General features: G+C 41.9%; 1 protein-coding gene across 4 annotated transcripts; it reads left to right on the top strand.

The window, feature by feature from the left end:
- The first annotated feature begins 25,015 nt into the window (after positions 1–25,015).
- On the top strand, positions 25,016–71,706 carry MRAP2 (melanocortin 2 receptor accessory protein 2). Of its 4 annotated transcripts, none has more exons than XM_032339135.1 (4): positions 25,016–25,293; positions 46,935–47,068; positions 57,949–58,048; positions 70,160–71,706. In XM_032339135.1, exons 2-4 carry the CDS (start codon positions 46,942–46,944, stop codon positions 70,551–70,553), a joined length of 621 nt encoding a protein of 206 aa, XP_032195026.1. In that variant the 5' UTR covers positions 25,016–25,293; positions 46,935–46,941; the 3' UTR covers positions 70,554–71,706. The 4 variants fall into 4 exon arrangements, with proteins under 4 accessions (XP_032195026.1, XP_032195027.1, XP_032195029.1 ...); XM_032339136.1 differs by lacking the exon at positions 25,016–25,293 and adding an exon at positions 25,814–25,869; XM_032339138.1 differs by lacking the exons at positions 25,016–25,293; positions 57,949–58,048 and having other exon boundaries at positions 46,965–47,068.
- Positions 71,707–72,089: the final 383 nt, after the last annotated feature.

The raw sequence follows: 72,089 nt of genomic DNA, 5'->3' as shown, positions 1-72,089 counted from the left end.
CTTAGAGGAAAAGCTCTATTTTTCATCATTTAGTATGATGTTAACTATGATTTAACATATGTTGAGGCATGTTCCCTCTAAGGGAACCAACTTTGTTAAGAGTTTTTATGATGAATGGATGTTGTACTTTGTCAAATGCTTTTTCTGTATCTATTGAAATAATCACATGATTTTTATCTTCTGTTGATGTGATTGGATCATGTTGATTGACTTGTGAATATTAAGCCATCTTTGAATCCCCAGAATAAATCCCATTTGATTGTGGTTAATGATCCTTTTAGTGTATTGTTGAATGCAGTTTGCTAAGATTTTGTTGAGTCTTTTTACGTATGTTCATTGGGGATATTGGCCTGTAGTTTTATTTTTTTTATAGTGGTTTTGTCTGCTTTTCTTTGTCTGTTTTTGATATCAGGCTAATGCTAGCCTCATAGAATGTATTTGGAAGCTTTCCCTCTTCTTTGGAACAGTTTAAAAAATTATGTATTAAGTCTTCTTTAATTGTTTGGTAGAATTTACATGCGATACCGTCTGGTCCTGAACTTTTGTTTGTTAGGAGTTTTTTATTTACTGATTTAATTTTGTTACTAATAATTGGTTTGTTCAGATTTTTTATTTCTTCCTGATTCAATTTTGGAACATAGTGTATTTCTAGGAATTTATATGTTTCTTCTAGGTTGTCCAATTTGTTGGTGTATAATTTTTCATTGAATTCCATTATAATCCTTTGTATTTTGTGATGTCAGTTATTACTTCCCCTCTTTCATGTCTGATTTTATTTATTTGTATCCTCTCTCTTTTTCTTGATGAGTCCATCTCAAGTTTCATCAATTTTGTTTATCTGTTCAAAGAACCAACTCTTGGTTTCTTTGATCTTTTCTTTTACTTTCTTAGTCTCTATTTTATTTATTTATGCTCTGATAGTTACTATTTCCTTCCTTCTACAAATTTTGAACTTTGTTCTTTTTCTAGTTTCCTTCAGGTGTAAATGTAAGTCTTTGTCTTTTTATTTATGATTTTAAATCTGCTCCAATTGCATTTTATGTACTGCATCTTGGTCAGTTGACTTCTAAGGGAGGGTTTTCTTTAGTCTGGTTTTCTCTGGCTCTTGCTAACTTTCCATTTCTCATGACTTTAGGCAGAAAGAATCCCTCTCCACTGAGAACCCCCAGTGCACCTCACCGTAACATTGCCTGTGTAACTATTCAAACTCTCCCTCTATTCAGCAATATCAACTCTGGAAATTACAATTTAATTACTTAGTGCTCGATATCATGTATTTTCCAAAATCTCTAACATGAGGAATTGTCAGTCTGAATAAGGAGCTCCTGAGAATGTAACTGCCCATTCAGGACATCTCAGCATTTAATAGAGTCAATCCTAGAAACATAAATTTATAATTTTTTAATAATCCCTACTTGTAATTACCTTCTTATTGTCAGCCTTCTCCAAAGACTACATGTTTTGGGAAGCAGGGACTGAGTTTACGTGGTTCACTAGTATGTCCTCAGAACCTAGTATAGAGTCAGGAACATTAAAGGAAGTTAATGTTTGTTTCACTCCATATTATCATAGTGTCTAGCACTGGTGCTCAGTAAAAGGTGGAAGGTATTGTTGATCTTTGGTCTGTCTGATATATGCTGGATTAACTTGCATTAACTTGTGAGTTTTCCTATCCCATTTTTTATTTTATTTCCGGTCATATTTTTATATTTCTACTCACATAGATTTCTATATTATTTTTATGCCAAGAACAGGCTAAGCATATGAAAAAAAGTTTATGGAATAAATCAATAAATGATCTTGGAAGGGTTATCTGGCATCTAATGGACAGTAATAATTTGGGAGCCTGGAGTAGAACAAGGAATAAGAAAACAGATAAGACTATCTACTCAGACCCAAATGATGAAGGCTGAACTTGAACAAGAGGGAACTTGCCAGGTTTTGGCAAGATGGTTGAATCAAAGCAGCAGTTGCTCACTCTGTCCACTATCTTGTCAGAGATCTCTGCCCACTTTTTGTTGGAGGCTCCCTAACCCACATGCCAAGGTTTACATGAATGTATCTTCTTAGATAAGGAAGAAATATTTTAAGACAGAGAAGAATTAAATGCTTTAAAATTCTGTGTTTACTTTTCAACAAGGCAGCATAGCAGAGTGGATAAGAGCAGAGATTCTGGAGAAGACTCTAGACTGGAATTAGTCAAGCTCTATGGTCTTGGATAAGTTATTTGATCCCTCTCTTCCTCGGTTTCTTCATCTGGAATGAAGATGACAATAATACTTATCCCACTTCATATGGTTTTCATGGGGATGAAATGAGTCAGTCTTTATATATTTTAAAAAGTACTCATAATAGTAAATGATATAGAAATATTAAATATAAACAAACAGGGCACCTGGGTGGGTTGGTTAAGCATCTGCATTCAGCTTAGGTCATGATCTTGGGGTTCTGGGATTGAGTCCCTCATCGGGCTCTCTGCTCACTGAGGAGCCTGCTTCTCCCTCTCCCTTTGCCTCTCTCTCTCTCTCTCTGTCTCTCATGAATAAATAAATAAAAGCTAAAAAAAAAAAACCTTAAAAAGTATAAACAAACAATTTTCTTTGGGAGAAAGAATGAAAGGATGTTGTCATGTATATTATTTTAGCCTCTGAAACCTCTTATTCTGTTACAAATATTCTATATTTCATGTCTTCTTTAGGTATGCAGAAATCCTTGATATCTACTTGAGATGTGTATTTGAGTTCTCGATTTGCATCTTATATCTGGTATAGAGTTAAACAGCTCTTGCCCATGGAGACACGAAATGGAGTCCACAGTCAATACCTCTTTGATAACTCAGTTTCCATTCTGCTTCCACAATCTTGGGAAACATCCATTAGAGCGTGGCAGAAACTCTGTTCTCTCCCATCCAAGTACTAACCAGGCCTGACCCTGCTTAGCTTCCGAAATCAGACGAGATCGGGCGCGTTCAGGGTGGTATGGCCATAGACGAAACTCAGCACTGCAAGCCCTGAGTTTTCCTCAGAAGCTGAAGGAAAGAGCTGGTTTTCAAACAACATAATTGCCCTCTAAAGATAAACCTTGCTAGTTTGTCTTAAGTCAAATGATTTCACCTGGTCCTGGCAGGAAACTGACAGCTCAGGTTCTTACCCATACCCCAGAGACAACTGTTTCTGGTGACTAAAGCAACCATATGCACATTCATATTCTGAATTTAATCAAGAGACATGCTGCTTAATGATTCATTTGAGTTGTACAGCAGAATGTTTTCAGAAGGACTAAAGGAAAGTAACTCTCCATTGTGAGGAAGAAGTGCTTGGGAACGTTGTTGTTGTTGTTTAATAAGACATGTGTCTTACCAAGGCAGAGCCCAGAAGGATGAAAATGAAAATAAGAGGATATGGGTAGAAAATTGAAGTGAGTGGGAGGTTCAGGGACAAAGGTGGACTATATGGATGTAGAATTGCTGAGAGAGCCGGAGGCAGGATGCAGGCGTGTGTGCCCAGGAACTCACTCATCCACATCCTACCCGGAAAATATTGGTTTTTCTCCTTGGCATACTTGTCCTGCTTGATTGACTACTTTGAGTCAAACATTCCATCTAGTTTGCTGTCACCTTCCCTGCTCTGGTGTTATGAGGTTAACTAAATTCAGAGTCAAAAGACTAGTTTATAATAAAAGCCCTTTGTTTTGAATTTGAGAGAAATCTGTTGGATGGGAATGAAATCTCTACTTGGGTTTCTAAATTCCATCCCTTTATCCTCTTAATACTCATCTTAACTCTTTGAGGACCAAGTCCCAGGTCCCTACATATGGCAGATCTCAAAGGTAATTCAAAATGGACATTTCTGTTCAGTTTCTTGAGCCTCCCAAGAAGGTATGAAGTTCACTGATGCTTCCTACTTTAGTATTCATTTATTTTTTATTTTTTGCCTCCTACTTTAAATTTGAGTGCACCCCTCCTTCTTTCTTTATTAGACTCCTGGCTGATTACAAAAATGGAATGTGACATAAGACTCACATGACTCAGAGATCTTGCCTAGGGCAAGCTTTACTAATAATTTCAGGGAGACAAGTAATCAAGAGCTGTAGGGTAAGCAAGAGCCAGTCTAGGATGGTCAGTGTATGTTCTCAGGCCCTTTCTCAAAGTATCGAATTGATTCTGGCCCAGGTGAATATATGAGGTCTCTAAGGGATATGTGCTGGTCAGATCATTTACACAGAAGTGAGCCATTTGAGCCTTGCAAACTCTCTATTTTATATTCAGCTAGTTACATAGCTTGCATGACTTCTCAGGGAGACCTGCCCCAGAAATTCACAGATGCCACATTTGTTTACCAGAAGCAATCTCAGGCAACCTGGTATGTATCCTAAAACTGTTTTTAGGGAAGGACTCTCCCACTAGGGATTCAATTATTTTGCCTGGCAGGAGACCTATTATTAGCATCTTTATAAGATTAGACAATGTCACCTTCTTTAGTTCCTTTATTTCCTAGGGGCAACCCTGTGGAGAATGGATTACAGACCTGCTGCTAATCCTGTCCCAGACAGAAAGTGGCTACTCACTTGGAAAGCCCGGCGGGGAGCACTGCTCTGGGGAATCCAAGTTGAAAACAAACATCAAAGTCCATTCTTCTTATCAAAGGAATGAGCCCTGTTATGGGTAGTTTAAAAACTCCTTTTCTTCCCCCACCCCCCAAGTTTGTATTTAAATTCAAGCTAGTTAACATACAGTGCAATATTAGTTTCGCATGTAGAATTTAGTAGTTCATCACTTACGTCTAACACCTAGTGCTCATCACAAGTGCCCTCTTTAATACCCATTACCCACTTACTCCATTCCCTCACCCACCTCCTTCCAGTAACCCTCAGTTTGTTCTCAGGTAATAGTGTTTGTTGCTGTGCCTCTCTTTCCCTGCCCATTTTCGTTTGTTTTTTGTTTCTTAAATTCCACGTGTCTGTCTTTCTCTGACTGACTTATTTCACTTAACATTATACTCTTAGCTCCATCCACGTCATTGCAAATGGCAAGATTTCATTTTTTTTTTTTATGGCTGAGTAACATTCCATTCCATATGTGTATCTCACAGCTTCTTTTCATCAGTTGATAGATATCTAGGCTCATTCCATAATTTGGTTGTTGTTGATAATGCTGTTAGAAACAATAGGGTGCCTGTGTATCCCTTCAAATCAGTATGTTTTTATTCTTTGGATAAATACCTAGTAATGCAATTGCTGAATCATAGGGTAGTTCTAGTTCTAACTTTTTGAGGAAACTCCATACTGGAAAAAACTTCTTTTCTGTTTGAATGGGGTATACTTCTGCCAGAGATTTCTTTCCCTCATTGTTTATGCACCAGAGTTTGAGTTTCCCAAGCCCACATAATTTCTTATGAGAAGGAAACAACCCAGATCTAGAAAACACTCAGGCACAGAGAAATAGCACAATAGGAACCACAGGGAGCAGCTGCATTGTCTCTCTGGGAAATGTTCTTGTTTCATGGAAATCCTATATGAGGCCAACGGCCTTCAGATCTTATGGTGACACTAGTTGAAAATAGATTCTCCTTGATTCCACTTTTTATATGGATCTGGAATGAAAGCAGAATTAATTCTTACTTGTGAGGTTTGGATGAGTCATTCTTTCTCATAAAAAGGAGCACGCACAGAATCATTGACTTGCTCAAGTACAAACTTTACTTTTGGATTCAACCTGAAACTCCAATGTCCAGACTCAAAATCTCATCCTTTCTCTGTAAGGTGGAGACTTTGGCCATGTGATTGCTGTCTCATGAGTAACCAAGAACAATGCTATTGCCTTCTGTTGAGCAATTACTCTGTGACAGACCCCTCTGTAAGCTCTTCACACAAGTGAGCTCCTTCTAGTTGCAAAAAGCCTGGAGACAGTGTTTATCCCTACTTTGCAGATGAGAAAACTGAGAGAACAAGTTGGGGGCAGATCAGAAATTTGAACCTAGGTCTCTAACTCTGACCTCTATTCTCAGGGCCCGTTACATTGACTCTACTTGATAGCTTGGATCCCTCCAAACAAGCTCATTTCAATCATTGATTTAACTTTTTTTTTTTTCCACAAATGAACAAGGGTGAATTTTTTCATTATTTTGACAGGGCATAGACATCCATGAGTTCAGAGCTGTCCTCAGAATCGAGCTTCTGTGGATTTTCCCATCTACTCAGATAGATGTGAAGTTTAAATTATTTTCACGCAGTCCCCTTTCTCTTGCACTGAATAGTCCCTCTCTCTCATATTCATCTCATTGAGATGACAATAAAGGATTTAGAATATGACAGAAACTTTGTGATTAAGCAGTGGCAGGGTTTGAGAGGATCAACTCCCATTTTGAAAGTTCTGCTGTGGGTAAAAATGCTATCAAACAAAGTTGCATGCTACAAAGAAATCGTTCATAAAAGGAAGAGTCACTCAATGCAACAAACTTCATTGTTGTATTATTTTAAGAAATTGTCACAGCCATCTTAGCCTTCAGCAACCACCACCCTGATCAGTCACCACCCATCAACATTGAGGCAAGACCCTCCACCAGCAAAAAGGTTACAGTTGCTTAAAGTTCAGATGGTAGTCATTTCCAGGAACACAGTGTTTTTTAATCAATTTTTGTACAGTATTAAAGCTACAGCAGACTTAATAGACTTTAGTATAGTATACACAGACTTAATAGACTTTAGTACAGTATAAACATAATTTTTATGTGCTTTGGAAAACCAAAACATTCATTTGACTCACTTTATTACAATATTTGCTTTATTGCAATGATCTGGAACTGCACCCGCCGTATCTCTGAGGTACACCTGGATGTATATTTACAAATCTTTATGTCATGTTTTTGTTGTCTATGCGCATATGTGCGCGTGTATCCTTTTCTACTTTAGGTCTAATATGACTCTGTCCTCAAGTCATGAGAACTTGAAGAAGGGATCATGGTGCTCTCTTTTCATTCACTTGTCCCTCTACACAGAGACCTTCCAGAAACCTGCCATAGAAAGATCTGTTTACTTTTCTTAACTTCCATGGGTAGAGAATGCCTGTGATGGCAAAAGATGACCCTACGTGTGGGTAAATACAGTCTGGTGATTATAATGAAGACTTTAGTTAAAGTACTGGAAAACTAAAGGCCAGACTGTAATTAAACAGAACATAGTGAAATACACTATAAATCATGCAACTCCCCAAATAATCAAAGCTTTAAAATGAAGATTAAGTCAGACTCTTGTTTCTCTGAGGCATCCTACACACGTCTTACCAAGCATTTCTATAATCAATATGGAGATCCTTGCCTTACCCTTCTAGTTTCTTGGAAGTCATGTGAAATGTCATAACTTTCCATTTTGGAAGTACTGTAATTTTACAAGAAGAGCATTACAAACACAACACAAGAATAGCATTTGTGGGGCGCCTCGCTGGCTCAGTTGGAGAGCATGTGACTCTTGATCTCAGAGTTGTGAGTTCAAGCCCCATGTTGGGTGTAGAGATCAATAAATAAATAAACCTTAAAAAAAAAAGTAGCAATCAATATGACTTGTGGTTATCCACTAACAAACACTGAAAAAGTGTAAGCTCTGTGTCAGTCATAGAGTTTGAAAAAAATGAACAAAATACATTAGCTTTGGAGAGCCTCACAGCTTAGAAATTAAACTATATTAGGCTTATAATGAACAGTGCTTCTGAGGTTTAATCTCTTTGCTACATGAAAAGTACAGTAACTTATAGGGAATTGGGGATGTGTTTGCCACTCTCAAAGTCTGAGGTGGGAATACAGGAACACAAGCTCTTCTCCACACGTGGTGACAGGACATTGCTGGGAGCAGTGGGACAGGAGCTCACAGGGCTGGTTTCCATTCTTCTCCTACTTTTCAGTGTGTGCTTTTGGCCAAGTCACTGGCCCTTTCTAAGCTTTAGCTTCCTTGTGCATAGAGGAGAGAATCCTTGTTCTACTCATTTCACTCAATCACTATGAGGTCAGATAAAAAAATGCAGAAACTTTATTTTAAAAATATTTTATTTCTTTATTTGAGGTGCCTGGGTGGCTCTGTTGGTTAAGCATCTGCCTTTGGCTCAGGTCACGATCATGGGGTCCAGGGATTGAGCTCCGCATCCAGCTCCCTGCTCAGCAGGGAGCCTGCTTCTCTCTCTGCTTCTCCCTTTGCTTCTCTCTCTGCTCATGGTGCCTCTCTTTTTCTCTCAAATAAATAAATAAATAAATATGTAAGTAAAAGAGGGGGCAGAGGGAGAATCAGGTTCCCCAGTGAGCCAGGAGCCGGACGCGACTTGATTCCAGGACCCTGGGATCATGATCCGAGCCAAAGGCAAACATTGAACCACTGAACCACTGAACCACCCGGGCACCCCTACATACAGAAACATTTTGAAGGTATTTGTAAGGCATTAAGTTTTGTGTTTTGCTCACCCTTGTATCGCCAGCACTGAAAAAAATGTCTGAATCATAATACATACGCCAGGCGTATTTATTGAATCAGTGGAAACCATTATTAAAAGCAATTGCATTTTGGGGCACCTGGCTGGCTCAGTGGGTTAAAGCCTCTGCCTTCAGCTCAGGTCATGATCCCAGGGTCCTGGGATGGAGCCCCGCATGCATCGGGCTCTTTTCTCAGCGGGGAGTCTGCTTCCCTTCCTCTCTCTCTGCCTGCCTTTCTGCCTACTTGTGATCTCTGTCTGTCAAATAAATAAATAAAATCTTTTTTAACAAAAAAGCAATTGCATTTTCCCACTAAACAATCCAAAATTATGGTAATTGATTCCTTTCTATTTCATAAAAGGAAAAAAACCCCTCATTTTGTGTGACTTTTTTTCCCCCATTTTGTGTAACTTCTAATAGTCACTGCCCCTTGAAGCTGCAAAGGATCTCACAGAGCATCCAGCCCAGCTTTGCGGGGCCAGCCTTGCACTCCCTGACTCAGTCCTGGCCAGGGGCTTGTCCAGCCTGCTCCAGATCACAGCCACCGAGGGGGCTGTTCCAGGACTGCTTGGCACAAGTTCCCCGTACGCGGCTGAAACCTGTCTCCACCTGAGGCCACAGACCAATTCTCCCCCAAGTCCTTCACCTTCAAATATTTAGTTATCATCTCTCCCTGCCCTCAGATTTCTCACGTTCAGGCCAAATTGAGTGGTTTCTCATTTATAAACTTACAGTGCTTCATAACTCTATTTCTTGTTAATAGAATAAGCAGAGACTTACAGTTTGTAAATAAATACAAAACAAGAACTTTCACTAGGATACACCTGCTGTTCCCTGCAGCAGCCTCTTGCCAGGGCGACTTTTGTTGTCACCCCCTGTGGGTATGCAGCTGCAAAATGTCTGCAAATGTAAAATGAGGATTTAGGTACAGAGAGCATAACTGCCCTGACTCTTGTCATAGCTGCCATTATATAAGATAAATACAAATATCACAGCAAAACTTGTAGTAGAAAAAACCTGGAATCTATCTAAGTGTCTATGCATAATGAGATAGTCAAAGGAATTATAGCACCTACTTAATGGACTATTAAAGCTAGTAAGTTTGATGCTTATAAAAATTTTACAATAAAATAGAAAATGCTTGCAATGTAATGGGATTAAGTGAAAAATATATATGTATTATCAAGTATGTATACATGCACACACATTCACAGGTTCCATATGATTATTGTGTGACTAGCTATGTTGTACATCAATCTAACAGTAAATGCAAAAATGCTATCATTGGTAGCTTTCTGGTGGCAAAGTTATAGATGGTTTTCTTTTCTTCTTTTTGGCTTTCCAGAAAGTGCTGGTGCTATTTTATTTATTTGTTTGTTTGTTTGTTTTTATTGACATATAATGCATTATTTGCTCCCAGGGTACAGGTCTGTGAATCATCAGGCTTACAATTTCACAGGACTCGTCATAGCCCATACCCTCCACAATGTCCATAACCCAGCAACCCCATCCCTATCCCCCACTCACCAGCAACCCTCAGTTTGTTTCATGAGATTAAGAGTCTCTTATGGTTTGTCTTTCTCCCGATCCCATCTTGTTTCATTTTATTCCTTCCCTACCCCCTCAATTCCCCCTGCCTCAAATTCCTTACATCAGAGAGATTATATGATAATTGTCTTTCTCTGATTGACTTCTTTTGCTCAGCATAATACCCTCTGGTTCCATCCACATCACTGCAAATGCAAAGATTTCATTTCTTTTGATGGTTACATAGTATTCCATTGTAAATATATACCACTCTTCTTCATACATTCATCTGTTGATGGACATCTAAGTTCTTTCCATAGTTTGGCTATTGTGGACATTGCTGCTATAAACATTTGGGTGCACATGCCCCTTCAGATCACTATATTTGTATCTTTAGAATAAATACCCAGGAGTGCTATTGCTGGGTCATGAGGTAGCTTTATTTTCAACTTTTTGAGGAACCTGCATGCTGTTTTCCAGAGTGGCTGCATCAGCTTGCATTCCCACCAGGAGTGTAGAAGTGTTCTCCTTTCTCCACATCCCCGTCAACACCTGTCATTTCCTGACTTGTTAATTTTAGCCATTCTGACTGGTGTGAGGTGGTATCTCACTGTGGTTTTGATTTGTATTTCCCTGATGCCGAGTGACGTGGAGCACTTTTCCATGTGTCTGTTGGCCATCTGGATGTCTTCTTTGCAGAAATGTCCATGTCTTCCACCTGTTTCTTGTTTGGATTATTTGTTCTTTGGGTGTTGAGTTTGATAAATTCTTTATAGATTTTGGATACTAGCCTTTTATCTGATATGTCATTTGCAAATATTTTCTCCCATTCTGTCAGTTGTTTTTTGCTTTTGTTGACTGTTTCCTTTGCTGTACAAAAGCTTTTGATCTTGATGAAATCCCAATAGTTCATTTTTGTCCTTGTTTCCCTTGCCTTTGGCAATGTTTCTAGGAAGAAGTTGCTGTGGCTGAGGTCAAAGAGGTTGCTGCCTGTGTTCTCCTCAAGGATTTTGATAGATTTCTTTCTCACATTGAGGTCTTTCATCCATTTTGAGTCTATGTTTGTGTGTGGTGTAAGGAAATGGTCCGATTTCATTTTTCTGCATGTGGCTGTCCAACTTTCCCAGCACCATTTGTTGAAGAGACGATCTTTTTTCCATTGGACATTCTTTCCTGCTTTGTCAAAGATTAGTTGACCATAGGGCTGAGGGTCCATTTCTGGGCCCTCTATTCTGTTCCGTTGATCTATGTTTCTGTTTTTGTGCCAGTACCTACTGTCTTGATAATTACAACTTTGTAATAATAGAGCTTGAAGTCTGGAATTGTGATGCCACCAACTTTGGCTTCCTTTTTCAACATTTCTCTGGGTTATTCGGGGTATTTTCTGGTTCCATATAAATTTCAGGATTATTTTTTCCATTTATTTGAAAAAAAAAATTGATGGTATTTTGCTAGGGATTGCATTAAATGTGTAGATTGCTTTAGGTAAGATAGATATTTTCACAGTATTTGTTCTTCCAATCCATGAGCATGGAATGTTTTTCCATTTCCTTGTGCCTTCCTCAGTTTCTTTCATGAGTATTTTATAGTTTTCTGAGTACAGATTCTTTGCCTCTTTGGTTATGTTTATTCCTTAACATCTTATGGTTTTGTGTGCAATTGTAAATGGGATTGACTCCTTAATTTCTCTTTCTTCTGTGTTGCTGTTGGTATATAGAAATGCAACTGATTTCTGTGTATGGATTTTATATCCTGACAATTTACTGAATTTCTGTATGAGTTCTAGCAATCCTGGAGTGGAGTCTTTTGGGTTTTCCATATAAAGTATTATATCATCTGCAAAGAGTAAGAGTTTGACTACTTCTTTCCAATTCAGAAGCCTTTAATTTCTTTTTGTTGTCTGACTGCTGAGGCTAGGACTTCTAGTACAATGTTGAATAGCAGTGTTGATAGTGAACATCCCTGTTGTGTTCCTGACCTTAGGGAAAGGCTCTCAGTTTTTCCTCATTGAGAATGAATGATATGTCCTGTGAGTTTTTCATAGATGGCTTTGATAATTTTGAGGTATGTACCCTCTAAGCCTATACTGTGAAGAGTTTCAATCAAGAAAGCATGCTGTATTTTGTCAAATGCTTTTTTAGCATCTATTGAGAGTATCATATGGTTCTTATTCTTTCTTTTATTAATGTGTTGTATCACATTGATTGATTTGAGGATGTTGAACCAAACTTGCAGCCCAGGAATAAATCTTACTTGATTGTGGTGAATAACCCTATAATGTACTGTTGGATCCTACTGGCTAGTATTTTGGTGAGAATTTTTGCATCCATGTTCATCAAGGATATTGGTCTGTAATTCTCCTTCTTGATGGGGTCTCTGTCTGGTTTGGAGATCAAGGTAATGCTGGCCTCATAAAATGAGTTTGGAAGTTTTCTTTCCATTTCAATTTTTTAGGACAATTTCAGAAGACTAGGTATTAATTCTTCTTTAACTGTTTGGTAGAATTCCCCTAGGAAGCCACCTGGCCCTGAGCTCTTGTTTGTTGGGAGACTTTTATTTTTTTATTTTTTAAATTTTTTAAAAAATTTTTTATTTATTAATTTGACAGGCAGAGATTACAAGTAGGCAGAGAGGCAGGCAAAGAGAGAGAGGAGGAAGCAGACTCCCTGCTGAGCAGAGAGCCCAATGCAGGGCTCGATCCCAGGACCTGGGACCATGACCTGAGCCGAAGGCAGAGGCTTTAACCCACTGAGCCATTCAGGTGCCCCTCTTGGGAGATTTTTGATGACCGCTTCAATCTCTTTACTGGGTCTATTCAGGTTTTCTATTTCTTCCTGGTTAGTTTTGGTAGTATATATGTCTCTAGGAATGCATCCATTTCTTCCAGATTGTCAAATTTGCTGGCACATATTTGTTCATAATATGTTCTTACAGTTGTTTGTATTTCTTTGGTGTTGGTTGTGATCTTTCCTCTTTCACTCATGATTTTATTAATTTGGGTCTTTTCTCTTTTATTTTTGATAAGTCTGGTCAGGGGTTTATCAATCTTATTAATTCTCTTAAAGAACCAGCTTCTAGTTTCATTGATTTGTTCTACTCTTCTTTTGGTTTCTATTTCATTGATTTCTGCTCTGATATATTTATGATTTCTCTTCTCCTGCTGGGTTTAGATTTTCTTTGCTGTTCTTTCTCCAGCTCTTTTAGGTGTAGGGTTAGGTTGTGTGTTTGAGATATTTCTTATTTCTCGAGAAAGCCTTGTATTGCTATATACTTTCTTCCCAGGACCGCCTTTGCTGTGTCCCACAGATTTTGAACTGTTGTGTTTTCATTTTCATTTGTTTCCATGATTTTTTAAAATTCTTCTTTAATTTCCTGGGTGACCCATTCATTCTTTCATAGGATGCAACTTAGCCTCCATGTATTTGATTCTTTTCAAGTTTCCTCTTGTAATTGAGTTCTAGTTTCAGAGCATTATGGTCTGAAAATATGAGGGAATGATCCCAATATTTTGGTACCAGTTGAGACCTGATTTGTGACCCTGGATATGATCTATTCTGGAGAATGTTCCATGTGCACTAGAGAAGAATGTGTATTCTGTTGATTTGGGATGGAATGTTCTGAATATACCTGTGATGTCCATCTGGTCTACTGTGTCATTTAAAGCCTTCATATTTTTGTTGATCTTTTGCTTGGATGATCTGTCCATTTCAGTGAGAGGGGTGTTAAAGTCCCCTACTATTATTGTATTATTGTCAATTTGTTTCTTTGATTTTGTTATTAATTGGTTTGTATAATTGGCTGCTCCCATGTTTGGAGCATAGATATTTAAAATTGGTATCTCTTCTTGTTGGACAGACCCTTTAATTATAATATAGTGTCCTTCCTCATCTCTTATTATAGTCTTTGGCTTAAAATCTAATTTGGCTGGTATAAGGATTGCCACCTCATCTTCCTTTTTTTTTTTTTTTTTAAAGATTTTATTTATTTATTTGACAGAGAGAAATCACAAGTAGATGAAAGCAGGCAGAGAGAGAGAGAGGGAAGCAGGCTCCCTGCTGAGCAGAGAGCCCGATGCGGGACTCGATCGCAGGACCCTGAGATCATGACCTGAGCCGAAGGCAGCGGCCTAACCCACTGAGCCACCCAGGCGCCCTCATCTTCCTTTTGATGTCCAATAATTTACCATTTTGGAATTGGAATTGGAATTTGGGAATTACTTTCCACCCCCTCACTTTAAATCTGGAGGTGTGTTTGGGTCTAAAATGAGTCTCTTGTCGACAGCATATCAATGGGTCTTATTTTTTTTTATCCATTCTGATACCCTTTTGTGTCTTTTCACTGGGGGCATTTAACCCATTTACATTGAGGGTAACTATTGAAAGATATGAAGTTAGTGCCATTGTATTGCCTGTAAGGTGACTGTTACTGTATATTGTCTCTGTTCCTTTCTAGTCTGTTATTTTTAGGCTCCTTCTTTGCTTAAAGGACCCCTTTAAATATTTCCCGTAGGGTTGGTTTGGTATTGCAAATTCTTTTAGTTTTTGTTTGTCCTGGAAGCTTTTTATCTCTCCTTCTATTTTCAATGACAGCCTAGCTATATATAGTATTCTTGGCTGCATGTTTCTCTCATTTTGTGCTCTGAATATATCATGCCAGTCCTTTCTGGCCTGGTAGATCTCTGTGGATAGGTCTGCTACCAATCTAATATTTCTATCATTGTATGTTACAGACCCATTGTCCCAAGCTGCTTTCAGGTTTTTCTCTTTGTCACTAAGACTTGTAAGTTTTACTATTAGATGACGGGGTGTGGACCTATTTTTATTGATTTTGAGTTGTGTTCTCTGTGCCTCCTGGATTTTGATGCTTGTTCCCTTTGCCATATTAAGGAAATTCTGTACTATAATTTGCTCCAATATACCTTCTGCCCCTCTCTTTCTTTCTTCTTCTTCTGGGATCCCAACTATTCTAATATTGTTTTGTCTTATGGTATCACTTATTTCTTGAATTTTACCCTCATGGTTCAGTAGTTGTTTGTCTCTCTTTTGCTCACTTCTTTATTCTCTGTCATTTGGTCTTCTATATCACTAATTCTCTCTTATGCCTCATTTATCCTAGAAGTAAGAACCTCCATTTTTTATTGCACCTCATCAATAGCTTTTTTTGAATTCAACTTGGTTAGATTTTATTTCTTTTATTTTTCCAGAAAGGGATTTTATTTCTCTGGAAAGTGATTCCCTAATATCTTTCATGCTTTTTTCAAGTCCAGCTAGCACCTTGATAATTGTCATTCTGAATTCTAGTTCTGACATCTTCCTAAAGTCTGTATTGATTAGGTCTCTAGCCATTGGTACTGCCTCTCATTCTTTTTTTTGGTGGTGAGTTTTTCTGCCTTGCCATTTTATCTGGATAAGAATAGATGAATGAGAGAACAAAATACTAAAGTGGTAGCAAAGACCCCAGAGAAATACACACTAACCAAATCAGAAGAGAACCCAAACCAGGGGAAGAAGAAAGAGGGGAGAAGATTAAAAAAAAAATTTAAATATACATATATATACACATACATTAGCATGGTGAATAGAACAGAGCCACCCACTTGATTTGGGGTGTATTCTGGTCATATATATATATATATATATATATATATATCTCCACAAAAATAAACACAATGAAGTGAAATGATGATAAAACAAAAAGTTAACACGATTAAGGGATGGACTATGACTGTAAAGATGAAAATTTAAAAGATTCTAAAAAAGGAATTAATAAGATACATTGGTTGGAAGAAGAAAAAAAAAAGGGGAGAGAATGTGATCAGGCTGGAGAGTAGAACAAAGCCATGCACTAGATTTAGGGTATATTTTGATCTATTAGAAGTTGTATCCCAAAATTTTAAAGAAAAAAAAAACTATATGTATACAAAAAAATAAGGTTAAATACAATGAAGGGATTAAATAAAACTATAAGCATGAAAATTTAAAAAGTTTTTTTTTTTAAAAGGTACTGATAAGGGGTGCCTGGATGGCTCAGTGGGTTAAGCCTCTGCCTTCGGCTCAGGTCATGATCTCAGGGTCCTGGGATCAAGCCCTGCATCAGGCTCTCGGCTCAGTGGGAAGCCTGCTTCCTCCTCTCTCTCTCTCTGCCTGCCTCTCCGCCTACTTGTGATCTCTGTCTGTGAAATAAATAAATAAATCTTTTTAAACAAGGGTATTGATAAGATAAAATAGTTTAAAAACGTTAAAATAGGAAAGAGGCAAAGTTTTAAAAAATAGAATAAGAAAAAATAAAATTAAAAAATTTAACTTTGAAAGACTAAAGGATCATGGGGAAAATGCTAAGAATTCTATGTGCTGCATTCCTCTAGATCTGGAATTCTCCAGTTCTCATTGATTGGTGAACTTTGTCTTGGCTGGATGTTCTTGCTGATCTTCTCGGGGAGGGGCCTGTTGCAGTGATTCTCAAATGTCTTTGCCTGAGGTGGAATTGCACCACCCTTGCCAGGGACCGGGCTAAGTAATCTGCTTGGTTTTGCTCTCAGGAACTTGTGTTCCCTGAATGCTTTCCGTACAGCTTTGGAGGATGGGAATGAAAATGGCAGCCTCCCAATTTCTGGCCTGGAGGAATCGAGAACTCAGGTCCCACTACTCAGTGCCCCTGCAGAAAAAAAGCGGTCAATCACTCCCTTCTCCCTGGTCTCTGGCCGTGCTCTGAGCTCACCGGGCCTGTGATTGAGCGTTTCTGTCTCCAGCGCAGGGCTCTGTTTGGAGTCTCCAAACCCAGCAGATTCCGGCCACGCACTCCTGCACCACTCTTCCCAGAGGAAGAAGGAGGGGGTCTCTCTGTATCTGCCACTTGTGGGGTCCCTGCTCAAAGATCAGTGGCCCGGCTGTGCCTCAGATCCTGGTTTAAGGTAACCCTGAGTTGAGAGCCCACTCCTTGGCTCTGTCTCTATAGTTGGCTTCCTGGCTCTGATAACTGGGAGCTCTGCTACACTCAGACACCCCACGGGTCCTGAGACCACAGTGTCCCTGTGAGGGCTCCACCCCCTGCTTAGCCTCTGGAGCAACGTCCCTCAGTGGAGCAGACTTCTAAAAGTCCCCACTTTGTGCTCTGTTGCTCCACCACTTGCTGGGAGCTGGCCCCTCCCACTGTGGTCTATCTTCCCGTGGTTTCATATTCACTTCTCACATCCTACCTTCCAGAAAGTGGTCAATTTTCTGTTCCCAGAATTGCTGCTCTTGACTTCTATCTCCTATTGAGTTTGTAGGTGTTCAGAAGGGTTTGATAACTTGCTGGTGTTATTTTAAAGATAAGAAAAATTTAAATGTTTTTACATTTCTATTACTATTTCCTTGAGATTGTATACACAAACATGCACACCTAGATACACATGTGTATGAGTGTGCATGTACACACACACACATACACACTGACACACACCTTCCCTTCCTTCTGTTCCTCCTCCTCATTATTATTCATCTTCTATTATTCATCACTGAGTGAATTTCTACAAATAGAGACATGCCCTTTGGTGGAATTGGAAACCTTAAGAATAGTATCAGTGGTGATTTGAGGAGAGGCAGAAGCAAGCGGAATGCTTTCGGCACCTGGGGGCATATTCCTGTTCTTGTTAAGCCTTAATTTCCTCCACTGTGAAGTGAGATAATGGTAAAGGCCGCAGCTATATCATAAGGTGGTTGTGAGGCTGGAATGAGAGGTCTGTAAAGCACTTAGAAAGGTAGAGTGTAGTGTTGAGGGTTCTATAATTATAAAATTGCAATGGATTGAAATTGTGTGTGTGTTTTCGCATGTGTGTATGTGTGTCTGTGTAATGTGTAAGTTGTCAAGGAAGGCCTGAGGGGAAGGTAGCCAAAGGTGGCAAGACTGTGGCTGCAAGGTTGAGGCCATTCCCCCCCAGGCAAGTCCCCCAGGGACCTGACTGCCTGATGCTCCTGGGAGGTGAGGGAAGACCAAGGAGGGTGTGGTTAGGCTCTGGGTCAGGGAGGCTAAGGAGTCTGCAGGAATTGAGCAAAGGCAGGTGGTGATGGGCTGCCACGGAAGCAGGTGGCACTTTAGGGACTGCATTGGGGTCAGTCTGTGTTCTGTGATGGCAGGGATACACAGGCTGGGTCATACAGTAAAACCTGAGAGTGAAATCTTTCATGTAAAGATGATGAGTGCAATAGTGCCCTGAGGCAAAGGGATTAGGAAGAGAAAAGTGGGAGAAAGGTAGACTCCATGGGAAGCTGAAGCCATGTGGGGTTGTAAGATCTCCTCTTGTCCTCACCTACCTGCCTGCATGTAGGTAGACATGCAGACATGGACAGGCATGATTCTGTGGGATACACGCATGGCTATAATCTCCAGTATGAGCGCTGGAGTCAATACGCTTTTCGTTTTGGAATAATTCCTGCGTGCCTTATACTGGCTGTGACATACTGTTTTGTTTTGTTTTTTAAGATTTTATTTATTCGTTTGACACGGAGAGAGCATGAGCAGAGGGAGGGGCAGAGGGAGAAGCAGACTTCCTGCTGAGCAGAGAGCCCGATATGGGGCTCAATCCCAGGACCCTGAGATCATGACCTGAGCTGAAGATAGACACTTAACCAACTGAGCCACCCCGGAATGTCATGCCTGTAATATAATTTAATGAATAATAGGAACCAAGGAACTAGAACAAACAAGTCTCCTTTTTCCATTTGCTCTTAGTGAGTTAATGAGCCCAGAACCAGTATACTACAGCTTTGTCATTATTGTGTGGTAGTAAACAAATAAGGAGACCCCAGAAATTTACTCCAAAATGCACAAGTTGGTTTTGAGAGAAAGAAATACGGAGTGTTAGAGCCTAGGGCTACAAGTTAGCATAACAAGGCTGTAGTTCTTCTCCAGTGCACAGTGTCTCTCTCTGATGGTATAAAATGTATTCAGGTTGACATTTCAGAGTGGCTCAAAGCTCCGTCTTCCTGATTGAATGCCAAACATGAACTAAAATACGTTAGATGTTTTGTCTGCCTGGTCCCACGCTCTGTGGGTGGACGTCTGTACAATTCTGCCAGAGAAACAATAGGATTAGCTGCATGAGGAAAGCTCCAGGCAAACGTGGGCGCACTGTTCGGGAAGGAATGGAATGGCTACAGGGACAAGGGGTCCTGTCCAGGCACATGTGTGTGTATGACCTTCTCTGGTGTATGTTTATTCCATGGAATAGAAGGACACAGTTGGTAAGGATGTGAGGAGTGCAGGCTGTAGTTGGTCATGCATGTTACATACACTCAGGCATAATTGTGCTACTTTAAGAAGAACAAAAGCATAAAGCCAAGATAAGGCAATAAAACGCAATTCATGCAGAGTAAGAGAAAGGTGACAATTCTCAAATCATCTAGGAAATGAGGTGGAGAGCTACCACTGTTAAATGACTTGGGAGAGAGTCACAATGACCAACTACAGCCTGCATTCCTCACATCCTGCATTTCTAAACACTCACTATTCTATTTATTTTCTGAAATTTAATTGAGCAACTGTATCATAGAAGTGAGTTGCGCTTGCTGCTCCCTTGGGTAACTTGGCATGGTGGAGTACCAGTGCCTGTGTGTGTGTGCGTGTGTGTGTGTGTGTGTGTGTGTGTGTGTGATTTTGCCTTCCTAGTGGGTTGATGATGGATTACCCTGTTCTTTGAAGAAAACAATTAAGTTAGAGAGGTCACTGTGTTATATATTCTAACATCTGAGAACACTGTCTTTTCATCTTTTTCATTTTCCTCAGTTGGTTCTTGCCGTATTATTGGACTCTCTGAAACATTGCCAAATTTTCCTCACCCAGACACATTAACTATTAGGGATATGTCCTTCTCTGAGACAAGTCTGGATTTTTACTGCTTCCTGCTGGGCACATTGGCACAGGTCCTAGTTAACAAGGAAATAAATGGAGCTGTCCCAGGTCCTGGGGCAACGCTGAGCCCTGCCTTCTAGATGCTGGAAGCTGCCAGCTAGCCCATTACCAGCAGGCCAGGGCCACCTTCCCCTGGTTCTGCTCTGCGTCCTTTTCCTCTCCTCTCCTTTTCTGCAGTGCATTTTCGTAATGCCTCCAGGTTTCCTTTCTGTCCATTCTGTTTCCAAATATTTATTACTCAGACAGTTGGGATCATGCTTGCTGTGTTAAATCATTGTTTATCTTTTTCCACGAGAAATTTCTTAACTAGATGTTGTGATCTGAAGAGCTGGAAGGGAATAGCTCTTTTGTATCCACCCTCCCCTTCGCCAAATTTCCCCACCCCTGGTAGGGTCTAAGATAAAGCAAGGTAGTCACCATTGAATGAATAAATGAATTTCCCAAAGGATGATTCAGATTTTTTTTTTGTCTCTCATATTTATGTTGATTTATTTTCCTACTCCATTCCCCTAGTATCTTATGTCATCAATTCTTTCTTCTCTCAAACCTGTCTTCAACCTTCTCTCTTCCTTCTGGGTTCTTGCTGTCAATCTATAAATACGTTTAAGAGTTTTTCATCCAAAACAAAGAAATAAATGAAGACAAAACAAAACAAACACAACTTGTCACTTGACTCTGTTTCCCATTAATTGATTCAGCATATGTTGCTTTGCCTACTCTGTGCCAGGAGCTGCAGCGAGTGCCTGATGGAGATGGAACAGTTCCTGCTCTCATGGAGCAACAGAGGGGACCCCAATACTAAATAGACCAGGAAGACTCCAGCTACAGCTTTATTATTTATGGTGAGGCAGTTTGGTTCCTCTGCTGGAAGACCTTCCATTGACCTGCAGGCTGATGCAGGGAGAGAACATGGAGCTGGATTTTAGAATCTTGGACCCCTGGGTCTTTGTATGCTTGCACCGAGGTCCTTCACAGTCCTACCTTCAGCCCCTCCCCAGTCTCCTTAGAGGAATCGCCTATAATTGTCATCTTTACTCCTTAACCAGCAGAAATCTGACATCAGTTTCCATCACATGACCTCTGTGCCAAGACCAATGGACTCAAGTTCTTAATCACATAACTTTGAGACTTTGACATTATTACTCATCTCTCCATCAAGTTCCACCTTCTCTTGTTCATCTATTTCTCTAATTGTTCTTTCTCTGTCTTCCTTCCAGGTTTGTGTTCCAAGCTTCTGATATCAAGTCTTTCTCTTCTCTTGTCTTTTCACTTTGTATTCCCAGGAAGCAATCACATCCATTCCCACAGATTCAATCACACTCTCACTCCCCGATCCCAAGCTGTCTATAGATTGTCACTCCTGTATTCCTAAGACCTGGCTTCAGGGTGTTGTGACTAGGATCGCAGCACAAGATCCCATGCTTAGGAAAACCCTCATTTGAGATTTAATGTTCTGTGGCCACCATATTGAATTTCTTAAAACGTTCATCTTTGAATTTGAATTTATGTTTTATAAATATATTGGTTTTCTAGGGCTGCCATAACAAAATGTCATAGACTAGATGGCTTAAACAATAGAAATGTATTGTTTCATTGTTTTGGAGACTGGAAGTCCAAGATCAAGGTGCCAGCAAGGTTAATTTCCTCTAAGGCCTCTCTCCTTGGTTTGTACATGGCCTTCCTTGGTACCTCTTCCCATGATCATCCCTTTGTGTACACAAGTCTCTGTGTGTCTTTACCTCTTCTTATAAGGACACAAGTCAGAAGGATTAGGGCCCATTCATATGACCTCATTTAACCTTAATCACATCTTCAAAGGCCCTGTCTTCAAATACTGTCTTATTCTGAGGTATTGGGGATTAGGACTTCCACTTAGGGTGCTGGGGTGGGAGCACAAATCTGGCGGGACAATGGAGCATGCACTGAGGGCTTAGGATATTGGTTCATGTGGTCTTGCTTTCTGCTGCCTTCATGGTAAATGTTCTTAGCTGTCAGCTCCCTGACTTCTTGTATGTTGACTTCCCAACTACTACCCCTTTCTTCTGTCCTGGGAGGGGATCTGGGTGCAGGTGCTAAAGGGGTCAGGGTTCAGCCATCCTTGCCCAGGGCTAGTGAGGTACTATATATCTGGAGGCGATTTGGCAGGGGTGAGCCTTGCACCTATCCCCAATCCTGATGTTGCGATCCCTTGGGGGTTACCCATGTTCTGTGGATTGGGCTCCAGATGGTGGCTGACTTCCTCACCTCCTGGCCCTGGGTCAGTCAGCCCCTTGGAGGATTTGACTAAAGCTTTCAAACCTCTCTGCTGCAAAGTTCACAAACATAGACAGCCATGAATTTGTACATTTCAGAGCATCCTGGACTCCATGAAGCCAATCCATGTATCCCTTGTATTTAGGCTGTGCCTACATTTCCAGCTTCCTCTCAGTGCTGCTCTTATCCTGCTGTAGCCCCAGGAATCATTGCAGTCATCCCTGAATGTGCCTTATTCCTCCATGCTTCCATAATTTCCATATGTTCTTTACTCTGTTGGCCATATGTTCTTCTTCATTATGATTATAATAAAGAACTTTATATCCTTCAGAATTAAAATTACATTTTATCTTCTCAGTGAATCCTTATTGTCATTATCTATTCTAAAACAGAGTGTCCCTTTAGGGCCTCTCTGCATCTCTTTTATAAGATTTATAATGGAGAAGCCTGAGTATTTCCTACCTCCTGCTCCCTTCTACTAGATTACCTAGTTTTGAGGGCAACAACTCTTGTCTTTACCTCCAGTTTTATTGAAATGTAAATGACCTTCAACCCTGTGTAAGTTAAAGGTGTATATCATAATGGTTTGATTTACACGTATTGTGAAGTGATTACTGCAATAAGTTAGCATCCATCCTCTCATATGGATACAATAAAAAGAAAAAGCAAAAACAGAACAAAAGTTTCCTTGTGACAAGAACTGCTAGAATTTATCTCTTAGCAACTTTCCTACATATCCTACAATATTAGCCATGGTTATTGCATGGTATATTCTGTCCTAGTGCCTGTCTCTTTATCTTCTAACTGGAAGTTTGTTCTTTTGGACCACCTCCCTTCAGTTCCCCAAGAACTGTGTTTGCATCACTGCTATTTTGACAATGTCTGCTGCAGAGTTGAGACCATAAATGTTGATCAAAAGCCCAATGAATGACTGAATAAGGAGCTACCTGAGCTCGTGGAGGAAAGCATACCTTTTGGAATCAAACAGTACTGGGTTTAAGTCTTGGTTCTAGCAATATTTAGTATTGTGACCTTGGAGAAATTACTCTTAAACCTTGGTTTTCAAACTTCAGAATGGTGCAAAGAGAATTTAGCTCAAAGTAAACTGTTGTCAATGTGTATTGAAAAGCAACAGCTGCGGCTACCTATAACTCAATCTTGTCACTCAGTTACTATCTGCTTAAAAGCTATTTTGGAATGAAAAGACAAAATTAAGAGACTATGCAATAGAGTTTTCATAGATTAATTTATTAACAACAAAATCCTCATCAAAGGTCTGCTGGGTGCAAGGCACTATACAAAGACTTGTGGGGAAATGAAATGTAAAGTAGGCCTATGGAGGGACAGGAGGAGGAAATATAAGAGCAAAACTCTCAAAGACAAGTTCTAAGAGAGGGATCAGAGTTTAGAAGGAGAGTTCATTTGTAGCTGTAGGAAGGCTTCCTGAAACAGGTAGCCTTTGGGGTAGACCTTGAAGGACAGCTGGGAAGATATTCCTGGCACGGGGGAGGGAAGAAGGGAATGATGCAGCCATGAGAAGGCAGAGGTACCTGGGAGAGAAACGGGGAGCTCCCCTGCCCTATTGGTGGTGATGCTCATGCTGGATGCTGTGGTCCCAGCCCCTGAAACTGATAGGACAATGTGCCCTTGCTTTCTGCCTTATGAGCCACTGGCACTCGGCCTCAAAGAGGCCATCAGATTCTGAATGCTAAGGCAGAGACTGGCTGGTTGGCGCTGTTGCCTCTGCCACTCTGCTCTCTGGTGGCTTCATGGCATGCAGAGCAGGCTCCAAGGCAGGTGTGATGGGTTGCGGCCACATAAACAGGCACACGCCACTGGAAGCAATGCAAAGAGTTAGGGAAGGACTCGGACACGGAGACATGGAGTTAATCCCACCTCCACCAGACGGCATGTGGGCTGCTCATGGTGCATTTTCCCCACTGCACTGTGGTCCTCCTTAAACCATGGTTCTGGGGGGGCACCAAGCTTCTGGAGTTCTTCCTTTTACTAATTTGGGACCTCAGGCCATTCACTTAACCTCCCTAAGATAAACTGGCAATAATACTGCCAGCTATGGTATGTGAGTAGTGTAAGAAATGCCTTATACCATAAAGAACAACTTGGGGCGAGGAGCACCGCACAGGCTTTCTCCCCAGATGGCAGCACGCTTCATCTCCCATCTTCAGTTCTTTTTTTTTTTTTTTTCATTTATTTATTTTCAGCATAACAGTATCATTATTTTTTCACCACACCCAGTGCTCCATGCAATCCGTGTCCTCTATAATACCCACCACCTGGTACCCCGACCTCCCCCCCCCCCCAACTTCAAACCCATCTTCAGTTCTTTACTCAAGAGCCATCTTCAGTTTGGGGCCACCTCTGACCACCGAATTTAAACTGCCCCCCCCTTATTTATGCCCTTCCTGAGTAATTTTTTTCGCTATAGCTCTTATCGCTACTGCACATGCTACCTATTTCATGCATTTATGTTTACTGAAATTATAAGGTCCAGGAGGCAGTATCCCTAACGCCCAGATCGGTGTCTGGCATGGACTACAGTCTCAGTAAATATTTACTGGAGGAGTGAGCCAGTCTGCTAACTTGAAACTACTCTCGGTCCAGTCCTGTCCTTTTGGGGCCCTGCTTGGGGGACATTTAGACTGTCTGTTGGCACCCACACCTGCAAGCAGAAGGCAGAACTGAAATTGAAGGAATTTTAATAGCTCATGATGGAGGACCTCGGCCTTAATGAACTTGAACTCAGCGTGAGGATCTCTCATAAATCTCATTGGTGCTGCCCGGCTCCTTCTTGCTCAACTCATTAGTCAAAACTGCTCTGAGGGACCCACTGCAGAGCTGGGGAGGGTCAAGTATTCTCTGATTTCTTCTCCTTCTCCCCTGCGGAAAGCTCTTAACCAGATAGAGAGGGGTTAGTGTGAGCCGGGCAGGGCTGGGCAAAGCTCGCTTCCTCTTGGCCTCCGCGGCCCCAGGCTCTGGAGGCGGCCCCCTGCGCCCCTTGCCGCCGGGGCTGCAGGTCGGGAGCGCGCGTCCCCGCCGCACCGCCGCGCCACGAGCGACACGCCGAGGCCCCGGGCGCCGGAGGAGGTGGAAGCAGTGACGACGCTCACGCACCTCGGAGGAGCGGTGTCCGCGGGCCGGGGAGCGCCAGCCGGTAACAGCGGGCGGGATGGGCGCCCGGGGCCATGCCGAGCCGCGGCACGGTGTTGGGAGGCTGGGGAGAAGGCAGTCGGGCTCTTCGGGGTTGGCGGTGGTTCTTCAGTTGGGGGTGGGGTGAGGGGTGTTTGGGAGGGTGGGAGCGGGAATGGGATAACTGGGGAGAAGAGTGAGACCCCGTGGAGGGCACCCAAGTTGAAGACCGTGCTCGAAGCCCACGGACCTGAGTGGCCCGCCGAAAACCTTCCGGAAAGGCTGGAGGCGGTGGAGCTCGGGGCTCAGGGCTCGGACGGGTTTCTTCCTCTGCATTGGGAGGGCCGTGGAACACCTTCTCCCGCCCATGAGAAAACTTTCCGAGTCCGGGTCCTGGCCTGCCTGGCACCGCTGTGCCCTACAACGGAGAGCCCTTCTAGGCGCCGGGACCCTGCGAGTCCAGGGAAACTGCGCGGTTTGCCGACCCGCGGTGCACGCCCCCAGCAGTGGGCAGGGTTCCCGGAATCAACCCTGGCTCGACAGTTAATCCATTTCGTTAGCACTAGGGAGCCTGCCCGCAGGTCATTTTACTGATTAGAGGGTAAGATTGGTTTCGTTTTTCTTCGCTTTCCATCCTTTCTGCATAATTAACTGAGGAAGACTAAAGGTTTCCTCATTAGAAACTTGTTTGGAGGCTTTGTGGTTCCTGGAGCAGTTCAGGACGAATCCCAGCTATTTCCCAGGATTTAATCTCGTGACAAAAGGGAGCATTGTATGGTGTCCTGAAAGCAAAGGGAGCTTGGGGGTAATTGTCCATGCTACTCCAGGGAAAACAAGGGAATTTCCCTATATAAATCCTCATGAAAACCCCAAAGGTTAAGTGGTAGTATTTCCAGTTTGCACATGAAAAAAAAAAATAATTAGGTTGAGATAAGAGAGAAGTTTTTCTACTGAATCCCCTGGTCAAGAGTGGGGAGTAGTGGGTCTGGAAACTAGGACCCTGAGGCCAGTGTCCCTTAGGTGCACCTGGAGTGCATCGCGAAGAATGCAGGCAGGAAAGTGGCTGCTACAGGTAAGGTCCAGAACAGAGAGGCTACTGTGAGCTGGGGTGCCCACATCAAGGAGTCAGGCTCTGATCAGGATGATCCGCAGTGTCTATGGAAGATGATATCAGTAGGTTTAGGAGAAGGCAGAAATGCTCCCAGTTTATTTCTTCCTGGGTGCAAAGAAATACGAGCCCCTTTAGAGGTCTTGAACCCCAAGACTGGGCTGGATAACTCAAGGCCCAAATAACAGGGATCCTGGAGCAGTGAAAAGTATTCAGTCACCTTGCAGCAGGCTTGATAGAGGACCACTGAACCTGACTTTTCCAGAGAGGAAAACATTGAAACCTGACAACATTCCAGAGTAGATTTTTTTTTTTTAAGATTTGATTTATTTATTTATTTATTTATTTATTTGTGAGCGTGTTTTATTCTGTGTTGTTTATCCTGCTGCCTCTGTTAGGGTGTACACACCTCTCCCTGGCTGCCCACATTGATCCTTCTAGGCTAATCCCACTCTGCTCACGGTGGGGTAACCTTTTACTGTGCAAATTATATCATCTGTGCATTCTAGAAAATGTAGCCTTCCTCCTCTCTATTTCTCTAGGCCTGATATTTTGCCAGTCACAATTCCTCTGAATCCTTTATTTTTAACCTTTTATTTAGTTTTTAAAGTTTTTATTTTATTTCCAGTTAGCATACAGTGTAATATTAATTTCAAGTGTATAATATGGTGATTTTTGCAATTCCATACATCGCCTGGTGCTTATCACAAGTGCCCTCCTTAATCCTCATCACCTATTTCATCCATACCCCCAACCCCTCCCCTCTGGTAACCACCCTTTGTTCTCTGTAGCCAAGAGTCTCTTTCTTGGTTTGCCTCTCTCTTTCCTGCCCCACCCCCTTGCTCATTTGTTTCTTAAATTCCACATACGAGTGAAAGCATATGGTGTTTGTCTTTCTCTCCTGACTTATTTTGCTTAGCATAATACTCTCTAGTTCTATTCACATCGTTGCAAATGGCAAGATTACATTACTCTTTTTTTTTTTTTTAAGATTTTTATTTATTTGAGAGAAAGAAGGCACAAGCAGGGGGAAGGGCAGAGGGAGAAGTTAGGCTCCCCCCTGAGCAGGCAACCTGAATCCGGACTAGATCCCAGGACCACCTGAGCTGAAGGAAGACCCTTAACCAACTGAGCCACCCAGGCTCCCCAGGATTTCATTCTTTTTTTGTGCCTGAGTAATATTCCATTGTATATATACACCCTTCTTCTGTTTGTCAGTGGGTGTGGACATTTGGGCTCTTTTTATAATTCGGCTATTGTTGATAATGCTGCTATAAATATCGGGGTGTATGTACCCCTTTGAAATAATGTTTTTGCATTGTTTGGGTAAACACCTACTACTGTGATTACTAGATTTTAGTAGAATCTATTTTCGACTTTCTGAGGAACCTCCATACTGTTTTTCTGAGTAACTGCACCGTCTGCATCCCCACCAGCAGCGTAAGAGGGTTCCCCTTTCTCTATATCCTCACTAACACCTGTTTTGTTTCTTGTGTTGTTGATTTTTGCAATTCTGACAGGTGTGAAGTGGTATTTCATTGTCATTTTGATTCCCATTTCCCTGATGAGGAGTGAGCATCTCCTCCTCATGTGTTTGTCGGCCATCTTGTATGTCGTCTTTGGAAAAATGTCTATTCACGTCTTCTGGCCATTTTTAAATTGGATTATTTGTTCTTTGGGTATTGAGTTATAGAAGTTCTTCATATATTTTGGATAATAACCCATTATCAGATATATCATTTGCAAATATTTTCTGCCATTGCATAGGCTGCCTTTTAGCTTTGCTGATTGTTTTCTTCCCTGTGCAGAAGGTTTTTATTCTGATGTAGTCCCAATAGTTTGTTTTTGCTTTTGTTTCTCTTGCATCAGGCTGCTGACTTATTTCCGCTTAGCATAATACTCTCTAGTTCTATCCAGTGTCTGAGAAATGCCTACCTTCAAGGATTTTTATGTTTTTAGGTCTCATATTTAGGTCTTTAATACATTTTGATTTTGTTTTTGTAGAGGGTGAAAGAGAATGGTCCAGTTTCATTGTTATGCATGTGGCTGTCCAGTTTTCCCAGCACAGTTTGTTGAAGAGACTGTCTTTTTGCCACTGAATTTCTTTCTTGCTTTGTCAAGGATTAGTTGACCATAGAGCTGAGGATCCATTTCTAGGTTCTCTCTTCTGTTCCAATGATCTATGTGTCTGTTTTTGTGCTGGTACCAGACTGTTTTGATGATGACAGCTTTGTAATAAAGCTTGAAGTCCAGAACTGTGATGCCTCCAGATTTGCATTTCTTTTTCAAGATTGCTTTGCTATTCAGGGTCTTTTGTGGTTCTGTACAAATTTTAGGATTTATTGTTTTAGCTCTGAAAAATGCTGTTGGTATTTTGATAGGAATTGTATTAAACATGTAGATTGCTTTGGGCAGTAGAGATATTTTAACAATAATTGTTCTTCCAATCCATGAGCATGGAACGTCTTTCTATTTCTTTGAGTCATTTTTTTATCTCTTTCATCAGTGTTTTGTAGTTTTCAGAGTACAGATCTTTTACCACTTTGGTTAGATTTATTCCTAGACCGTCCCGTTCCTGGCTATCTCTTTACTTTTGGTACAGTTGTAAATGGGATTGTTTTCTTAATTTCTCCTTCTGCTGCTTCATTATTAGTGTATAGAAATGCAACAGATTTCTGTACGTTGATTTTGTATCATATGACTTCACTGAATTTATCAGTTCTAATAGTTTTTTGGTAGAATCAGATTTTCTATATAGACTATCATGTCATCTATGAGGAGTGAAAATTTAACTTCTTCCTTGCCAATTAGAATACCCTTAATTTCTTTTTGTTGTCTGATTGCTATGGAGAGGACTTCCAGAACTATGTTGAATAAAAGTGGTGAGAGTGGACACCACTGCTGTGTTCCTGATCATAGAGGAAAGCTCTCACTTTTTCCCCATTTAGGATGATATTAGCTGTGGGCTTTTCCATATATGGCCTTTATTATGATGAGGTGTGTTCTTTCTAAATCTACTTTGTTGAGGGTTTTTATTACGAATGAATGTACTTTGTCAGACGTTTTTTCTGCATCTATTGAAATGATCACATGATTCTTATCCTTTCTTTTATTAATTTGATGAGTCATGTTGATTGATTTGTATAAATTGAATCACTCTTGCAGGCCAAGAATAAATCCTACTTGATTATGTTTTTTTTTTTAAATGTATCGTTAGATTTGGTCTGCTAAGTATTTTGTTGAAGATTTTTGCATCTATGATCATCAGAAATATTGGCCTATAGTTCTCTTTTTTTGTGGTATCTTTTTCTGGTTTTGGTATCAGGAGAATGCTAACCTCATAGAATGAATTGGAAGTTTTCCTTCCATTTCTATTTTCTGGAATAGTTTGAGAAGAATGGGTATTAACTCTTCTTTAAGTGTGTGATAGAATTCACGTGTGAAGCCATCTGGCCCTAGACTTTCGTTTGTTGGAAATTTTTTGGCTACTGTTTCAATTTTGCTGGTTATCAGTCTGTTCAAGTTTTCTTTTTCTTTTTCTTTTCCTTTTCTTCCTTTTTCTTCCTGTTTTGGTTTCAATTTACACAAATCAATCAACATGACTCATCACATTAATAAAAGAAAGGAACTTGTCCATTTCTTCTAGGTTGTCCAATTTGTTGGCATATAGTTCTTCATAGTATTCTCATAATTGTTTATATTTCTGTGGTGTTGGTTATTTCTCCTCTCATTTGTAATTTTATTTATTTAAGTTTTTTCTTTTTTTTTCTTGCATAGTCTAGTTAGAGGTTTATTAGTTTTTTTTTTCAAAGAACCAGCTCGTGGTTTCATTGATTTGTTCTATTTTTCTTTTTAGTTTCTATATCATTTATTTCTGCTATAACCTTTATTATTTCCTTCTTTTTGCTGGCTTTCAGCATCATTTTTTGTTCTTTTTCTAGCTCCTGTAGGTGTAAGTTTCAATTTTTATTTGAGATTTTTCTTGCTTCATAAGGTAGACCTGTTTTGCTATAAACTTCCCTCCTAGGATGGCTTTTGCTGCATCCCAAAGGTTTTGGACCATTGTGTTTTCATTTTCATTTATTTCCATATAGTTTTTAAAATTTCTTCTTTTATGTCCTGGTTTGGCCCATTCATTATTTAGTAGCATGTTACTTAACCTCCATGTGTTTGTGGTCTTTCCAGACTTTTTTTCTCGTGGTTGACTTCAAGTTTCATAGTGCTGTGGTCAAAAAAGGTGCATGGTATGACTTCGATCTCCTTTTATTTGTTGAGTCTGGTTTTGTAAACTAATATGTGATCTCTTCTGGAGAATGCTTATTCTTGACCTTCTAATGTCTTCAGGGTGATAATGACTTGGCTAAGTGCTTCCTAGTGCACGGTGCCCTTTACTTCTCACAGCTAGGTTGCTGTTACTATTTTACATTTTACAAACAGGGCTTACCAAAGCTAGGGACATACAGAGAATTCAGTCACTGGAACCAAACTCGGGTTGCGCTGACAAGGGCAGACTTTTTTTTTTTTTTTTTAAGATTTAATTTATTTATTTGACAGAGAGAGAGACAGTGAAAGAGGGAACAGAAGCAGGGGGAGTGGTAGACACAGAAGCAGTCTTCCTGCTCAGTGAGGAACCGGACGGGCTTGATGCCAGGACCCTGAGATTATGACTTGAGCCAAAGGCAGAGGCTTAACGACTGAACCACCCAGGCAGCCCAAGGACAGACCTTTTTTATAGACATTTGTATGGAGCTTATTATGTGCCAGGCACAGGTATGAGTGTTTCACAATTTTATCTCAACCCCATGAAGCAGGGGAAACAATTATCAGCATTCTCATTACAGATAAGGAGGCTGAAGCACAGAAGGATTAAGTAATTTGCCTAAGATTTCATAGCCAGTAAATAGTAGTTCAGGGATTAGAACCTGGGCCCTTAACCACTACCATCTAACCCAACCTAAGGCGACTGGGTCAAGGGAGCCCAGAGTCCCTCCACATGTTGCCCCCTTCTGGTGGCCCCTTAATAGAGGACAGAAACTGACTTTGCAGCATACAGAGGAAGGTGACCTGGATGATGAGGGTCTGAAGACTAGGCCATATGAGGAACAGTGAGTGTTTAACCTGCCAGAGAGAGGAGCCTTGGCCGGTTATAAGGCCAGTCCTCAGATATCTGAGGAAGAGGAAGTAAGTATGTTCCCAGTGTCAGATCAAGGCAATATTGGGTGATCTTGTGTTAGGACTGGGAGAGGATTCTCCACCGGTGACTGGAGTGTTGACTTTTATATCTCTGGATGCCCCTTTCAGTGTTCATATTCCTCAGTTTTATTAGCTATATGAGTAAAATGAACTTTGAGATAATTGGAAATTATTAGTCCATCCTAAACATTTGTACGTGTGTGGATGTAAATAGGATACTGAATTTAAGTTTTGACTGAGCCGCACATTAAAGTTATGTGAAATTCCAAAGGAAAGTGCTAGACCACCAAGTAGAAGCTTTAATGTAGATATTTGAGAATTTTTTCTATAACTCACAAACCCCACTGACCACTTCAGGAATATGAGGATTAAGAGAGGGGGCTGTGTTAAAGAGATTTATTCAGAAAGATCCATTTCCTTCATCCCAAACCTAGTTGAGGGGGTCTTTTGAGAAACCACTAGTTCAACTGTACATGTGTTTCATGCATTTGGTGCTCATACAGTAGCCTGGGTCGTAGGATCACCAGCCTTCTCAGAGTTTGTTAGGGCTAAAGATGCCAGAGGATTTCCTGTGGACCAGGTAGGACCATGTGGGAAAGAGTCCTGGCCTGGAGACACTGTAAATTCAGCGAGGTTTCCAGCAGCTAGAGTTTCCAGAAATCCAGAGGCTGAGGTCAGAGTGAGCCAGCAGCTGAAGGAAAATGAGTATCATGAAAACTCCCATAAATAGAGTGTGTGAAGACAGTTAACACAGTCCTGTCCTCCTTCTTTGATCTTGTTGGGGTGAGAAACTGGCCAGCAGTTGGACATAAAGTAGAGAAAAAGAAAAGAGGTCATGCTCCACCAATCTCTACAGGAGAGCAACGTGCGGAAGGACCTAGCTGCACAGACCAGGACATTTAATGTTATAACCTGGTTGGAGTTTCTTTAATTTCCAGGCTGCACATTAGAATTCTTTTGGGACTTTAAAGTGGTTGCTTGAGCAGCAAAGTCATGGGATTTACCGAAGTGTTCATCTGAGGACAGGGAGGATGTATACACCGAATCCATTTAAAGGGCGATGGGAGACAAGAATAAAGTGGACATTTGATCAGGTTCCACAGTTGTGCCCTCTCAGAGTATGGATTGTATATGCTTGGGTTGGAATAGTAAAGAGTAATGGTCTGTTTCCTTGAGGTTGCATGGACTTCAGACTTGGAAGTGGGAGCATTTAGGAAAGAAAATGTTTACTTGCCCAGAGTGCAAGGGAGTCAGGCTTCAGAAGATTGGCTCATCAGATAAAAACAATAAATACTTGAAAGAAAATACCTCATAAGATTATCAGAGTTCTCAAGTGTCCATTAGTCTGTTTTTCATGGTTGAAGGCAACTTTCACACATGGTCTTTGTGTTCTCTGAAGTCATGACTTATCTTCAGACATTCCATAGCTAACAATCAGGAAAAAAATAGTTTTTTTCTTGGGGAGTCCAGGCTTATGGGACACGTTCAAGGTTTTATTACTTTGGGGGACCAACTTTCAGACAGGATGGTCATGTTATTTTTGGCTTATATCAGGGTACAAAGTGATTTTTCTTCTTGACTGGAGAATAAGAGATGCTTAGTCCCATTAGAAAGAGAGGAAAGTATGCATTTTGGCTTCTCCTTCCTTGCAAATGTGATTCTTCTATCTGTTAAGATGTTGCCGAGAGGTGAAATAAAAAAGCAGAAGTTGAGCATCTTTTTATGAAATGCTGAAATTATGGATGTTAAAGTCTGGGTTGAATTGTTGCTTGAGTCTCTGTTATCAAGATCTATGGGATGTTCACCTGACTAGAGAACATTAGCCAATTTCATAACCCTTCAACTGAAAATAATTTATAAGCTTCAAATAATTATTCTCCTGGAAGATGTCTTTGTGTTCCTCAAGTCCTCAGTAACAGCAAAAACAACAATTAAAGGCAAAGGTGGGGCAGGGCTGAGGGAGTTGCTTCCTATGGATCAGCTCTACAGTTGCCTAGTTGGTCAAGAAAGAAAACTTGGAGAAAAGTGAGGGTATGTGGGTGTATACAGCACCCATTGTTCTGTAAACCTTTGTGCAGATTTTCCCCCAAATATAATTCTCTTGTGTGGATCAAGAAAAAGAAGAAACAACAGATGAGGATCTGAAGATTTGGAAATTTTATCACGTAAATCAATACATACTCCTACCAGTACTCCCCTAAAATCTCCATTAAATTACCTCAACAGGAGGGGTGCCTGGGTGACTCAGTCATCAAGCATCTGTTTTCAGCTCAGGTCATGATCCCAGGGTCCTGGGGTCCAGCTCTCTGCTCAGCAGGAAGCCTGCTTCTCCTACTCCCCCTGCTTCTGTTCCCTCTCTTGCTCTCTCTCTCTCTCTGTCAAATAAATAAATAAAATCTTAAAAAAAAAAAAAATGACCTCAGCTGGAGAGTGTGGTTAACCCATATTTCTGGAAGAATCAGAGGCCAAGGCTGCCAGAAGCAAGTCTGTGTTTATCTTGCACATTCATTTGATATTTGCAGTTTACTCTATAATATCTCTGAACTTAATATAAAAAAATCATCTTTCAAGTTCTCTTCCAAACTGATGCTCCAGGGGGATGAGCCAGGTATGTCCCAGGACTTGGGGGGCTGACATCCCCAGCATCTCTAGGCATCCAGAGTGGGGAACCTGCTTTCTGACCCTCCCTCCCTGTGCTAGGCTCCCTCTGGCTCTCTCCTGACTGGCCCCTCCCTGCAGATGAGGAGGCCTGGGGAGCCTGGAGCCTGGCTGGCCTTGCTCTACCAGACTGTGATTTGTTTATCATCAGGGATGGCACTAGGTTGGCAGTGGGTGGGGCAGATGGAGAAACTAGAAAAGACGCACCGCTGAGTGTCAGAATCCCAGACTGAGGAGAAGACAGTCATTAGAAAATGTAGCTTTCCTGTGGCCCTGTCTGGGGGCCTTAAATAAACACTGCTTTAGTCTACATTTCCTTTTCGTGAAACAGAGATTGAAATACCTGGTCCTTCTCTTTCGGCTTGTGTTGTCAGAAGAATGATTCAGCTCAGGGCTATAAAGAACAGTGTGTGCTGTTTGGAGACAGAGAGCATGAGCAATAAATACAAAGTCGGCTTGTGTGCCAGATCATGCTCAAAGTGATTTACGATATGGCCAGTCTCATTCTGCTTAGCCCTATGATGCCAAGTGTTCCCAAAACTCCACTAATTAAAATGGAGAAGGGGGTTGTTTCCCTACCATAGTTAAGATGCTGATTCACCTGGCTGTGATGTTTTATAATAGCAGCTCTATAAATCAGCATGAGAGTTCAGCGAGAGGCAAAGTCCGATCCTGAGGGAGACTGATTTATACTGTCCTTATTAAAGTGAGAGATGCGGGTAATCCATGTGATGGGATTTGAAGGAAGGGGCACAGTCCTCTTGGGCTTGGGCAGGACTGGGGGCGGGGGGAAGTGGTGACTGAGCTCTGTTCTCAGAGGTTGGTGGGAATCCCAGGTAGGGGTAGATGGCAGTCCAGGCTTTCAGGTGGAATAGAGTGGGCAAAGGCTCAGAGGACTGACTGTCTTTGAGCCCTCCTCCACCTGGCTTCTGTGCTATCAGGGGCCTCCCTGTCATGCTGAGCTGTTCACCTGTTGTCTACCTGTGTCATCAGGTTTCTATGTTGCATCTTAACGTCTGCATGCGTGGATTTGAAGGGGTGACATTCAACAGAGGAGAGTTTAGTTTTGAAGACCAGCCCAGATTCTTTGAGGGCACAGGCTTTGACTTTTCAAAGTTGCCTACAACTTTCATTGTTGAGCTCATTGTGTTTAAAATACCCTCATTGGGGGTGCCTGGGTGGCTCAGTGGGTTAAGCCGCTGCCTTCTGCTCAGGTCATGATATCAGGGTCCTGGGATCGAGTCCCGCATTGGGCTCTCTGCTCAGTAGGGAGCCTGCTTCCCTCTCTCTCTCTCTCTGCCTGCCTCTCTGCCTACTTGTGATCTCTGTCTGTCAAATACATAAATAAAATCTTAAAAAAAAAAAAAAACCCTCATTGGTCTGAACTGACCCATACTAATTTTACCATGTACAAGATTTGTGCTCTTTCTCCTTGAAGGACATGCTGATGGGAATGTCATAAATGTATTTGGTGAAGATGGCTTGTAGTGGGATAGAGTTATGACATTTTGACAATGGTTTTCTTTCTAGAAATATATTTGTTGTTTAGTTGTAGTAGAAGCAGTTGGTATTATGTAAGTCATTTTTAATGGACTTTCTAGGACAGTGTATCTAATTAATGAAAGCTATATTAGTTCACTAGGGCTGTCATAACAAAATACCAAAGACTGAGTGGCTGAAATGACAGAAATTTATTTGCTTACAGTTCTGGAGACTCAAAGTCCAAGATCAAGGTGTCAGGGGTGGTTTTCTCTGTGAACTAGGAGAAGGATATGTTTTAGACCTTTTCCCTTGGAGGTGGCCATCCTCTTGCTGCTTCCTTCACATGGTTGTCCCTCTGTGCCCAGGTGGTCTTGGTGTCTCTCTGTGCCCAGGTGGTCTTGGTGTCTCTCTGTGTGTCCTTATCACTTCCTCTAAGAACCCCAGTCAGACTGGATTAGGACCCACCCTAATGGCTTCATTTGAACCTACTTTTTTAAAGACCCTGTTTTCAACTAGGGCCACATTCTGAGGTATGGAGGAGTAGGGCTACAACATACAAATTTTAGGGGGACACAGTTCAGCCTGTGACAGCACATATCCATGTTGCACTGTATATACACACACTCATACACACACACACACACACACGATTTTTACAAATAGACACACATCATTGACTTTGTGTTGCAAATGGAAAGCAACTTGGTGTTAAGTTGCAGAATCATAGCTTCTGTAGAAAAAAGTCTCACCATGTCTCTTTCAGTCCTTTCCTTTGCTTTCAGAACGAATGACTATGTAAGCCGTTTCAGACAGGTATCGCATGAACACACTGGACAGAGGTGGTATAACGCCCACCCATGAAAACATACCTGCTTGCTGTGACAGTGTTGGTCAGACTGCCAGCCTTCCTTTCTCACAGAGGGCTACCTTTCCTGTGAGATTCTTTCTTCCCTTGGAAGGTTCCTCAAATGACCTTTTGTTTCTAGGATGCTAATTGTTAGTAATAGCTATTTTCAAAAAATTTCCTTATTTGGTAAAATAAAAATGTCTGCAGTCCTGTTTCACAGGTCCATGAATTCTGGCTGGTCTCCAGTTAATATTTTTCAGAGACTAGAGCTAGTGTTAGGAGAGTACTTCTTTGTGGTTCTCTTCGTGGCTTTATTTAAAAAAAAAAAAAAAAACATTATTTATTCATTTGAGAGAGGGAGAGAGAGCTTGGGTGTGAGCTGGGGGAAAAGGCAGAGGCAGAGGGAGAGAATCAGAACAGAGGCCTCACTGAGTGTGGAGCCCATGAGGGGGCTTGAACTCACATTCCTGAGATTAGGACCTGAGCCAAAATCAAGAGCCAGCTGCTTAACCGACGGAGCCACCCAGGCACCCTTTCTTTGTGACTTTAAATGTGAAAAATGCTCTGGAAGCTCTGGAGTGGTAACTTCTATTGGCCTTCTGCTGAAATGAGGTTGGCTAATGACAGAACAGCAGGAGGTGAAGGGGGTCTGGGGTGGGGGGGTGGGAAGCAGTCAGTGCATTTCCAGGACTGGTGGAGGGAAGCACCGGTTTTCTTGCAGCTGCCCAGGGCTCTCTCAGGTAGGGAGAAGGAGGAATCCCCACAGCCCAGACAGAATGTTCCTTTTACATGGAAAGGAGTCTCACTGCAGGGTCTCTTGAGAAGAGCAGAGCTGAATACAACTTGAAGGTCAGCCAGTGCCCACATGTCCCCAAGGGAGGGTCTTTAGTTCTGGGGAGCTCTCACTTACACTTCCCTCAAGTACCTTAGGTGGGAAGTGCTGATTTCTTATTATTTTCTTATTAAGAAAGGTTTTAGAACTTTTAAAAATTTTGGTAAAATGTATATGACGTAACTCTCACGTTGTTGTGCAACCATCACCATAATCTGTCCCCAGAACATTTTCATCATCCCAAGCTGAAAGTCTTTGTCCCCTCAACAGAGAACTTGCCATTCCCTGCTTCTCCCAGCCCTCCACAGCCACCATTCTACCTTCTGTCTCTGTGGATGCGAGGACTCAAGGCGCCTCACAACAGGGCAGTCGTGCAGTATCTGTTCTTGTGCGTCTGGCTTATTTCCCGCAGTGCCATGGTTTGTAGTTCATCCATGTCATAGCCCGTGTTGGAATTTCTTTTTCAGGCTGAATACTGTTCAACTCTGTGTACATACTGTATGTTGTTTATGCATTCACCTGCCACTCTGTATTTGGATGGCTTCCAGGTTACAGCTGGCGGGAGTAACATTGCCATGGACCTCGGTGTACGGATACCTGCTGGAGTCTTGGCTTTCGATTCTTTGGGGGAATATTCCCAGAGGTGGAATTGCTGGATTGTGAGGTTTTCCATGTTGAAACCTGTGGCGGGCGGGGGTGGGGGGGAAGCTGATCTACGGCCGTTGGTAGCTGCTGCACCACTTTACATACCCACCAGCGACATACGAGGGTGCCAGTTTCTCTACATCCTTGCTAACACTTATTTTCGGGTTTTGTTTTTGTTTTTGCTTTTTTTTACATAACAGCCATCCTAGGTGTGAAGCGATATCCCATGGTGAACCCCTGCATTTGGATAGTTGGTTTTTTGACTCGAATCCAGTACTTTTAAACATACTTCTTCTGAAGGCTCTGGAATAGAGCAAAGATAAATACAGTATTGGGGACCCAGCAAACCTTACGGTGATAGAGTGGTCAACTTGGGATTCCACAGCTATGCTCAATAGGCCTAGAATTTCTTGATGTCCAGACCAAGGAAAGCAAGGTGTAGAAAGAGGTGGGAGTTAATGCCTTTCTGGGGTGGAGACCCCAACCTGCCACGGGAGTGGCCTCACTTTGCGGCTGCCATAGGGCATCTGTGTTGGGAGATAGGACAAACATCATGGTATCCTGTAGTGGGGTAGAGGAGTAGAGCCCTGTTTTATAACATGACATAACTCCTTTGCCCTAATTCCACAGTCATCAATTAATCTTTCGATCTTAAGGTTTGCTTCCCAGATCACGGGACGCATGTGCTCTGCTCTGGTCTCCTTGGCCATTTATCCCTTATTGTTATTCACCAAATTGATGCTGTGGTTGAAAATCATTCTCCTACACTTGGTCAGGGTGACCCAGTTCATTGCCTTTCTTGCCCTTGGAGTACCGTGAAAACCCAACTTCCTAAATCTTCAGAGCTGGGACTGAGGTGTGGTTGCCCGGGGGCAGCGTGCCTGCCTTCCCTATGCCTGTCTCTGAGCCATGTCTCAGCTCTCTTTTTGGAAAATCTTTTTCAGATGGAGGCTTCCCAGCTTCTTCCTGGGGTGTTTTTTCCCCTCTGTGTGGGTGTGATGTTCTTCTCCCTGCCCGACGGAGGTTTCTGTCAGAATGGGAGAACTCTGCTCTCAAGATCAGGGTGGGGGTAACAGAAGGAAAGAGGAGAATTCTGTGGCTTCTCCACAGAATAAGAAACTAAATCAGCAAGTATTTATTGCATTTCTGCTATGAGCCAGGCCTCATGTGGGTTGCTGGAAATACAGCGGTGAGCAAAGCAGAAGGAGGCCATGCTGTGTTGGTGCTTACGGAAAGGATGCTGGAAGGAAGAGACAGCCCCAAAGGACGGGTCTGTGCAGTCCTAGCATTGCCTGTACTATGATGTGATGCAAGGATCTGTTACCATCTCCAAAGACATCTCCGAAGGGCTCCGGGATAGTCATTATGTCCCAGCATCGAGTAGTTCATGCAGTAAGCATTTGCTGGACTGAACAGAGTCAGGAAATGCTAACTTTAAGAATTACTTTCTAGTCTTTTGACTACTCTGTGTCTTCCCAGGGCATAAGTGGAAGACGTGGATTTGGGAGTCCAGACTACTGTCCTCTTTGAAGCACCAGCTGCTGGGAGAAGGATGCCCACTTGCCAATTAAGCATCTCTCCATTTCAGATGTTAACTGAATATTTATCTGTACAGACTATTAAGTTCCGTTTCTGGCTTCGGAAGTTGTTCTTTTATTGGCATTGATTCTGATTTTAAGACCAGTGTAGTCTTCAGGCTTGGCAACACTTGTGGTTCTGTTTTGCTTCTGGAAACAAGTTGCTGCTGTGCGGCAGGGATGTGGGGATAGAGAGGAAGAAGATGCATCTGAAATTTCTCTGCCAGCTGTCAGGTGCCACATTTTTGAGATCTGCTGGGTAACTGCATACTTTCTAGGAAGTACCCAGGAACAGCGTAAAACTTGATAGCGTAGAGAAATGGGGGAGTCTGTCCGTTTGAGAGGGGAAGAGGCGTGTATGTGTGTGTGTGTGTGTGTGTGTGTGTGTGTAAGTGATATCTCTAGGCTGAACTGAGTGGCCAGAGATGCAGACTTCAAAAGTAAGATTCATGCTTAAGTCACAAGATAGTAGTTAGGAGGAAAAGACTTCCAAGTCCCAGAAGCAAGACCTCTTCAATTGGAAGAGATAAAAATCCACACTCCGTGAAAGAAATTGCTGACTTCAAATGGGTTCACAGAAAAGGAATCTGCAAACATGAGACTTAATATAACAAGTACAAGGAGAAGACAGTGATTCACACAGAATATATAAAAAGGAAAAGTACATGGAGGGGAAATGCCTGCATTTTTTTAAGCACTGCCCTGGGAGGAGACCGCAGGGGCTCTGATTTTAGAAGATAGAGTGTAATTCCTTGCTGGGATGTTGCCTTATGGAAATGCTTCAGGAATACCCAGGGGCTCTGGTCTGTCATGACCTGACTGATAGCTTGCAGACTCTCCTCTGATCTCTGGGTGGCCCTACCCCACTGAGATGCGGGTAGGCTGAGTGCGTCATTAGTCTTCACCTGGGGGGCCTGGTCACAACTCTGTGCAGTGAGGGAACTAAGCTTCTAAAGCTGCAATTCAGAACTTCTCATCTTGGGCTCCTTGGCCGCTAGAATGTCGCCTAGCCAGGCTTTACGTTTGGTTTCTCAAATGCCTTTGCTTGGAGAGAGAAAGGGTGATGGGTTACAAGAGTGATTTCTCTTGGGGGCGCCTGGGTGGCTCAGAGGGTTAAAGCCTCTGCCTTCGGCTGGGGTCGTGATCTCAGGGTCCTGGGATTGAGCCTCGGGCTCTCTGCTCAGCGGGGAGCCTGCTTCCCTTCCTCTCTCTCTGCCCGCCTCTCTGCCTACTTGTGATCTTTGTCTGTCAAATAAATAAATACAATCTTTAAAAAAAAGAAAAAGAGTGATTTCTCTGGGTTTTTCTGGGGACAGTTGTTCTTAGGAATAGGAGAAAGAAAGAGATAAGTACATGTAACTCATGAGAACCTTATGGCCCAGTCCAGAACAGAGATTGGTGTGCTGGCTAGTATGCCCACAACTGGAATTTGGGGACTAAGGGGAATGAAGATAGTGTGCGATGCGGAATTTTGATCTCAAAACTGAATGGGTCATTCAGTCTTCCTCTGTACCTACAGGTTACTATGGGGCTTTGGATCAGTTACCTTGGCCAGCATCTTCTCGGAATGCTTTTCTGGTTGTGTTGTCAGCTGTGTGTATGCATGTGTGTGCGTGTATTCATTTTTTAGGTTTATAGGTATCTTTAAGGCTCTCTCCTTAATGTTCTAGTCTGAACATTGACCGAATTGGTGGTCACTGGGAAAGCATATCTGCTGATGTTTACACCTTAGTATGGAAATCGAGGTCCAACTTCAAGGAAATAACACCCTGGGCACGTGTACACATCATGGCCCTCAAAAAATGGCCACGAAGAGCCTTTATTCACTCCAGAGAAGGGTCCATGACCACATGCGTCTTCCCAATTTGAAGGAGGTAGAGAGAATGGCTTGATGCGTCTTTAGGAAGAACAGAGCGTGCCCAGGAGTGGTGTGGGAAGCTGGGTAGGAGGAAGAAAGATCGGGTGATTGGAAGGAATGAGTGTTGGGAATGTGTCCGGGAGAAGCGGGACATTTACACAGCCTTAAGACATGTCTGGGGCTGCTAACCCTGCGTTCTCACTGTGGGTTTGAGGTCTTCTTCCCTTCTCCAATCCTAGACATTGGCCTCAATTGCCACGTGCGTACCTGAAGAAGGTACACTTCCTTTCCTGGTGTGATTTTTGAGGTTCAGTTGTGATTTTTCATTATTGTGGCTGTTGGGAAGAGTGCTCTCAGCGGTTCCAAAGAGCACTTAGCTCCCGGAAGCTTGCTTATGATGCATTTCTCCTGGAAGAGGTAGTTTTTCATGATGCTGATATTACGACGAAATCTGACATTGAGGAGATTTGGGGAGGGATGCTGAGGAGTGGCAGAAACACAGAAGGCAGCCGCTTGGCTGAGCGTTGCATTTCCTGTTTGCTGTGTTCAGGAGAGAGCAGCTGTCTGCTCTCAGCCCCGCAGTGAGTAAGCCCTGTGGTGCCAGACTGCCTCCTCCACAACAGGGCGTTATACCCCGACATGGGTCCCTCACTGTCGTGCAAATACCAGACTCTGGGGGCTGTTGCCCAGATGTGCTGGCATTTCCCACAACAGTGAAACAGTGCCAGCTTCTGTCTGCAAAGCTCAGACGAGCAACTTGAGCCTTCATACAGGAGGCATAGTACAAAATCCAGCCAGACAACAGCCTTCTGCTTATTTCCTGTCCTGGTGTATGCGGTGGCCCAAGCTAATCCGTTTGAGACTTGGATGAGAAACATTGCCTCATGGGCTTTTTCAAGCTAGAGGAGAGACGGGAGTGAGAGGAGAGGCCAGAGATGCCGGTTCCCCCAGTCTATCTTTGGGATTCGTGAACCTAGATGAAATAGAGAAAATAACCCCCTCGAGCTTACCCCCTGTTCTAAAGGCAGCCAAAATGATGGCCGCTCAGGCAGAGGTTGTCTAACATTTCATTCAGCTTCCCTGGAGAACCTCTGCTAGTCTGGCTCTGTTCTTCACTCCCTCTCGTGTCCAGGCATCTGCCAGCACTTTACTCCTCTCTTAAAGGACCGACTTTCCACTTTTAAGATCTCTGCACATGAGACTTGCATGACCCTTTGCTCTCTAGCTGTTGCTAGATAGTACATGTAGATGAACAGGGATGGTGTAGGGGAGAGTAAAAGAAATAATGGGTGAGGGGCTGAGACTTCTTTCCTTCCTTCCTTCCTTCCTTCCTTCCTTTTCTTTCTTTCTCTTTCTTTCTTTCTTTCTTTCTTTTTTTTTTTTCTTTTAAGATTTTATTTACTTATTTGTCAGAGAGAGCACACAAGCAGGGGAGCAGCAGGCAGAGGGAGAAGCAGTCTCCTTGCTGAGCAGGGAACCCGATGTGGGGCTCGTTCCCAAGACCCTGGAATAATGACCTGAGCCGAAGGCAGACACTTAACAACGGAGTCCCCCAGGCTCCCCAGGGGTTGAGATTTCTTGATCTCTGATGTTTTGTACAGACATAGTCTGTTTGCTAGTTCCTGGCCAGCCCTATGAGGGTGGCTGTGATGCTTCTTTTGACCTAAGAGAGTCGCAGGGAGACGTGCTGGGCTGGGCAGGTGGGCCTGGGCAGCCACAGGTGGTGATGACCGTTAGGTACAGATGTGAACAGCTGACACAGAGATGGGAAAAGACTCCCATCTTTATTTCCTTCAGTGTTTTATGTCCTTTTTGCCATTTTTCTGTTACCTCTTTCGATACCAGAGGAAGTCTAGTGCCTCCCTCTGCTCTGTTTATTACATTGGCTGTAATACCTGATTTCCAATAAAAATGAGATGATCAAACCAGACTTACTATTTTCTTTAAAAACAGGAGAGATTATTACCATATTTTTGACTTGATGGAACAGCACGAGTTTTGTGATGTACATATTTCTCACTAAAACTTTTAAAGCATCTAAATAAATGCAGCAGGAGTTTTTTTTTTTTTTTCCCCCACAGGTGTATTCATTGTCACATAGATCAATGACCCCACATGGTGAGTTTGATAGGAACCGGCTGACAGGGGAGTTGGTGATGCTTGAAGAAGAGGCCTTGGCTTTTCTATCCCAGACTAGCATGTCTTACCTTAGAGTAATAGTGCTGGTTGCTATGTGTTGGTCTTAACTGGGTCCTGGCTACCCATACTTCATGTAACAGCACATTTAATCTTTACGGCAACTCATGAAATAGGTACTGTTATCCTCTTCATTTTCCTGATAGGAAAATTGAAGCTTAGATCTTTTTTTTACCCCGCCATTGCCCTAAAGGAGGGTTGGCAAACTTTTTCTATAAAATACCAGAAAGTAAATGTTTTAGGCTTTTGGGCCATACTACCTCTGTTGCTACTACTCAACTCTGCACTTGTAATGCTAGAGAAACCATAAAAAAATACAAAAACAAGGGTGGCTGTGTTCCAATAAAACTTTACTTATGGAGGCGCCTGGGTGTCTCAGCTGGTTGAATGTCTGCCTTCGGGCTCAGGCCATGATCCCCGGGTCCTGGAATCGAGCCCAGAACTGCTCGGTGGGGAGCCTGCTTCTCCTTCCTTTCCCTGCTCATGCTCTCTCTTGCTATCTCTGTCGCTATCTCTACCTTTCTTTCAAACAAATTAGAAAAAAAAAATAAAAACTTTATTTATGGACTCCAATATTTGAATTTCATATAATTTTCTTATGTCACAAAATATTTAAAAATTATTTTCCAGGAATGCCTGGATGGCTCTGACAGTTAAGCAACCAACTCTTGATTTCAGCTCAGGTCATGATCTCAGGGTTGGGAGATTGAGTCCCACGTCAGACTCTGTGCTGTTTGTGGTGCCTGCGTAGGGTTCTCCCTCTCTCTCTCTGTACCTCCCATCCACTCCTCTCCACACTCTCTCTCTCTCAAAAAGAAATTGTTTTCCAACCATGAAAAAATATAGAAACATTCTTCACTTGGAGGCTGTATAAAAACAGGTGGTGGGCCAGATTTGCCAGCTCTGGTATAGATAAGAGTAAGTCGAAAAGAAGAACGGGTTAGGATGGGCTGGTAGGAGGCACACTCTTGCCAAAGGGAAGAGCATGTGTGCAGGGAACACAGAGCATGAAGTCTCCGAGGAACTGCTGGAAATGCAAGCACAGTTTGGTAGGATACAAGGTGGGATAAAAGGAGACAGCAAGACCCAAGTCGTGACCTTGTGGGACATTTCAAAGATTTTGGGCTTTGTCTCTAGAGCAGTGGGAAGACATTAAAAATATTAAGCAAAGGAATGACAGGGGAAATCAAAACAAAACAAACAAACAAACAAACAAAAACATTGGCTGATAGGTGAAGAGTGGATTACAATTGGTCAGTGAGAGTAGAAGCAGAAAAACCAGTTAAGCAGCTCAAGAAGGGGGCCAGGTGGGCAGTGATGGTGTCTACTAAGGACTGTAGCCAGAACCATTTCCTGGCACCATATTGAATGGAGGTAGAGCAATATGAAGACCCTGGTCTCCCAGTTTCAGATCTAGTGTGTTGCTTGCATGGTGTGAAATTCTTAGCCTTTTCAAATGGACATTGTGTTTATCTGAATCTACCATTTATCTCTGAACCCTATAACTGAAGAGCTACTCTTTGCTCACACACAATTCTTTCCTTCTGGAGGAAGTGCTCATAAATGAGGATAGTGTTTCTTAGGTTTGAGTTATTAATTTTCATTTCCTGAGGAAATTTATTTCATCGAGGGAAATAATCTCTTGTTCAAATAATAAAAAGACCAAAGATAATACTGTGGTCCTGGTTTTATGTTACTTTTGTGTGGGTGTTAGAAAGGTCACTGAATACTTCCTTGAAGGTCAGCTTTTCTTAAAATTTGTGTAGCTTTCTTTTCCAAATGAGAAATGATACATTCTTTTCTACCTTTGAAGGAATGATTTGTCTGCCTGGGCACTCACAGTAACACTCCAGTTCTTTTTTCTTTTCTTTTCTTTTTTAGGATTTTATTTATTTATTTGATAGAGAGAGAGACAACAGTGAGAGAGGGAACACAAGCAGGGGAAGTGGGAGAGGGAGAAGCAGGCTTCCCGCTGAGCAGGGAGCCTGATGTGGGGCTCAATCCCAGGACTCTGGGATCATGACCTGAGCTGAAGGCAGACGCTTACCAATTGAGCCACCCAGGCACCCCAACACTCCAGTTCTGATACTAGCCTATATCTCTGGATCAGAGCACACTATCCTTTGAACAATATGATACCGAAGGGCTAGAGTCTGTTTCTGTGGGGTCCAGGATTGGGGATTACGGAAGAAAGGAAAGAAAGGGAAAGATGAGACTCACAGAGGGGTGATGGTGATTTTGCCTCAACTTCTCTAGGGGCTGTGCCCTAGAGGCAGCAGTGGGTGATACTCACCCAAGGTGGGTGGAAGAAGGGGAACTTCAGAAAACTCTTAGGGGTGAGACACAGTGGTTATGACTTCTCAGTGAATCTTGGTGTTAGCTGATCTGCCATTCAAATTTTTCCCTATAGTACTGCTATTTGTTACTTTGTATTCTTTCTCAAATATAAAGCAAGATCTGTAGGGTCTGTGTTTGTATATCAAGTGTCGTCTTCCATCCCATAATGTGAAGTGTCTTGCACACAATTGATGCCCAATATTGAATATTGGATCTGTTATTTTGTCACCTTTGGTCTACATGCTGCACAGTGAAACCACTTGTCTCAAAGAAGTCAGAATTTTAAAATCTAAAATCATCACCACGGAGACTCTTGGGTCATCCTGAGAATAGGTCCAATTTTAGGGATAAGCAGTAGCCAAGATTTGGGCTCCCACGGAGGATGTTCTCCCATTATGGGACTTCTGTTGACCACTTCTCTTTTGGCCACCCCATTTCATTAGCCTTTGGATGCTTGTCTTTGTTTTTGCACAGCAGATGCTCCATACATGTATGCAGAGAAAATTCATCTCTGGTACTGATATTACTTATTCTCTGTAGCCTCTGCATATTCATGCAGGTATAAGTGGTGGGGCTGAAGTTGCAAGCTCAGAGACTTTGATACATTCTCTCCCTTCTCCGCTTCCTTCATTTATCAGTTATTGAAAGTTGGTTCTGTGCCAGGCATTGGGTTAAGTGCTGGGGGATGGCAACAAAAAAGACATGGTGTATGACTTCAAAAACATTTCAGTCTAGTGGAGAGGTAAAAGGAAACAGTGGCCACTTGGTGTGAAGTAGAGGCAGCCATTGTGGACCTCTCTCCGCCCTAGTGGATGGGACCTCCCTGGTGCATTTGCCTTCTGAACTTCCGAATGTGGTCAAAAGCAGGTAGCGGATCTGGGGGGTTGAGGATGAATTAACAGGTTCTACACTTCCTTTTCTCCATTTGTGCAGGGCAGAGATGTCTGGCCAGAGATTAATTTCTAACAGAACATCCCAGCAATCTGCACCTAATTCTGATTACACCTGGGAATATGAATATTATGAGATTGGACCAGTTTCTTTTGAAGGACTGAAGGCTCATAAATGTAAGTCTTATACAATTCCCCATTGTAAACATAATGTATTTGTCTTAACCTGTGAAATCCCCTCATGATTAATTTTCCTGAAGATTCTTTTTACACAACTCTATTCTGTATCCCACAAGTCCCAGAAAACACCCCCTTCTTCACATAGGCTGATTGCTCAGGGATAGTATTACATGAGTGAAAAAGAACTTGAAAGATTCCCTTAGTGGGGGACCCTGAATCAATGTCATTTTCAAATTGAGATTCTTTTTAAAGTATTAATGATTCCAGCTCTCCCAAACTGTGTGAACATTTGGACCATCAAAAATATGTACAAAAGTAAAGTCTGAAACTATTATTTAAAGAACCTTCTTTTGTAAAACATGGTCAACAGCATTCTTTCAGCCCTGATGGGTTTCTTGGGGCTGTAAAAAGCAGTGCGTGTGCATTCATAATGATGGACTGAAATAGCCTGCGGCCATTCCTAATTTGGCGTGATAGGCATAAATTGTGCATTGTGTTATTGGAGTGACTAATAATCCAGCACAAAGCAAGGAAATACAATTCTGTGGAAGGTTACTGTCCAGCTCCAGTCATACCTGCACGCTGCTGGTCAGCATAAAGCATCTGTTTTCCAGGAACTACTGCCCACTCGCAGGTTCTGTCATGGTTACCCCATGGTTTCTACTTTTTTGAGGAAACTCCATACTATTTATCATAGTGGCTGTACCAGTTTACATTTCCACCAACAGTGTCCCATGGTTTCCTTTTCTCCACATCCTCACCAACACTGTTTATCTCTTGTCTTTTTTTATATTAGACATCCAAATAGGCATGAGGTGGTAGCTCATTGAGGTTTTGATTTGCATTTCCCTGATGATTAGTGATGCTGAGCACCTCTTCATGTGCCTGTGGCCATTTGGATATCTTTGGAAAATATCTATTCCAGTCCTTTGCCACTTTTTAATTGGGTTGCTTTTTGGTATTGAATTGTATGGGTTCTTTCTATTTTTAGATATTAACCCCTTATCAGATACGTGCTTTGCAAATATTTATTACCATTCCATAGGTTCCATTTTCCTTTTGTTGGTGCTTTCCTTTGCTGTGCAGTAACTTTTTGGTCTGATGTAGTCCCACTTATTTATTTTCTTTCCATTGCCTTTGCTTTTGGTATCAAATACAAAAAAATCATTGTGAAGACCGATGTCAAGGAGCTTGCCCCGTATGTTTATGACCATTATTTTGAGCTCTCTATCAGGTAAATTACTTATTTCTATTTCATTAAGATCTGTTTTTGGAGATTTATCTTGTTCTTTAGCTTGAAACGTATTGCTCTATTTCTTCATTTTTCTTGGCTCTCTGTGCTAGTTTCTGTGCATTGAAGAAAACAGCTACCACTCCCTAGTTTTGAGTGGTCTTGTGTAGGAGATCAACCTTGTCATTCAGCCTACCCTGGGCTCCTAGTTGCCTCTTGAAGTTTTATGATTGCCAAAACCAATTTCTTTGTTTTTAGTGGCTCCTAGTAGTTGAGGGTGTGTCAAGACCTGCCTTTGTCCCCAAGGGGAAGATTGTGGTCAGCACCTACCCAGATGAAGGCTGATTAGAAGCCCACAGGATAGGCAGCAGCTGGAAAAGCATGTAATTAAATCCCTTCCCGGGAGAAACTAGGAGATAGAAGTTTTAAAGCAAGGGCACAGGGGTCCAAGAGCACCTGGCTCTGGGGGTCCTAAACAGACCAGGTTTGGCCACTTACAGCTGACAAAATCCACAGGCAGGGAGACGAGTCCTGGTGGAACAAGAAAGGAATTTATTTCAGTAAGGCCAACACTGGAAAGACAGCAGACTAGTGTCTCAGACTCTCTTCAAAGTGCCAAAGATACTTCCAGGTTTATATAAAGAAAATGTTGGACAAAGGTGGGCAAGAAAGGTCAGGTTGGTCATTGTCTTGGAGTCAGTCAAGGGCAGGTCTTGCTGGCTCAGGGCAGTCATTATGGGTAGTTTCCATTCCCATCAGGGGACCTTTTGCTCTGGGATCTTTTGCCTGATGAAAGAAATAAATAAGCTGGAAAGAAGAACTTAATCAATTAGAAAGTTTGAGGTCAAAATGGAGGTAGTGGAAATCCTCTTCCAGTTTTTGCCCGTTTCCTCTCTTTTCAGCCAAGTAGATAGCTGGGCAAGTCCTCCTGCTTGTTAAGAATGGCTTTTTTGTTCCCTGCAGTCCTGTAGGACTCCTGAATGTAAGCACCGTTGGTATCAGAGCCAGGAGACTGGGGACCTGTCCCTTGGGCTGTAGCCACAGAAGCTAGAGTGTCAGACATGTGTATAAGCTCTCTCCGGGGAGATGCCGGTGACTTGGTTTTATGATTAGAATAGGCTGCAGGGAGAGGGCAGGGTGGGTTGGCAGCTTCCCTGGGAGACTGCTGGCAGCCGCTGGCTGGGTGCTAAATCCGAGGCCCCGCCCTGAGGGGAAACTCCTGTCCAGGAAAGAATGGGAAGTGGGCGGTTTTGTCTACTTCCTCTGCAGTGAGCCTTGGGGGGATAGCTGTGGTGGGGGCTCGCCTGCCTGTCCTTGAATTACTGCTGCTTTGCTTGCTGTGTAGTCTTTAGGTTCTCATGCCCCTCAGCCCTTTTGACTTTCAGAGCTAGGCCATTTAGCGGCCTGTCTCTGCAGTGAGGGTCTTAAAACTGGGGCTCCAGAGGTGCTGTCCAAACCGTTTCCTTCTTAGGGAGAAGCTGGAAGTTGGGGGTTTCTTTCCAACTGTATGTTGCTATGTTGGGGGTAGGGGTTATGGCAAGAGTGTGTCTCAGACCTTCCTACCCATTTTCACGTGGGTGTTTTCCTCTTTTGCCAGAGGTGTCGGAGGGGCCTTAGCTAGTTTCTGGATATCTTTCAGAGGGAATTCCTCCATATGCAGCTGTATATTCAACGTGTTTGTGAAAGGAGGCAAACTCAGGAGCCTCCTAAGTCTTCATCCTGGTCAAGTCCCATTCCAGCTTAATTAAGTGATCGAGACTTTGTCCCCATTCTCCTGCGGCAGGAAGGCTTTGCCTATGGGTCCCCGGGGCCTGGAAGCCACTGATGGCTAGTGGCTGCAGCAGAGTCTCTAGTGGGCCAATTAGAGGGCAGTGATACTGTTAGGAATTAGTTGGACAGTTGGATAGTCAGGGCCAGGGTCCCCAACAATGAAATGAAAATATGGAGGTGGGGCAGCTAATATAGAACAGCACTGACATCCTGTTTTGCAGCTTAAGCAGGACCCCACTAGCATTCTGCTTTGCAGCCATTGCAGAAATGACTTCTGCAAAACGTCCTCAAATAAGGCAGGTAACCACAAAACATTTGTCAGTATCACTGGCAAGGGGCGGTTAATAAAGAAGACCCCAGATGTGAGGAAAAAAAAAAAGAAAAAAAAGACCATCAGCACGTAGAATTTAGCCTAATAGACTTTAGCACGTGGATGGATACAGGACCCAAGCCCTGACTGGCACCACTCAGCACACCTTGATTGCTTTAAATAGTTCCGGAAAAGAGCTCATAAAACCCCCTAAACTTAGAAACTCCAAGGGCAGTACTCTTGCCACCCCTCTACCCCAACCCAGGAGCTTTATAACATTGCTCAGTAAACTTTGCTTTACTGCTGGCCACTCTTCATCGGATCTACCTCTTCATTCTTTGTGGGGGCACGACCAAGAAGGAGGGGTGGCGCTAAAGGCAGAGAAAATCCTACAATACTCTGGCTGGTTCCCAAGTCCTGGTCTCCACCAGTGGACCTGCAAAGGGCTTCAGAGTTACTCATTTACCAGATCAAGGGCTTTCTATATTTATTCCTTAAAAAGTCATTAACTAAATCGTATATCCTTAATCCCTGAAGAGAGCAGTAATAATTAAATGCTTTCACTCCTTCATTTATTGATGTCTTCTCAGTATTTCTCTGTGGAAATTTTGAAAAGCGGATGAAATCCATGAGGATATACTTCATTGATTATCTGTTGGAAGGCCGTTGCTGTCAGGGCATGAAATCATGCTCTTTCATTTACTTTAATTATTCAATCTTGTTTTTCTGGAGCAATCTTTAGGTAAAGACACTTGATTTTTAAGAATTTTAGTACAAAGAATTTTAGTACAAAGCAAATTTTAGTACTGGGCAAATTGCCAAATATTTCCCTATAATTTGCACGTTTACAGGTTGGCAAACCAAATTTTTTCTGTCAGCGTGTTCCTATCTCTTTCCCTTAGTTTAAGAGACAAAGAAGACAGGCTTGCTGCTATTATTTTGGTTGGTATATCTTTAGAGATAATTGGAAATCTTTTTTTGAGCATATTACATTCTAGAGATGATTATAACTGGTAAGAATTCCTGCAAAATGTAGACAGAAGTATGACACATTACATATTTTCTTTACGTACTATACCATTAATAAGGAATGCTTTGTTAGTTTTAGCATTCACATCAGGAAAAAACGGAATGCCTGGTTGAGTCCTTACTGTTTGGATGTAAAATAGAGGTCCTTAGCTTCCAGAACCTGACGATATATGAGGCACAGAAAAGAGAATAAGAAACAAACGAAAAACAACACAGACATACAGGAAAATAAAAAAAGAATAAGTCAACTATTATACTGTGTACTTTGGTATAGTCTCTTCCACTTGAAAATGCTCTGATTCTGGGGTGCCTGGGTGGCTCAGCCATTAAGGGTCTGCCTTTGGTTCAGGTCATGATCCCGGGGTCCTGGGATTGAGCCCTGCTCGGCCAGGAGCCTGCTTCTCCCTCTGCCACTCCCCCTGCTTATGTTCCCTCTCTGGCTGTATGTCTCTTTCTGTAAAATAAATAAAATCTTTAAAAGAAAAAAAAATTTTAAAATTAAGTTGTGATTCTGACCTTCAAGTGTGTCTCCTTGTATTACAGAGCAGAATTCAAAGCCAGTTAGGTGTAGATTTAGAAAAATAGAAGCCAGATATTTCAAGGGGAAGCATTTATTGAGGACAGGATAACAGTTGTCTTCATTTGCTTTACCTGAACAGATCATACTTGGCAACAGTAGCTCCATCTTTAGTTAGGTTCTTCTGCCTGCTGAAATGAAGAGTCCTGCCTTCAAAGGGTCTTTCATCTGAGAGGCAAGCTCTGGTGGTTATTGTGAATTCTCCTTTTGCTCTCAGTTTTGCATCTGGTATTAAACCTTATAATCCATCAGAAGTGGAAGTATAGCTGCATATATTTGGCACCAACAGAATGACCATCCACTCATTCACTCTTTCTTTCAGCAAGTATTTACCGAGTACCCATTATGTGCAGCACTCAATTAAGAACTGGAAACGCAGCAGCAAACAAAAGAGGCAAAAATACCTCAGCTTATAGATCTTGCTTCCTCGTGGGAGAGATAGACAATAAATAAGTCAAATAAACAAACCATGCCATATGGTCATAGGAAATAGAGGTAGGAAAAGGAGATGCGGAGTGCGGTGGTAAAATTATACACAGGGTGGCCATGGAAGGACTTACCGAGAAGGAGGAATTTGAAAAAAGACCTGAAGGAAGTGAGAGGCTGAATTGGAAGGTATCTGGAGAATAGCATTCCAGAAAATGCTCCATGGCAAGAATGAAATGGATCATCCAAGAAACAACGAGGAGACCAGCATGGTACCGGGGGAGTCACTATGAGGCAGGATAGCAAGAGAAGAAGTCAGGCAATAGAGAAGAGGAAGAACGTTATAGAGCCTTTGAGGTCACTTTTTCTCTGAGATGTCATTTGGAGAAGAGGAATCACATCTGGTTTAGGCTTCAATAAGACGTCACTGCGGGTGGGGGAGGGAGCGAGGGAGATTGGAAGCAAACGATCAGTCAGAGGAGGCTATCGCAGTAGTTCAGTCAGCTGATGGCAGTGGCATGGCCATGGTGGGGGACAGTGGAGTGGCGAGGTACATACATTCTGGATAGTTCTAAAAGATAGATCTGATGATAGTCTTCATCAGTAGATTGGTCATAGGGCATAATAGAAATTGAAGAGCCAAGGAGGATTTGAAGATACGTGATCTACTTGGCGGCACGAATTGCAATGAACAGAGATGGGGGAAACTATGGGAGAAGGAGGGACATCAGGAGCTCAGCTTTGGACTTGTTAAATTGAGACCTGTCAGACATCCAATAGGACATGGCAGGAGAGATGAGCTGTGAAGGTGTGAATTTGAGAGTCACGGCATATAAATCATATTGAAAGTTAAGAGGCTGGATGAATGAGTATAGACAGAAAACTGAAGAGGTACAAGAACTGAGCCCTGGCACATGCTAGCATTTTAAAGTTGGAGGTGTTAGAAGAAAAATAGCATAGGAGCCTAAATGGAATGTACAGGAAGGTAGGAAGAAAACAGGGCAATTGTGTTTCCTGGAAGTCAAATAAAGAAAGAGTTCAGGGATGAGGCTGTGTTAAATGCTGCTATTAGGTCAAGTAAGTTGAGGACTGTGACTTGACTGTTAGATTTACAACACAGAGGTTAATTGGCAATGATTTGAAAGCAGTCCTAGCAGAGTGTGTGGGAGTGAGAGGCTGATGGAATTGGTTCAAGAAAAAAAAAATGAGAGGAGAAGAACTGAAAACCATAGGTACAGACAGATCTCTCAAGAATTTTGCTATGAAGAAAAAGAGAAATAGGACATTTAGGAAGACCTTGACTAGGTGAGACAAGATGTTCTTAGAGAAGCAGAAGCAAAGCCTGTAAGTCCATATGTGGACACATTTACATTTTAGCAGGACCATTAGCTGCTGTGTTGAGGAAAGACTGAAGGGGCACGCTCTTATTCTGAGCCATCAGTGGAGGTCATATCCCATGCTTTTTTTCATATGCCAACTTGCAGATAATGCCAGCCACACTCATGGACGAATTAGTAAGAAGCCAGGTCATCAAGACGAGAAGTAGAGCAGGAGCGTGCGAAGACTTAGAGTAAGACACGTCATTGGAAGCGCAGTCAAAGCAAGCAAGTTCTGGAATAGCACTGTTGGCTCCTTGCCAGGAATTCAGACCACAAAATTGGCCCTAATGCATTAGAAAGCAGAAGTGCTATGAGGACAGCTATGGCTCTCGTATCCTGAATCCTCTCGTTCAGTTAGTATTAATCCTTGTTTTTCATACAGCCAGGAGATAGAAAGGTCACAGTTCATTCTTAGGAGGTAGAAAGGAGGGAGCTGGGATTGGGTATTTGGCCCTAGTCTGACCCTAGAGTAGAAAAGATAATCATGGTGAAAGAGCATCCCACCAGTGAAAGCCACGCTGTTGTCAGCTTTCTTCTCTGTTTCATTCCATTCACCATCTAGAATTCCCCTTGACAATTTACTCTACCCCTTTATTATAATGATCTCTAAATAGTTCAGTTTCTAGACAGAACAGAAGTGGCCGCTGGGCTCTGTTAGAAACACCTTAGGAAAGCTTCTCTTGGTTTCCTTAACCAGCTGGCCTCACTGGAGCTTTACTCTCTATAAACCTTTATTTTGAATCCTTCTCAGGGAGGGGTGCTTTGGAAAGGGCCAGGTTCTCTGCTTTCCCTCTTTGACTGCCGTGCCCATGTCTAGGAAACATGGTATATAAATAAAAGTGCAGGAGAGTTTGGATATGCCTGGGCCAAGATGGGGACCTCTGATATTCCCTGAAAGGGGTTCGGGGTAAAAAAGTGCCCTAGGGTCAGGCCATGTGACACAGGATGAGGGAGAGGAAAATTAATGGAAATAACCAGAGGAAGCAAAATTCTGCTTGAAGAGGAATGTGAGTAAACAGAGCCACTCGAGGCATATTGTAATAGGATATGTAGAGGCCATATTATCAAGGAAGCATTTGGAAATGCCGTTGGACCACTGGCATTCTCAAGTTCTAACTATTGCCCTGATCCTCCCTCACTTGCTCTCCCATGACATCAAGGAAGGGCTGTGACAGTCTCATGCCCCACAGTATTGTTGCCTTTTGATCAGCTCCCTGGGGTGCTAGGAAGGCAGAGGGAAGGAACTAGGCTGGATTAAAGGCACCCCTCCTCCATCTCTGCCCACCCTGAGCTAGAGAAGCGAAGAAGTCTCTGCCGTTGTTTGCAGGGCAAAAACTGTCCTAATGCGAACACCTTCCAATGTGAATCAAGGTGACAAGGTTAAATTCTCAACTGAGAACTTCAGTATAATTCTTGCATATACTTTAGAATTTGCTTTTGCTCTCTGCAGGTTGTTGATGAAGTACAGCATGCTGAACCATCTTTATCAGTGTGGTGGGACTTCCCAGGCTGTGCCCCCAGGACTGAGGTGTTATTCTTGAATGTTGGTTGCACTTGTGTACACGTGTTTTTTTGGTATTCATCCTTTTGTCCTTTTTAGGCTTCGTTTCCACTATGTTATAAGGCAAAGTCTACAATTTCTATTGCTTTGGCACTCTGTGTCCAGGGAAAGATACATTAGTTTTGTGTCCAGAGCACTGAATGAACATGGTTGAATAAAAATGAACTTCAGGGAAATCCTATATGTAGAATGAAATATGAATTATTCAGAATAAATTGCCAATCTGACTTCTTAACTTTAGAAAAAGGGCAATACATGATTTAATTAGAATGATGCTTTGCACTGAAACACATTAAATGTTTTTTTAATTTAATTTTTTTTTAAATTTCTAAGCATTCTCACTGTAATCTCATGTAGGGGAACTTCTTAGAACAGATAAGAAAATGTGAAGTATTTTTTACCATTCTGACTGGTGTGAGGTGGTGAGGATGTGGGGAAAGGGGAACCCCCTTAAAATTGCTAGTGGGAATGCAAGCTTGTTTGGGCAATCTGGAAAACAGCTTGGCAGTTCCTCAAGAAGATAAAAACAAGCTACCCTACAACCCAGCAATTACACTACTAGGTATTTACCCGAAGGATACAAATATAGTGATCTGAAGGGACACCTGCACCCCAATGTTTATAGCAGCAATGTCCACAATAGCCAAGACAGGGAAGAGCCCAGATGTTCATCGATAGATGAATGGATAAAGAAGATGTGGTGTCTATATACAATGGAATATTACTCAGCCATCAAAAAATGAAATATTGCCATTTGCAATGACATGGAGGGAACTGGAGGGTATTATGCTAAGTGAAATAAATCAATCAGAGAAAGGCAGTTATCGTATGATTTCACTCATATGTGGAATTTAAGAAACAAAACAGAAGATCATAGGGGAAGGGAGGGAAAAATAAAGTAAGACAAAATCGTAAGAGACTCTTATCCTTAGGAAACAAACAGGGTTGTTGCAGGGGAGGTGGATGGGTGATGGGCATTAAGGAGAGCACTCGATAAAATGAGCCCTCGGTCTTATATACAACTGATGAACCACTGTATTCTACCTCTGAAACTAATAATGTACTATATGTTAATTAATTGAAGGTAATTAAAAATAACTTTAAAAAAGAAAGAAAATGTAAAATGATTCAATTTTGGTGCCTTCCCCAGATCTGAGACCCTAACGTGTATGTGCCAGTTTTTGTAGACTAACCAGTCTCATCCCTGTCCCAAGGATGTATACTTGTGACTATTAACCAAGATAAGATCAAGGAAGGGCCCTTGTAGAGAAGCATAAGCATGTTATGGGGTTTGAAGGAGGGAAAAAACACATCACTTGGGGAAGTTAGTCCAGGCTTTGTGAGGGAGATGGTGTAAGGAATGGTCTTTTTTTTTTTTTTTAAGATTTTATTTATTTATTTGACAGAGAGATACATAGCGAGAGAGGAAACACAAATAGAGGGAGTGGGAGAGGGAGAAGTAGGCCTCCTGCCAAGGAGCCCCATATGGGACTCCATCCCAGGACCCTGGGATCATAACCCCAGCTGAAGGCAGACACTTAACGACTTACCACCCAGGAGCCTCAAGGAATGGTCTTTGAAGGATGGATAGACTTACTAGCTCTATGTTGGGGAAAATTGTTCCAGCCAGGTGAGGATAAGAGCCCCTGAAAAGGTGTGGATCTTAGGAAGTTATGGCTAAGAATTAAGGTAAATACAGAGACACAGTGTTCCCTTGTCTAATTGGAAACATGGGTTTTAAAGTACAGGTAAGCTGAGAGAGATTGATGATAATTTTAACCATAATAGCTGGCAAATATGGGGTACATTTTTCTCAGATGCCAGACATTGTAGAAAGTGCTTTACGTATGGAATCTCTTTTAATTTGGAAAAGGTCAGGGCTATTTTTGCCAAAGAGTTTTTTTGTTTGTATTGCTTTGCTGAATAATTTTTCATAAAGGAACAACATTAACAGAGTTGTCATAAAGTAGGTTCATACAGAGATGAGACAGAGGGAAAGACACAAGATAGGGAGAGCACTCAGAAGGTGATTTGTACGTTCTCCTCAAGAATTAATGAGGACTTGAGTTATTCCAGTATGAATGTAAGTGAAAATACAAAATTGGGTTGGTTTGAATGAGAATTAATTTTCTTTTTTTTAAGTAGGCTCCATACCCAGCGTGGGCTTGAACTCACAACCTTGAAATCAAGAGTTACATGTTGGGTCAGCTAGGTGCCCCCAGAATTTATTTTAAGTTTCGCATTGCAATCTGTGCTAAAAAAGATATTTTCTAACTCGGGACACTTACATGGAAACTTAAGGACCTAGATGATCTACCGTCTTTCTGGGGTTCCTTCATTAAGATATGGAAAAAGAGTCAACAAGGCCAAAGTCTCTCAGTGTCCTCTTGGGACAGAAACCCTGCAGCTCACAGGATCTTCCCTCTCCCTCATTCCTTATATCTTATCTGTCCCCAGTTGACTAATGGGTCAAGATTGTCTTATCATATTGTTAACTTTCTTCTCTTATTTCATGTAATGAAAAAATCAGATTCCTTGAATGTTCAAGTTTTAATCTGTTATGAAATGCTAATCCCAGTATTAACTGTTTACAGATTCCATTGTGATTGGATTTTGGGTTGGTCTGGCGGTCTTCGTGATTTTCATGTTTTTTGTGCTGACTTTGTTGACCAAGACAGGAGCGCCACACCAGGAGTAAGTTTGGGTCTTTCCTAAATATCTATTAAGCCCCATGGGAACTAAATAAATAGACATACTGTCCAGGGCTGGGGTTGCTTCCAGTGGAGGAAAAAGGGGCTGGTTATGGATTTACTGCTTGTACCCAGTTGCCTTTGGGTGGAATCACCTTTCTCCTGGCACTTTGCCTCTTGGCCCTGGGGCTTGTTTTCAAGAAGACCCTTGTGAACCTAGGTTTCACAGTGATCCAGGCCTGATTTTTATTTTGAAATGTTTATTAATTAGGTTGTATTTTCTCCTATTCCCAGAAGAATTTGGGTGACTTACGAGACCAAAAATAGTGGGGAAGAAAAAAAGATAGTAGCAAAATGGGATGAAAACCAGTTATTTATTTATTTATTCATTTATTTTCATTTATTAATTTATTCATTCTATAAATATTTTCTAGGTAACTATGTGCTACATATGATACTAAGTGACAGGAAGTTAAAATAGGAAAGTCCTTTTGTTCAGTAACTCATGGTTTAGCAGAAGTAAATTAGTTACTAATTAAGAAAATTCAAGAAAATTAGAGTATGCTAGGATCTATATTAATCTATGATGTAGTTTTAAATTAAATTAAAAAGAAAATTAATTAATTAAGAATTAATTTAAATAAAAAATATTTTTATCATGTTATGTTAATCACCATACAGTATGTTATTAGTTTTTGATGCAGTGTTCCATGATTCCTTGTTTGCATATAACACCCAATGCTCCAAACAATACGTTTTAAAAAAACATTTCAAGGAGCAGAGAAATAGTTACAACTGGGTACTCCGTTGAATTATTGACAACAAAACAGTGAGTTCAACACTGAGCTTCCTTGAAGCTAGGATTAAAAGAGAAACACCAAGAATTATATAATTCTCAGGGCAGGATAAAGAATATTTGTGTTGGACCTTGGATTTATGGAGGAAATGATTACATGACTCTTAAAGAACATTGCGTAACATCAGAAGGTGTTTTTCCAGTTGTGGATTGCAAAAAACTCAAATGTTTTCGAGGATTTTTATTATCCCAACTCTTCAAACAAAGCAAGAAATAACATATGTTGAATACCTTTTTAGTCAGTCCCAACCAGCAGAGATAGCACACTCCATATAGGTAATTGGAAGAGCTTTCGATGACAAGACTATCCCCGAGTTGTGGCCAGATGGAAAGATAATCCGACAGGACAGTGCAGGGTCCCCCAGGCGACCAACACTGAGGAACAGGTGTACCAACCACCCTAGATCTGAAGGGGACCCAGGAGTTCTGTGAAAAGGGTGGCCGAAAGGAGCTGTGATTTTGGGTTGAAGGACAGAGCTAGCCCGATGGGACCCATCTCAGGGAGGGACCTCAAAATAAATACCAAGTCCTTATTTTCCTTCTTCCTTCCACCTCTTACCATCGCTCTCCATTGGCTGACCACAGGGGCACAGCCAGCAGCCAGTTTCCTCTAACAGAGGTCAGTTTTCTAAGCCACAGAGTGCACAGCAGCAGGCAGAATGGCAGAGAGCGGCCTGGGAGAGTAAATGGAAGAAATGTAGCACATATCCTACCATTTTCCATCTAGTCGCCCTCCTACTCCGCATAGCCTGGCAACAGGATTCTCCCGGTTGTTGTATCTCCTCACACTCTCTCCCGTGGCTGTTGTTCAGTCTTCAGCCTGCACTTGCGTACTGTAACAAGTTCCTGGGGAAAGGGAGCGGTTCTGCTCTTCACTCCGCTATTTTCAGACATTAAGCTGCAGAAGAAAAAAAAATTAAACACATTTTAAATGGAAGGAAAATAACATTTATTGAAGCCTACGGAGACATCTGGTTGAGAATCTCTTTAACAGCCACTGAAAAACCACTAAAAAGACAGGGAACTTCCCTTTCTTCTGTGGGCTCATAAAAATCCATGCATGCCTTTGCTTCTGTTATACTGGTCCAGGGAATTTGAAGATAGGGTGTGGGTTGCAACAGTGGTAAGAAAAGCAGAGGACAGACTTAGGTTAGGGAACACCTCATGGAGTGGTCAGTGAACAGCAGCACTGTGATCTTCCTTTTCTTCAAAGGGACAGATTTTCGCAGGACTGTTGGGATGTGTTTGCTTGATATAGGACGCACGTGATCTTTACGCTTGAAAACGCCCTACCCACAAAGAAAACATGACTTCACGTCATGATTAACTTTATACACCAAGCTGTCGAGGCCATGATACCGAAATAGTTGATCAAATATTATTCTAGGCATTTCTGCATTTATGTTTTTCATTGAGTTAACATTTAAATCAGTAGACTGAGGAAAGCAGAACATCCTCGGTAATGTGAGTGGGTTTCATCCAATCAATCATTGGAAAGCCTCCCTTGAAAGAGAATGACGTCTCTCAAGCAGAGAGAAATTCCCACTGAAGATTGCCCACAGCCTCATTCTGCAGCTCTTCCCTGGGGCTCCAGCCCGCCAGCTTACCTGGCAGATTTTGGACTTGCTAGCCTCCACAGACCACGTGAACCAGTTCCTTAAAATAAAAAATTAAATTAAAATAAATTAATATATTTAAATAATTAAAATAAATCTCTCTCAGATACACACACACACTCTCTCTTTCTCTCTCTCTCTCTCACTCACACACACACACACACACTCTCTCTCTCTCTGGTTGTTTTGTCTCTCTGGAGCCCTCTGATCCATCTCCTTAATCTGTCACAGTGACCCTGGGTAGCTGAGACTCGTTTCCAGTCTTTCAATTGGCAGTTCAGTCCTCCTGCTAGCTGGGTTTTCTTTTGATGGTGGTTCTGAATAATCTCAATGAGAGAAGAGCGGTTATTGTAACTCTCTGCTTTTTAATGAGGTTAAGGAGAAAGTCTAACCTTTTTTTGACTTCAATAAATGGATCAGCCCTCGGGGCCGCATTGTAAATGCTTTTTTGAGTCTGCGGCAGTATAAGACATGGCGTTTGGTTGCTTTATATCATAACAGAAGCCGGAAAGAAACAGACATGAGGCAAAAATCCCTGAGTGGATCAGTTAAAGAGGTTTTTAGATCTTAGTAAATTTGACATTCATTTGGCAGAAATTTTCTCTAAAGGAGACATTATTTTTTTCCACTTGGTCAGCTTTAATCTAAAACAACCAATTTAAGCTTCCCTGTGTGATAATTAGGCATGGAGGAAAGAATGATAAATCATTCATATATAATAATAAGAGCTTTTTAAAAAATATTTACCATATGCTAGGGTCTGCTCATCCCCTTATTTTTATAATCTCACTAAGTCCTCACAGAAAGATGAAGTAAATCTTTTAGGCATTCCAACTTCACAGATGAGAAAAATGAATCACTTGTCTGACGTCTCACAGGTAAAAACAACTATTGGTCCAGGCCTCAAACACAAACCTCTTGGACTCGGAAGTTCTTGTTATTAACCACTACAGGAATGATCTCTTCCTTCTCCAGAACTAAAGATACTAGCAACCAATCACATTTGTTTCCTTTTGTCACTTATTGGACCATGCGTGGGTTCTGGAGTCAAACATTTCCAGATTGACTTACTGAGACTTTGGGCTGGATTTTTAACCTCTCCTGGCCTGAAATTCCTCTTGTATAAAAATAAAATAGTATCTGCCTCCTTGGATTATTATTATTATTATTATTTAAAGATTTTATTTATTTATTCGACAGAGAGAGAGGCTGTGAGAGAGGGAACACAAGCAGGGGGAGTGGGAGAGAGAGAAGCAGGCTTCCAAAGGAGCAAGGAGCCCGATGCAGGACTCAATCCCAGGATCATGGGATCATGAGCTGAGCTGAAGGCAGATGTTTAACAGCCAAGCCACCCAGGCGTCCCTGCCTCTGAGGATTACTGTAAAGGCTCAATGAGCTGACACCTGTGGAATGGCTTGCACAGGCTGGATTCACGGTGGTACTCAGAGAAGGTTAGTCCCTCCCTGGCTTGCTGGTTGGAGGTCCTGCTGAGAGCTGCGGGTCTTGGTAAATAGGAAGAGGGAGAACAAGAAACCCATGCTCCCATGGGACAGCCAGGCCCTAAGCGTTCACATTTTATCTGCACGTGGGAGTTCTCACCCCAGCCTCATCTTGGGTGTGTCTCTCAGGCAAATGGTGGGATGATTTTAGAAAGGAGGCTAAGGAGAGAGTCTTGGTAATTGGTCAGAAAAACTGACATGTCTGCTTTGCATATCAGGCTCTCTGCGTGGTTTGTCACAAAGAACAGTTACTTACTCAAGTAAGATGTCAGGCAGCATCCTTTTGAAATATGACTCCAACACTCTGGTTAATATCCCTGATCGAGTCTGCAAGTTCAGATTGGACTAGTGCTGAGTTTACTGCTTAATTCTGTCTTTCTCTCCATGGAGGTATTTCAGGCCAGGATGTGCATCTCCTTAAAAGTAGTAAGACGCGAGGATGGTAGCTACCACAACCCATGCTTCTCATCCTTGTTCCCATGCCCACAAAGACATCACTAATCAGCTGTGCTATCAACCTACAAAGCTGAGACTTGGCCTCAGAATTGTTTTCAAAACATCACTTTGGGGACACTTGGGTGGCTCAGTCGGTTGAGCATCTAACTCTTGATTTTGGCTCCACTCGTGATTTCAGGGACCTGAGATCAAGCCCTAAGTGGGAGTCTGCTCGGATGCTTTCTCTCCCTCTGCCCTTCCCCTATTGTGCTCACATGTGGGCTCGTGCATGCTCTCTCTCAAAATAAATAAATAAATCTTTAAAAAAACCCCAAAAACATCTTTAAAAAAACAAACAAACAAAAAACAAAAAAACATTTAAAACAACAACAACAACAACAACAAAAACAACCCAAAACACCCCTTTGGGCAGCCATCAGGAATCAATCACAGTTTACTCAATAGAGAATATGTGTTTGCCTCTCTGGCTGGACCTTCATTTAACAGTGTTGGATGGTGGGAGTTGAGATCCATTCACTACACAGAGCCAATGACATCAAAATAACATGGACAAGTTGTTTCCCTGAAGATTTCACATTGGGATCATATCAGCATAAGAACTTCAATTCTGGAGTCACTGGCTTCTCAAGGGCTTTGGCGAAGAATGGGAATGTATAATAATCAGACGAGGTAATGAGATGGTAACAAACAGCTCCTCAGATCTTAGTATGACACAAGACACGGTTATTTCTTACTCAAGCTGCATGTTTGCCGAGGGTCAGCAACAGGTGGATAGAAGCTTCTTGGCTTGTATCTGCAGTGTCTCCAGCACTCAGCCTCCTGGGTTCCTGTAACAGGGAAGAGCATCTGCAGAGATCTCACAACCGCCCTCTGCTCTTCAGCCAGGAAGTGGCGCACATCCCTTCCTCCCAGCAGCTCATTGGCCAGAACGAACCACACCCACGCACTGCCCAGGCTGAGAAGGGTAATCTGTGGGCCCAGAAGAAGAGAACCAGAACTAGAGAACACTGCTAGTAAAGTATACTGCAGAGGAAAAAAGACTATTATAAAGCTGACATCACCTTTCTTAAAAGCTTTTAGGCCCAAGAAACAGCTTTAATGGGGATTATTTTTCTTATGGAATATTTGCTGCTGTGTGGGGGGGAAGGGGAGCCAAAAAATCCCCTCTTACCTGGATCCTTTATGGACGATGAAGATAAAAAACCATTTCCTCCTGCTTTCTCAGCTAAGGGGCCATTTACTGTGTGTGATTTCTTGTTAAAGCATTATAGCCCCATTATCATAAATCTGCCAGAGAGAGAGTAACAGAAAAGGCTTGGATCACATTTTTATGTCTACTATTTTGGAATTCCTAAAAAAACTATCAAACCCCAGATATCATATGCCTCAAATACCCTCCTTTTGTAGCCTTTCCTAAGAGCACCTTGTCCAAGTGGGGATGTTCTTCATTTTTGAGTGAGTGCAGAATTGTTTGTGTGTGACCTTAGAGAAATGGAAATTTCTCTAAAAAAATTGTAAATTGTTGAATTGCAATTTACCCGAATATGGCACCACTAAAAGATGGGTACAGTGCACCTAAAAGCTTATAGCAAGAAAGTGTCAGTGCTCAGTGTTTTTGACAATGACCGAGGTCCAAAGGAACTAGTTGGCAAGGTGCAGACATGGTGTGTATTCCTGAGGAAGCCCTGACATTTCGTGAGGTCTACCACCATTGACAGGTAGAAAACCTATGTCATGTATCAGATTCAGTTACTTTTAATTTCCCATCAGTCAGCTTATTGAGTGCACAGCTATGGCTTGCTCAGGACTCTGCGGAGGGTTGTTGTAATGCAGTAAACTCTTTCTTGCCCCCAGAGAGACTGACATCTTCCTAGTAAGTGAGAACTAGCACCTATAGCCACCAAAAGGCACGTCCACACCCAGACAGAAGGACCGGCACCTCTAGGGCTTGTTACATGAGAGAAACCTTTCAGCACATCTCCGTAAATATTAGTGGTTATTATTGTTTTCTCATTAGTTGTTAATCACAGAGATTTCATTCTTTGTAGGTCATTGTTTAGCTTAACGCACCTGTAAAAGACCACTGGGAATGACTTCTGAAAGTCCAGATTGCCCACCACTTTTCCTGAGCAAGGCAAACCTGAAGACAATCGTGGGCATGCTAAGACTCAGCATAGCAGAAATACTTCATTTGTAAAAATTGTAATAAATCTGGAAAAATCCCTAGAGGAATAACCTGGAGCATTATAGGTGTTTTCCTTCTCCAAATGGAAGTGAGAGATTCTGTCCACCTGACCTGATTCATCTCTTGGGCACAGAGGAAGGAGCACTGTGCTTAACACTGGGGGAGGCTGTGTCTTTCGTGGGAACCAGGGCTTCAGGCCACCTGCAGACACAGCTGTTCAGGACACTCACTGAGGCTCTGATGACTGTGAGGCTTTTCAGGAGATGCAAAGATGGATAGAATATAGCACAGCGGTGTAGAAGAGAAGAAGGGCTGTGCGTAAATAGCTCTGCCATGAGGCAGGAAGAGATGCATCTTGTTAGTGAACTACAGCAGGAGGGAAGGACTCTGTCCTTCCCATTGGGAGGTCAGAGAGTCTGCCTAGAGACAGTGACATTTGTGTTGGATGGCGAAGAAGATATTTGACTTTGATGGACAGAAGGGCCCATCAAGCAGGAGGAACAGCACAAGCAAAGCACAGAGACAGACAGTCCTGAGCACATCTGGGGATGGTCAGGTGCCATATGGCTGGACTATAGGGTTAGCAAGGGGACTCTGGTGGAAGAGCACACCAGAAAGACTGGTTGATGCAAGGGTGGGGAGTCTGAGCTGACCAGGTGGAGAGTCTGGGGAGCTGGTGAAAGTTTGTGAGCTGAGGAATATCATAGGAATAATGGCAATCAGTGCAGGTACCAAAGGACTGGGTGTTAGAGGCTCTCTGTTCAGGTATAGAAAATTCCCCAGGGGCAGGGAATACATGACCAAACCCATGGGGAGGAGAAGGAAAAACCAAGAATCAGAACAGTCTGAACAGTCTCTTTATTCCGGCTTGTGCAGTTTAGTAAGGCTGCAACAAATAGGTTAAGTCTCAGTTGCATTTTTTTACAAGATGAAAATGAGGAATAACAAACTCTTAAAGCAAAGAAATGAACAGGATTTCAAGGCTAAGTGTCCTATCAGAATAAACTATTGTAATTTTTAAACAGTTAAGATGACACAGGAGAACTTCTCTTGAACACACTAGCTAGATCATCAATTTCATGATGACAAGATCTAGAATAGGTAGGAATGGAACAAAAACAATAAAAAATGCTAAAATTATTGGTGATTCTAAATTTTCTGACAAATTGTCTTGGTTTGTTCAGGCTGCTATAGAAGAGTACTATAGACTAGAAGGCTTATAAATAATATAAATCTGTTTCTTATGGTTTTGGAGGCTGAAAGTTCAACATGCTGGCATATTCAGTATCTGGCTCACGGATGGTAGACTTTTCACTCTGTCTTCGCTGTGGCTTCACATAAAGCGAGGGGTCTTGCTTGAGGCTCTTTATAAGGACACTAATCCTATTCATTAAGGTTAAATATCCTTTTTCTTTGCTATATTTCAACATAGCAATTTTGGAGGGACACAGACATAATGGCTTATAGCACAAATATTCTTCAGTGTTCTCTCTTTTCCTTGTGAGAGCTTATGACATGGTATTAATTCCTAGTCAAGTGAACATCTCAAAGCTACTCTTCTTTCAGTGTTTCAGTTTTTGAAGCTTCTGGCTGCTGGATTTACCTGTAATTTGAATCAAGGTAGAATTTAAGATGTTTGACCCTTGTATTTTTTCATTTTCCCAGGTGTAACCAAAGCCGTAGGAGAATGAGTTGACTTCAGACTCTCCTAACTGATCTAATAGGTGCTGTAGAGCATCGTTTTCCCCTATGCCAGCTTCATTTGAGAGTATGAGAAAGTCATAACTTTGTTGTCATTTCAACAGTCTTTATAGCATCTTTATCAGGAGTTGACACTGTCTCAAGAATCCAATTTCTTTGCTCAACCATTAGAAGCTCCTCATCCTTTCAAGTTTGGATCCCCAGTCCCATCTTCAGCTCCACTTCTATTCCAGCTCTCTTGCCATTTCTACCACATCCACAGTTACTTCCTCTACAGAAATCTTGAAGCTCTCAAAGTCATTCATGAACATTGGAGTCAGTTTCTCCCAAACTCCTGTTCATATTGATTTTTTAAACTCCTTTTCATAAATCATCAATATTTTTAGTGGCATCTAGAATGGTGAATGCTTGGGAGGTTTTGACTTGTCTTTGCCTAGATCCACCAGAGGAGTCACTATCTGCCACAGCAATAGCCTTATGAAATGTGTTTCTTAAAAAGTAAGACTTGAAAGTCAAAATTTCTCCTGATTCATGAGCTACAGAATGGATGTCATGTTAGTGGGCATGGAAACAACATGAATCTTGTTTCTGTAAATGTCCATCAGAGCTCTTGGGTGATCAAGTACATTATCAGTGATCAGTGTTATTTGGAAAGGAATCTTTATTTTAGCAGTAGGTCTCAACAGTGAACTTAAGATATTCACTAACAATGTTGTAAACAGATGTGCTGTCATCTAGCCTTTCTTGTTCCATTTATAGAGCATAGGCAGAGTAGATTTAGCATAAACTCCTTAGTGCCACAGGATTTTCAGAATAGTGCATGATAGTGATGTCAGTATCAAGTCACCAGCTGCATTAGCCCTTGACAAGAGAGTCAGCCAGTCCTTTGAAGCCAGGCATTGACTTCTCTTCTCTAACTATTAAAGTCCTAGATGGCATCTTCTTCCGATAGAAGTCCGTTTCGTCTGCACCAAAAATCTGTTTAGTGTAGCCGCCTGCATTAATGATATCAGCTAGACCTTCAGGATAACTTGCTGCAGCTTCTACACCAGCACCTGCCGCTTCTCCCTGCCCTTTGATATTATGGAGATGGTTTTTTTTCCTTAAACCTCATGAGCCAACCTCTGCTAACTTCAGGCTTTCTCTCTGAAGTCTCCTCACGTCTCTCAGCCTTCGCAGATTTGAAGAGAGTTAGGGCCTTGCTCTGGATTAGGCTTTGGTTGAAGGGAATCTTGTCGCTGGTTTGGTCATCTACCCGGCTCATTAAAACTTCCTCCATATTGGCAATATGGCTGTTTTACTTTCTTAGCATTGGTGTGTTCACTGAAGCAGCACTTTCAATTTCTTTCAAGAACTTTTTCCTTTGTCTTCACAACCTGGTTAACTGTTTGGCGCAAAAGGACTAGCTTTTGGTCTGTCTTGGTTTTTGATGTGTCTTCCTTGGTATGCTTAACCATTTTTAGCTTTTGATTGAAAGTGAGAGATGTGTAACTCTTCCTTTCACTTACACTTAGGGCCAGTGGAGGGTTATGAATTGGCACAATTCAATATCATTGTGTCTCAGGAAATAGGGAGGCCCAAGAAAAGGGAGAGATTTTGGGAAGGCTGGTCAGTGAAGCAGTCAGGACACAACATGTATCAGTTGAGTTTGCCATCCTGTGTGGGCGCAGTTCAGGGTGCCCCAAAACCAATTAAGAGAGTAACTTTAAAAATCACTAATCACAGATCACCATAACAAATGTAATAATAATAAAAAGGTTTGAACTATTGCAAGAATTACTGAAATGTGACACAGAAAGTGAACAAATGCTGTTGGAAAAATGGGGCTGATCGACTTCTCAGACACAGCGTTGCCACAAACCTTCAATTTGTAAAAAACACAGTATTGTGAAATGTAATGAAATGAAAAGCAGTAAAATGAGGTTTGCCTGTGTTCTATTTTTTTGATGCTATTGTGAAGGGAATTTTTTTTCTTATTGTCTACTGCTGTGTCTAAAGTAAATTGAAAGGGAAGTCTTTTAAATGACATTGGTGGATCAACTGGATAAACTTAAAAATGAACCTTGATCCCTATCTCAACATGCATCATATGCCCACAGTAAAAGCTCCTAGAAGAGCTCTATCCAAGAGAACTTTTATGATGTTGTAACTATTCTCTGTGCTGTCCAATTAGGTAACCCTGGGCCACGTGTAGCTACTGGGCACTTGAAATGTGGATGATATAATGGAGATGCTGAATTTTATTTTACTTAATTTAAATTTAAATAGTCCCCTGTGGCTAGTGGTTATTATATTGGACACCCTACTTCTAGAAGAAAGCATAGAAGAATATTGTCATGAATTTAGGGTAGGCAATTATTTCTTAGAAATGATATAAAAAGCACTAAATATAAAATAAAAAATTAATAACTTGAGATTAACTGAAATTTAAAGCTGCTGCTCATCAAAAGACATCTTAAAAATGAAAATGCAATCTGAAGGGAGACAAACCATAAGAGGCTCTTAATCTCACAAAACAAACTTGAGAGTTGCCGGGGGGAGAAAGGGAGGGAGAGGGTGGTTGGGTTATGGACATTGGGGAAGATATGTGCTATGGTGAGTGCTGCAAAGTGTGTAAACCTGGCGATTCATAGACCTTTACCACTGGGGTTAATAATACATTATATGTGAATAAAAAAATAAAAATTTTTAAAAAATAAAATGCAAGTCACAGATCAAGAGAAAATGTTTGCAATACATTTGACAAAGTACTTGTATTCAAAATGTGTTATGAAACAATCACAAATTGGTAACAAAATTAAACAATCCAATTTTTTTTAAATGTGCAAAAGGCTCATATAGAAACTTCACAAAAGAAGATAAACCAATAGCGAGCAAGCACATGCAAAGGTGATCAACATTGCTAGATACCAGAGAAATGCACATTCAAATCCTGACAAGAAGCCATTTCTCTCCCACTAGTGTGACTAACTTGAAAAGACTGACATCATCAAATGTTGACAAGGATGAGGAGTAACTAGAACTCTCATACTTTGTGGTAGGGTGTAAAATGGCAGAACCACTTTTGGAAAACTGCAATTTCATAAAAAGTCAAGCATAGATCTACTGTGTGACCCAGTAATTCTACTCTTAGGTATTTACTCAAGAGCCATAAAAATGTATATCTACAAAGAAACTTACCCAGAATGTTCTTAGCAGCCCTAAGCACAACTATGTTAAATTGTCAACAACCCAGATGCCCTTTAATTGAACAAATAAACAAATTGTAATATACTTATATGATGAAATATCACTAAGCAAGAAGGATAAACTATTATTATATGCAACAACATGGACCAAGCAAAAGAATTCAGGCACAGGAGACTATATATTATATCAATTTGTATGAATTTCAGAAACAGGCTAAACTAGCCTGTGGTGATAAAAATCAAAATGTTACCTAGAGGAGGTGGAAATTGATGGGAAGTTCAAGAATAGACAAAGCTTATCAATAGAAATCAAAATCAAGGCAGTGTTACCTAAAGGGGATAGAAACTGAATGGAAAGAAACTTTTAGGAGAGTATTCATTTGAAAGAGAGAAAGAGAGAACGTGTGTAGGGGGGCAGTGTGATGGTGCTCCCTGATGGCACACACACGCTGATGGCAGGGCCCGATCTCAGAACCCTGGGATCATGACCAGAGCTGAAACCAAGAGTCGGACACTGAACCAACTGAGCCACCCAGGCACCCCCCAAAACCATGATTTCTGAATGTGACTGAGCTGGTGTGTAAAGCAGTCTTATCTTTTCCTTCTCCTTACAGCAATGCAGAATCTTCAGAGAAGAGATTCAGAATGAATAGCTTTGTGTCAGACTTTGGAAGACCACTGGAGCCAGATAAGGTGTTTTCTCGACAGGGCAATGAGGAATCCAGGTCTCTCTTTCATTGCTACATCAATGAAATGGAACAGTTGGATAAGGCTAAAGCTTGTCAACAGACCACAGCCCTTGACAGCAGTGTTCAACTCCAGGAAGCCATTAGAAGCAACGGGCGGCCAGAGGAGGAGATGAACAGGCTCATGAAGTTTGACATCCCCAACTTTGTGAACACAGACCAGAACTCCTCCTTTGGAGAGGATGATCTTCTGATTTCAGAGCCACCTATTGTTCTAGAAAATAAGCCAGTTTCCCAGACCTCACACAAAGACCTGGACTGAGAGACTACTCTGTAAAGTGTCTTCCTGAAGATGTTGGGTGTGTCTTTGTAAAGCAAGAAATCTCCATTCACCAGAATTGTTTGTGTGGTGGGGGGGAGGGTTATGAGAGACAGAGACAGGAAGAGAGAAGAGAGTCCCTTCAGAAAAGAGCTGAATAAGCTGAGTTTCTGTGCCTTTCAACACAGTTCAGGCTTCTTGGGGAAAAAAGTTTACACAGTCTCATCCTCCTTGTTGAAGAATTTGACCACATACTCTGTGTCAATGTTTTTGAGTGGGGGTTAGCATACTGCATTCCAGTCTGGTCCTGCTACTACCATGCTCTACCTTTAGCAAGTTGCTTTACCTCTCTGGGCTGCCACATGGTTAACTGTGGAATCTGGAGTAGGTGATTCATCCCAGCTCTAATATTTTGTGAATTTGAGACTTTGTATCCAGAAGAGGCTGCGGTGTTCATAAAGCAGTGTAAGCTAGGGGACTGCCTCCTATCTCTTGTAGGATCCCCCATGTCTGTCCCTTCCACGCAACCCTTAACTGAATCCAACTTTTATCAGGGGGCTAAGCCTCTGTGGGGATGTCAGAAGATTCATCTCAGTCACTGTGGCCAATATTTCTGTTGGTCGTACTGAATTAGCTCTTCTGAGACCCTCTGGCCACCCATGCTAAACCCTACAGACGACAGCCTTGCCTCTCCTCTCCTAGAGTGAGTACCAATCCATAGTACATTGCATGACATTCCTGTCCCCAGAAATGTAGTGAAGGTTGTCAGCTGAGGTGGTAAATGGGTTGTAAATTCCCCAGCAACAGATACACAGAGTAACTGGGTGTGACACAGAGTTAATTTCATGAAGGGATCCAATCTGCACGCTGGTATTGGGGAAAAACTTGGTTTTGCATACATGGTTGCATGCACAGCCAGCTGCTAATCTCTGGGTGGCATTTTCATTATGAATTTGCTCACCACCTGTCTTGCTTAAGCTAAAAAATAAATGCATTTGATTGCACAGGAATTTTCTCTGGCTCTTTGTTTTCACACATCCAGATTTTTCATTTCCTTTAAAAATTATACCATGTTTCTAATGCTTCCTAATTTCTATCATCTTGAGGAGCCCGTGGTCTGAGTCATGCATCAGATTTCATTTATTCTGTGGAAAGAAATCCCTTTGCCATAATATTTTTTGAGGAAAATATTATTCTTTAAGACTCTAACACCACACAGTAGAACAAGTGTGGAATACTTCTTTTAATTAACACATTCTCACAAATATATACTTTCTATTAGCATTGAAGAGTGCTGAGTCTATTAACTTTTACTAATATTAATATTATTATTCATAATTTAAGCAACCAAATATAAACCATGGGCTGTTTCTTATTTCCTAAGCTTCAAAGCTATTAAAGTGGTATCTTATTTAGAACTAGATTTATCGGTCACAAGGCTGAAGAATATTCCTAGAAGTTAGATAAATACCCATGACCATACCATCATTTTTATTAACTGAAGGTCGAGAACTGTAAAGGGTCTGAGATTGAACCCCT

This window comes from Mustela erminea, chromosome 4 (genome assembly GCF_009829155.1).
Source record: "Mustela erminea isolate mMusErm1 chromosome 4, mMusErm1.Pri, whole genome shotgun sequence".
In the NCBI taxonomy this organism is placed as follows: Eukaryota; Metazoa; Chordata; class Mammalia; order Carnivora; family Mustelidae; genus Mustela; species Mustela erminea.
The sequence above is the reverse complement of the archived record's forward strand: the minus strand, read 5'-3'. Positions and strand labels throughout refer to the sequence as shown.

Excerpts from the sequence above, each read along its gene's own strand:
- MRAP2 (XM_032339135.1), top strand. The coding sequence starts at position 46,942 with ATGTCTGGCCAGAGATTAATTTCTAACAGAACATCCCAGCAATCTGCA. Across the intron at positions 47,069-57,948 it reads AGGACTGAAGGCTCATAAAT|ATTCCATTGTGATTGGATTT; the intron begins GTAAGTCTTATA and ends AACTGTTTACAG. Across the intron at positions 58,049-70,159 it reads ACAGGAGCGCCACACCAGGA|CAATGCAGAATCTTCAGAGA; the intron begins GTAAGTTTGGGT and ends TTCTCCTTACAG.